The following is a 72,089-nucleotide window of genomic DNA, read 5'->3' as shown; positions in this document are numbered from 1 at the left end:
ACTAGGTATACTCAACAAACTTATACCTCTGTAGTTTGAACACTCACCATTATCTCCCTTGCCTTTGTAAAATGGCTCTATAAATGCATTCCGCCAATACAGAGACACCTTACTATGATCCATACATGCACTGAAAATCCTTACCAACCAATCAGCAACACAGTCATCCCTTTTCGTAATAAATTCAACTGCAATGCCATCCATTCCTGTTGCCTTGCCGGATTTCATCTTTCGCAAGGCTATCAACAGCTCTTCTCTCTTCACCAAACCACTCTCCATGATTCTCATTTCGCATATCGTGACAAAACACTCTACATCAAACATTTAACAATCCATCTAAATACTCACTCCATCTCCTCCTCACCCCATCACTACCTATTATCACTTATCCATTTGCCCCTTTCATCTATGTTCCTCTTTGTTCTTTTGTCTTTCTCGCATTATTTACCTCCTTCCAAAAAAATTTTATTCTCCATACAGCTTACCGATACTCGCTCGCCCAATTCTCATATGCCCTCTTTTTCAACCCCTGCACCTTCCTCTTGACCTCCTGCCTCATTTTCTTGTGCATCTCCTAATCATTTGCACTCCCTCTCTGCAAGTACCGCCCAAACGCATCTCTCTTCTCTTTTACTAGCTGCTTTACTTCATCCCACCACTCTACCCTCTCAAGTCTTCCCACCCCATACCTTTCCCATGCCACATGTATCGCATGCACATGCCATCACTGTTTCCCTAAATACCTTCCATTCCTCACCCACTTCCCTCTCTTCATTTGCTCTCACCTTTTGCCTTTCTACACTCAATCTCTTCACACAAGTCTCTATTCCAAGCTTACTTACTCTCACCAATCCTCTTTCCAAACAAACATTCTTCTTTTTTTGAAAACCTCCACGAGTCTTCACCTTAACCTCCACAAGATAATGATCAGACATCCCATCGGCTGCTCCTCTCAGCACATTTACATCCCAAAGCCTCTCTTTTATACGCCTATCAATTAATATGTAGTACCATAGTGCCCGTTGACAATCTCTCCTAGTCACATACGTAAACTTGTGTACACCCCTCTTTTTAAATCAGGGATTCCCAATCACCAGTCATTCTTTAGCATATAAACTCCACAAGCTCTTCACCATTTCCATTCATAACACTGAATACCCCATGCGCCCCAGTTATAACCTCAACTGCCTCATTATTTTCTTTCTCATTTAAATCAGCCATCACTAATCCCTGATCCCTTGCGTCAAAACTGCTGACACATTCACTCCTCTGCTCTCGACACACTTGCTTCTCATGATCTTTCTTCTAATGGTCAAGTGCACAAGCACTAATAATCATCCATCTTTCGTCAACGACTTTCAATTTTACACACATTTATCTAGATTTATTTCCTTACACTATCATACACTCCCACAACACCTGCTTCAGAAGTAGTGCTACTCCTTCCTTAGCTCTTGTCCTCTCACCATCCACCAACTTTACTCCGAAGATGTTTTCAAACCATTCTTCCCCTTATGCTTCATTTAACTCAGAAATTCAGGTTTCTTTCCTTCAGGGAATACAGAGGAGTACATTTCTTTCTCCCCTAGAAACTTGAATTATGCGTGCTGGTCACGAATTTGGGAGTAAATTTCAAACATTTCAGCATAAGAACAAAAATTTTTATGCTGATAGTTTCTGTTTGAAACAGGTTGGACAGAATTAGCCACATCACCTCAAAAAAATGTAGCTTGACCGTGAATATGATACAGAGACACAATATCTTTCCTGAAGAGCAGGTTCGGGAGAACAACACCCCGGGTTTTGCAGTGTTTGATGTGGCTGGGAGGAACAACACCCTGGATATTGAAGCGATGGTTGTGTTGCGAGGCGCCTCTAGCAGCACAACAGTAAACAAGTGTCGGATAACAAGTCTTCACTGGTTGGTAATGAAGGCATTCCTGACGCCCCTGGACACCTGAGCTGAGGCAGTAGCGGGAGAGGAGAAGGGAAAAAGGAAAGAATAAAAACGGAGAAGAAATGAGAAAGGTAAGAAGAAGAATGAGAAATAACAGAGGGAAGACGAAAGGAAAGAATGTGAAAGAAAGAAGAGGAAAGGAGATATGTAGAGGGTAGAAATAGAGATAAAGAAAAGGTTGAAGAAAGAAATAATTGACGAGACGGTGAGCTAGCTAGTGCAGGGAATGATAGCTGGCCGAGGGAGATTCGAGGCTGAAGGCAGGAGACTGTATGTATTACATGGGTCCTGGTATGAAGTTGTAATTCTCTCATGGAAGGATATAGGTGTTCGGCTCCTGCTGGGATACTCGGTTATCTCTCTAACAATGTCTGCCGTGTTGTTGAAAGGCTACAAAAGTGAAGTGAAAGACATGCTACTTGACCGAAGGTGGATTACTTAGCCCTCCTTGTTCAATGTAAACATCAACGCATTACTGAACTCAAAGAAATTCCCGAGAATGATATGCTGCTTATATTCCTGTACAGACCAAAGCATACCATGAAATGTAGACCGTTCTCAACTACATACACACAGCCTATAAAAACCTCAGCTTGACCATTTCTGCAGATAAAACCAAGGTCTTCTATAAAGGAACTGGTAATGGGAAAAGTCGACCTAAATATTTAAACTGAAAATTGATGAAAAACCCATTGACTGTCTCCTTCAAATATCTTGATGTCGCAGTCCCATGTACTGCAGCTGGTGTGCAAAAACCAAATTGAAAATATACAGATAGACTCAGAGTTGTTGTAGGGTACAATCCTAGTATGATGCAAATATAAGTATTTTTATAATCATGTATTGGGCTTTTATTACGTCTCTAACAGATTACCACGCATCCGATTAGTCCTACGTAACAGCAAATGTATCAATAGACTTGAAAAAAATGCAAAATGTATCCTTAAGAATCATACTTGGTTGACCACTAAAGTACGCAATATGCTGAAGGAACTTGGTATACTTAGCATCGAGGACAGAATACTTGAAATCGTTCTTATGACAAGACTGGAACTTCTGTGTGGCGATTCAGATTATGTTTCCAAAGACTTATTCAACCATATCTGCTATTGAACAAATGAATCCAAATAATAACCACTCACAAGATATGTTTGAAATACATAAGTTATTACCTGCCTTCCTGGTAGATAACTCTTCGGCATCACTACATCTACTCATCCACTTAAGAAACCAATTACTTATCATCTTCATCTTCAACAGTTAGCCAAAACCAGCACTCTTAAATATATACAGAAACTCTAGACTGAAAATGATACAGAAAATGATATAGCTCAGTGCATCTATACTGAAGGCTCTTTCAACTCTGTCACTGGGAGGGCAGGTAGTGGTGTTATTGTCCTCCAACACAAAGGCGTGAGATTAGAGAAAAATGTTAGAACACATAATTAGGTATCTACCCAACAAACTGAAATGTCGTCCATACTCATTGCTTTTGAACTGGGAGAAATAATTGTCAGCGATTCTTTATCTTCACTAGTTGCCCTTAAAACCACGAGATCAGAATGAAACGTATTGGTTTCTGAAGCCAGACACAGATATTCAAACACTGTCGGTCAAGGGAATCAAATCAAACTGTTAAGGATTCTCTTTCCTATAAGCCTCTATGAGCATGACAAAGTCGATGCATTTGCCAAACTTGCACTTAGTAAAAAAAAAAAAAAAGAGTTGAAAATAACACTCGGTGTTCAGTCAGAAGTCTCAAAACTGCAGTTAAAAAGAAAAAGAAAAGTTTAGACATGCACAAGTAGACGCTTTTCATCATAGTAAAATGTGCAAAGAAAAACATGTAGGCCTCAAAGCCCTCAGGAAGTCTCCAGTCATACATCGATGTATACAAAGAGTAGCTTAGCAGATTATCTTTTATAGAGCCAAACATACAATACTAATACACACACACACCCCTAGTCTGCCGGAGGGTTTATAGACAAGTCACGAAACACTTCCAGGTAATCACCTACACACATCAAAAGAACTATACACCATACAGCTGTACACACTTTAGTCTTCTCTTCGTTTTCCCAACCCCACCTCCTCTGCCTCTCCTCTAAACACCTAATTAATGGAGAAATGAGCGATATTCACCTGCCCTCCAGAGCCGTGGACCTTAACTGGGTACATGTTGGTTGGACCCTATGGCGCCCCACTTGTTCCCCGCCGTAGGTGGGAGGACACTACACCTCATCCCTCCTCCCCCCCCCACCCCCTTACCCTCTCCAGCTCTGGTTGGCTCTCCTCCATCTATACCCTAAGGATGCTCGGGTGCACCAGTCGCTAGTGAGGAAACAGACCGTGATGAAAACGTGACATAATAAAAAACAAGAACTTAAAAGAAAACCTTGCTGCTACAAGTGCGCCAGCAGGAGGTCTTCAGTCAGATGCTCTGGCCTCGAGAGTAAGTCCCACTGCAACTGAAGGAGGTCGTCCGAAGAGCACTCGACAAACTTCATAAACGGTTTTAAGGAACTTAAATTTCAGGAGCGCCATCACTGGGAGACACTGGTAGTCATTAAGTCTCAGCGTCCACGACGTGGGGTGGATACAGTGGGTCCTCATCAGCGACTTGCAGGGCGTAAGTGACTGCGAGGGAGAGCGTGTCAAACAGTCGTTCTCTCCTCCTTTGTACCATGACCACGACTGCCATCCAGTCCGCCCCACAGGTAAGAGTGTGTACAGCTATGCAAGCCCGTAACTGCACGGGCCAATACACAAGTTTGCTCTTCGTGGTAAAAACGTCGATGAGAAACAATACGTTCTTTACCAAAACAAAATTCTTAATTAATGTGCCGAACAACTGAAGAGTGTACCTGGACTGGTAGAAAGATAGCAGTGGCTCAATCAGTTGGTATCCCTTTTTGGAAATGTCAAATATAGATTAAACTATCCATGGTGTCCCCAGTCTACAGTATGCGACAAGTGTCAGAGTAGTCGAGACTTATATACAGTGCGTACATCCGCCTTTGCTTGCTTTAACGCCTAATTGAAAGTTTATAAGGCTAAGTAAATTCAAAATAAAGGTACGAGAAAAGAACTTGGTCTTACAAGTATCAGAGACTGAAGAACTGGAATCAATCTTCATACTAGAACCTGGATGCTCAAGCTGGTAGTGCTATTGATGTAACACCTACTGACGTAATGGGAGTGAGTGGCAATGATGGAGCGTCCTCACCACAAATTGAACTTTATGCTATCCTTATGGGCCTCCCATGTGTTGATAACCCTTTCGTTATTTAGTACGAGTTTAAATGACTCTCTATGCTCACTAACTGCATAAAACTCTTATCAGGATGAAGCACGACACTAAACTTGGAGTCCACTTTATCTGGAAGCCTTCAATACTGGGCTCAGGCTGCGTGATATGACGGCAGATGAACTACCAGAAGAGATTGCCTTGAAGGGTGAAACTGATTATCCCTTGGATATGCCTGCGAGTAGCATTAAAACAGTCTTCCAGAATGAACACGAGTAAGATATTTTAGACTTAAAGCGAGACCAGCACAAGCAGATCCTACTACCATCATGATATGCAGAACCATATATATATATATATATATATATATATATATATATATATAGTTCCATCAACAGGATCAATGAACATCTTCATGTTGTTATCGCACCACTCAGGCTGGGCTGTAGATATCATGAGAGTTTGCCCCGCCTGTTGATAGTCAACAGACCAAATGTAAGCTCTGCCAGCAAAGCTGTTCCTACACTGCAACATATGCTCGTAACAACTGTGGGATTAGCGAGTTCAGAGATGTATCCTTGCAAGGTATGAATCGGCATTTCACCCATGACAATGTTCTACCTCAAATATTTGAAGAACATCCTAACTTTGCCTTTTGTAAATGATTCACTTGTCATATCTTTATGTATAATCCAATCATTGTTGTTCAGCGTTTGTAAGCAGTACACTTCCCATGTAAATTGCTCGATGATTTATTTATTACTACCCAATTCTTAACATTTTTTCATATTGTAACTACTTCAATCACCGAGGCCCGCTCAAAGGCCTTTTGTGTACTCTGTATCCTCTTTCACGCCACCACCCACAGGATGAAAAGGAGTGCACAATGAACTCTGTGTCCTTATGGCAAAGATAAAGTAAAGATCTGTAACATCAAATTATTGTGCGTCGTGTAACCCAGTGATGTCCACTCTTCCCTCGCTCCTCCCGCTACCTGACCACAGAAGAGCTCCCTAATGATGACAAGAGCTCTCCCAGCTGTCATTCTGCTGACCTCACACTCAGGTTGCAGCAACACAGGAAAACATTTTACTCTGGTCTGCCTCAGACACGCTCAAATCTTGTTTCCAGCGCAACGATAGATTGCTGTGTGGGACGATAGATTCGTGCGTTTAGAATTTACATCAGTAGAAACTGGGGGCTGCACCTCAGCCATTGACCAATAATTAACAACCCTACACAAAACTAAGTTTGCGAGTGTTCTTTGAGGGATTCTGAAGAGCCAACTGTAGTTCTCCAAGAACTACTGTATTGGGGTGACCTAAACATCTTTATGGTTACTTCAGACGAGTCAGTAATAATTCCATGATGATTAACAAGCGACCTATCTATAAGCAACGCTAAGGCATACAAGACAAGAATCCGAACCGCAACTTACTTCTTGTCCTTGGAGTCCCCTCTCCCTTGATGAGGTTCCCACACCGCCCAGGAAGCTGCCTACGTCCACCAGTCCGGACCACAGGTCATGAAGTGTGGTCCGGACTGGGTTCAGAGTGTGCAGGGCAACTGAGTGGTAAGCGCTCTGTGTCTTTTTCATGGTAGTCTCATCGTGGACGTGAAGGGTCTTGGGATATGCTGAATTAGAAAATTTTTTTCTAAAATTTGCTCCCCGTTTGTCGTGTGTATATATATATATATATATATATATATATATATATTTCATACTATTCGCCATACCCCGCGTTTGCGAGGTAGCGTTAAGAACAGAGGACTGGGCCTTTGAGGGAATACCCTCACCTGGCCCCCTTCTCTGTTCCTTCTTTTGGAGAAAAAAAAAAAAGAAGAAAAAAAACCGAGAGGGGAGGATTTCCGGCCCCCCGCTCCCTTCCCTTTTAGTCGCCTTCTACGACACGCAGGGAATACGTGGGAAGTATTCTTTCTCCCCTATCCCCAGGGATATATATATATATATATATATATATATATATATATATATATATATATATATATATCGCTGCACACCTGAACTTAAAATAGTTATGGTCCACTTCAGGAGATGGGGAGGTTCCAGTGATGGTGGCGGCGGTGGACGAGCATTAATCATGCGAGCGACAGTTGGTCGCCAGTGTGTGTGGGGGAGGACGGAGGAGCGTCTCGCGTTACAATGTTGACCCAGCAGTGTCTGCTGCACCCACCCACCCCTCACCACGTGCCTGACACACGGTCCTCACTACGTATCTATACCCGGGTCCTTACCAAGTGTCTATGACACGGTCCTCATCATGTGCTTCGCACACTGTCCTTACTACGTGTCTATCACTTAGTCCATATAACGTGTTTATCATCCAATCCTTCCAGGCTCCAATCGTAATACGTGCCTAACATCTTATTTTCCACATTTCGCTCGACCATACTATCAACGGTCGTGAGGCATACACAGTACTGTTACGTTACACAAAGCATACACAGAGACCTGTTACACACGTGCATGTGTGCACATGTACATTGCAGTAATGACATGCTACATATATGAAAGGTTAAGAGACGGGACAACACGCGCGTAAAAGTCTCTAACTCATAAATAATGACCACACACACACACATACACACACACACACACACACACACAGTGACGAGGGTACTTACAGTAATGCTATATACTCACGTACTAACACATTCACATATTTAAAAAGCTGTCATGTCCACGCACCGCACACCCTCCGTCGCGCATACGAAAACAGCAAAAATAAAATGTCTGCTCAAGGCGTATGTTACGCTTCCGATCCTCAGACTAACCAGTAGTTGATTGCCATTAAAGTTAAGAACACACATACACGTGACTGTGCCTCGGCAGATTGCCTGATTTGAACGGTCGTGTGAGCAAGTCTTCCACTCGTGACCAGAGACGGAGGGTTTACACCTGGACAACGGCTTGGAGACTCTCTCTCTCTCTCTCTCTCTCTCTCTCTCTCTCTCTCTCTCTCTCTCTCTCTCTCTCAAGCCCAGATCAGTTTATCGAGGCGAAAAAAATATTGAGATAGTTAAGCCCTTGGCTGCAATCAGTAATCAACTTGGCTGGAGAGAGTTTGAGGATTGCAAGTCATCTCGTGTAACACCAGCAACTTAACAAGGCAACAAGTTCCTATGCAATAATTAACGCCCAGTTGCTGAATGTCTGTTGCCGGTAAACTTACGCAAATAAACATTCGAGACAAGACGACTGTGGATCATAGAGATGATTGCCATATCATAAACTATTCTCTACATGGTTATCGACGAAAATCGGTCATGTCTGACAAACTTGCTCGATTTCTTTTATGACGTTATCAATACGTATGATGGAAGTAAGGTGGTTGGTGCCATTTACTTAAGATTTCAGAAAGAAATCGATTCATTTCCTGCATCAAACAGTATCAGCAAATGTGATGTCACGTTGGCATTTATAACATTGTTTGACAGGCCGTAAATCAAGAATACAGACTCATAATGGTTCGATGTAACAAGTGAGGCGTGTCGTAACAATCGGGTTGGATTTTCCGACATTCGATTCAGGGGTTGGAAGACGTCGCGTGACTCGATGTAGATACAACGCGTCTATAGCTTTGAAGCTGGCGTAGGCGAATCTATGTCCTTCAAGCTCAAAAGGTGGCGAATGAATTACAATAACGAAAAACAAAAAGTTTAACTCCCTGGTGATAAGAACAGAGAAACAAGCTAAAGAATAAATTCTGTTGAACTGCAGATAATAAAAGAGGGAAACAGCGTCAAGTGGAACGATCTCTTATGAACAAAAGCCGTATCAAAGGCGGTAAAGGTTCACAGATCCATAGACGGGGTATTCGAATACATGTTTAATGATCCGTTTAATTCACTGATGCTTTTTCAACTTGAATATTATGTTCTATTTTGATTACTATACTTTGGGGAGGATGATGAATGAGAGTGAATACAGCGGTGAGCTGGCAAGACGATTCCTGGTCTGAGAAACATATCCTATGAGAACCGATCAGACATCTTAAAAGTTATTCAACGTAGAAAAGAAAGCGTAAAAGGTGACATAATACAGGTATTCAAAATCATCACAAACCTTGCATCTCTGTCATCCTCGTATTTGCATGATCTAAATTACGAGTGTCATTACAAAACAAAGCATGTCAAGTCTAATGGTATTGCTTGAATAACATACAAGTATCATAAAAGCTTAACCTGAAATGAATTACAAGGAAAAAAATAACTTCGGTAGACTGAACATGACTAACTAACCTACCTTCCATAGTCGTCAAAGCAAAGCTGAGAAAACACAATCGTCACAACATGTATAGACAGAAGCAATATATCCTAATCATGATTAAAATTCTACGTTTCACATCTTAATATCCAAACGCTAAAACGTACATTTAAAACAAGATAGTTCTGATCTAAGTCTAATGAAAAAAAATATCACCTAAAAGCACGATGAACTGTGTCAGTACCTCAGTGTGCCTTCCTTGTGTCAGTACCTCAGTGTGCCTTCCTTATGTTGGGTTTGTTTCTGTAGGACGGGATAGACTCCAGTATGAACGTGACACTCAGTAGAAAGCAACTGGCCAGCACAGAGAACCTTGCCTCCGACATTAGGTAGTCACTGTCGTGAGCGTTGAGTACGTACAGGTGAGGGAGGCGGTTCAGCGATCAGGCAATTATACCGATCACCTGAGGTGTGACGTAGACGAGTGTCCTAAGGCGTCGCTTCGTCTTCTCAATATCTAAATCATGATATTGGTACCATAATTGTATTCCTCACGAATAACATCAACGAACTTGTAAAATTATGGATTGTCTTATTCGCTTTAAAGAAACTAGTTCCTCACGGCGTTTATAACTACCTTTCCTAGTGAACATGTGGGAAAATATATTACATTTCTATGTGCAATCATAACCAAAATCTCGCTATAACGTTTTTCAGAGCAGTGCCGAGCTGAACTGACCACCGTTTTCAGCGAGATCAGTGAGGATTCCAACAAAAACTTTGATTATGAAGAACCAGATACGAAATTCTGCATTCCTTAATATTCCTGTATGTTGCAGTTCAGTCCTCCTTATTCACGTTGTTTGGCACCCTGCCCAATCTACGAGGCAAGACAAATCGTTACTGTTATTGCTTAACGACTCATCCTCATACGTGTTAGGTATTTAATTTCATCTTTAGCTTGAGCTTGGTAGGTCAAAGTAACATGGAATCATCGCTGTCTCTATGTGATATACAGTTAACAATAAAGTTTCTTTGCAGTAGCATTACACGCTGTGACGACATTCATCACTGTAGTTCATTATATTTCTTCAACATGACTGGCATAGGGAGACATGACAACTCCGCTGTCGTCATATTTCGTCAAGGACGTGTCATTAGAAGAACATGGGAATCAAGGAAATCAGTGGTTGAGATAACCTGTGCCATGAAGATCGTTCATTTCACTGTACGACCGTTTATCAGTGTGGTAAACGGGTGGGTAAGCAAAGGGCTCGTTGGACGACCAAGACTCAGCACTGGCCAGCGGGACGCTGCTGCCCTCATACAGGCAACTCGTACAGATGACTTACGACCTTCCTGGAGCAGCCCACACGCCCTCATGCAAATGATATTCACTGTTCTGTTCCATCCTCGGAGATTCGAGTGAGTGATTCGTATAAGTATGTTCGTCTAGGCTTTGGTCTAGAATATTCAGTGTTTGACCTCGAGTACTAATATTCGATAATATTCATTGATGCAAGACAATTACATCTGTTGGAGTGAGGGTCAGACGGTGTTGGAGGACAAGGAACATTAGATACCTTCATCAACCACGTTACCGAGAGGGGGTCTCGTGGGTGAGTGACCACAGTGTCCTAGGGATGGACGGGGAGGGCTGGTAGACCACTTAAAAATGATGATCGACTGGACCAGGAAGAATATATTCGGATTATGGACGATGTTTTCTTGCCTTCTGCATAAGCCATGGCTATCATTGCTCGTGCACGCGACTAGGATAGTTAAATAGTGGTTTCAGGCACACCCTGGAGCGAAGGTAATTAACTTGGCCCAGCAAAGGATGTGACCTACAGAAGGAAGTAGGAGTGATGGAGTCGCCAGACGTGGTGGCAGCACTGGCGAGTGTTATCCAGTTTGTCCACACGAGCCACATGCATAGTGAGGGTGTATGTGGTCTAAGAAATATCCACGACACCTGAAGAAGGTGTTAAGGATTAAATCGGTTGGTGGATATGAGTAGAGGTTGACGGCCTAAATGTCCATAGCAGCTGATGTGTACTAAGCCCAAACAACCAAACAACCAACTTTTTCCCTGGAATTTGTATGGTTACTTTTACATGTAATAATTAATCTGCCACTTTTTTAAGTCCAGGTTGTTCAAGCAAGTATATAAAACTCTACAGACGATTAGTTGGTGATTAAAACTTCCTTTAAGTGTTTCGTGCCATCAGAAAATGAGGACATCGGATGATGTTTCGTTTTTTATACAGTTAAGATTCATAAAGCTTGATAATTTGCATACAGAGCAGGAATACTGATGACTGCAATAAGAATCATCACAAGATGGGTATGATACTACAACAACAATAGTTGTGTGTACTTTACAGTGGAATACCCTTGAAGACGACGAGCCCAAACTGCAGCCCGCGGAGCCAGCCGTACGATAACTTTCTGTTCCTCTTCCGCCACCCTCGCATCCACCCTCACACCCTCCCTCCTCCCTCAGTGCTTTCCTCCGTCCTCCCCGCTCCCACGTGGGATCTTCGAAAGATATCGGGGTAGAAACAGAGGACAAACATGATATTAAGCATGAAAAATCTGTACTTTCGCTGTACGTCGATAGATGAAATAAACTGAGGACAGGGTAAATGAGAACAACATACAGACGTTTAAAATCATGTACGACTGTAGAGAAGGTTCAAGAGATGGGCCCCCACGAACGTTAAACTCCTTACCCACACAGAACAAATAGATAATCACACACACACACACACACACACACACACACACACACACACACACGTTTGTGGTGGCGGCGCTGGTCATTAGTATTCAACAACATGTATGACCAAAAGTGGAGAAAAACGTCATCCCTCGTATTTCTGACTCCATCCTGCCACCAGGATAATAAGCACTGCATTCTTCTCCACACAATAGACGTAGCTTTAAAGTGCACACTGTATGTCAGAATATATGCTAAAGGTGGAGCTCTCTCTCTCTCTCTCTCTCTCTCTCTCTCTCTCTCTCTCTCTCTCTCTCTCTCTCTCTCTCCCTCTCTCTCTCTCTCTCTCTGCTTATCCCGCTATTCTGGCAAAATCTTGTCGTAAGTAATCGTAGGAAGGTAAGTACTCTCTCTGTATTTCCTTTTCATGTACTCTCCCATCAAGGTCGCCATAGAGGTGTTGCTTTACTGCGCCGCTGTTAATGTAAAGTAACCAACAGAATCCTATGAATACTGTTTACATGGGTAGTACCTACCCACGAATAGGAAGAGATTTTGCCATAATGAATGAGAGAGAGAGAGAGAGAGAGAGAGAGAGAGAGAGAGAGAGAGAGAGAGAGAGAGAGAGAGAGACAGAGACAGAGAGAGAGAGAGAGACAGAGACAGAGAGACAGAGACAGAGAATAGACAAAAGAGGCACCAAAAACACGTTTCCATATAATCCCTCACGTGCATCAAAAAACCTACTCCCTACACCTGTACACACTTTAGTCATCTCTTCCATCTCAAGCTACCCCTTCCCCCGTCCGCTCCTCTAACTAACGTATTGGAATAGAAGTATTTACCACGAAATTTTAGCTAAAGCAAAGCAGGGTTAGCGCGTAGCGCTCACTGCAAGAGAACATAGGGTTGGGAAGAACGAGTTTTGTGAGTTTCATGGAATTAATTGTTAAGCGTAAGATGGGGAGATTGTATACTTGTATAATAATTGTCAGTACCCCATGTGTGAGTGCGGTAGAAGGAAGAGAGAACGTCCAGGGACAAAAGAGTGACACTTGACCGCCACTGAAGTGCTGGCTCACTGCGCAACGATCGCTAACCCTTCCGATGCCCAGGCAGGTAGTGCCAGTGATATACTTTTCTGCTTGGTGGCTGTCTAATGATTGCTCCTCCCTACCGACAGTGAGAGATAGACGGGGATGCGAGGGAGGAGTCACGCAGGCAAGAGGCAGACAAGCATACATACAGAGATGCATAGCAATGACTTGTTGATGGCTGCCCTTGTTGTAATGGTTGTAGGTGGTGATACTATGAATTCCACCGCTACTGGGAAGTGATGAAGATACTGGAGTCAAGCGGAGAGTAAAGCCATAGATGAAGTAGTGCCAGTTGTACCAGCAGATGGTCCTGTTGTTGGTGAAGTAGCAGCAGTAATATCAGCTGATTTCACATGTTTACACCCTAATCCAAGGCCACAGGCAGCTGCGTTAAAGCGAAATAAAAACAATTTTCCGTGCACGATCTGTCGATGGTTGCAGTGTCTATAGTTCAGTAAGTATAACATCATGTACCTTAAATGGAAATAAAAAAAGGTTTGACAAGCGGTTCACCGGAATGCAGAATAAACAGACTATGTAAAAACTCGGAGCATGAAGGTCAGGTATGGTAGCAGTGGGAGCTGTGCTTGCTGAGTGGCTTGAGGCTTGATGAGTGGCCATGACAGACATTTTCTGCCGTCCACATAGTTAAGATTGTGTTTGCCAGTGCAACGCTATGCAAGATTTTCGTCAGCTATTTAAGGTAAGTACCTGATGAAACTGCATTGAAAGCTATTCTGAGATAGAAAAAAAATGATCATGTACCTTCCTCAGGTGTTATGGATAATTATATGTCCACATACGCTGTCTATATATATATATTCACCATGTATAAACGTGTAAATGATAATATATATTTAAATTACTGATTATTAGCTATTCAACCTCCTTTAAAAATCATCACCTGAAAAACGGGACACATGTAGAATATGCGAATAATCACGTTAGTAAAATGTGACAAACTATTTTTGCCCAAATATTTGTAAGACAAATATCCCAATAGGTATTTGAGAAGGTTAATATGGTCATATCTGAGTGACTGATCCTCACTGTGACGTCAGCACAATGCACGGTAGCTGGACGAGGTCAAACCATAAGCCGATTCAAGTGTAAGGTCATCAGAGCAGTTAAGCCAAGGGTCAGGGTGTCTCATGGTAATAGTGATAGGTCATGGTGACCAAGCAAGTGATTATTCAGAGGATGTTCCTCACATTTGTACTTCATACAGTTCATGTGGATAGACGAATTGTAGTCTTAATTGTTACCCATGCCAGTGTATAACCCGTGCAGTGCGTTACCTGTGCAGCATGTTACCCGTGCAGCGCGTCACCATTCAGTGCGTTGCCCGTGCAGTGCGTTACCCGTGCAGCGCATTACCTGTGCATTGCGTTACCCGTGCAGTATGTTACCCGTCCAGTGTGTTACCCGTGCAGTGCGTTACCTGTGCAGTGCGTCACCCGTGCAGTGCGTCACCCGTGCAGTATGTTACCCATGCAGTAAGGGTAGATCTGGTTGAAACACAGGTGATCACTGCTACTGATAACGTCTCACAATCTTCCTTTTTTTTCCGGGCTGAAGGTTACAAAGATAGTTCTTAAGAGTGGATCTTAAAGTGAACTTTAATAGCCGAATCATAAATGTATTTTGTGTCCTTATTTCATAATCTGGAGTGTTAGTGGATATGATGAGTACTTCTGAGAATATCAAACACAAATGCAAGAGACCAGGATTATTTTGAGGAGGGAACACCAGCAGAATATAGTATGACCTACCGTCTAGGAGCAAATAAGAATGATCTCTCTCTCTCTCTCTCTCTCTCTCTCTCTCTCTCTCTCTCTCTCTCTCTCTTGGTTGATATTTCATTTCAGCTTTCGCTGGGGAGTGTGGTTGGGTAGCTAACCTTCAGTCAGCTGGTAACTCTTTGTAGGTTGAAGGACCACAGTAAGTTAAAGGACATGGTTGAGCTGGATGATTCAAGTCTCTCAGCTAGAAGGGAGCTTTGGGTGCATTTGGCCTTGGTGAGCTGATAGAAAATTTCAGGGGCGAGGGTAAGTGTTCCCCATAGGTTGAAAGGTTCTGGTAGGAAGGTAGTGCCATGTTTGTTAAGGGAATCTGACAGGTTAGGTTGGAGGTCTTGGGTAGAGAGAGATCACTAGATGGACCCAGGAGATCAACTGGGGATCCTGGTAGACCGATAGATGTTGGTTGATTTAGGAGTCTCTGGAGGAAGGGAGTAACGTTCAAAAGGTTGTGGAGTCTAAGTTATTTGTAAACACTGAGGTATGGTGGGAGTATTAAGAGGGTTATAGACTGTACAGTGTACGATTATATGGGGCATAAGTATGTTAGAAATATTAAAGAATAGGACACTTAGTGGTTCAGAGACGATAGGTGATTGAACGGACATAGAGAGTATAGAAGCACTGGATGATTAGAAAGAGCTGGGTACATTCGGAAGACCAGCTGGGAAGAGACACCTGGGTGGAATAAAAACATCAGGTAAGTAAAGGGACCTGGATGGATTGGAAGAACTAAGAACGTTGAGGAACTGAAGAATCTAGATGGACAAAACGTAAAGGGTAGTTAGAAGAAAGTGGATGAGTTTTGAACACTATATGGATAAAGGACCGGGTTGGTTCGTAAACATTTGGTTGGTTAAACGATCTGGTCAGCTTAGAAACCGCGTGGGTTGGCGGCGCTCGGTAAGCAGAGCAACATGATTGGGTTGGGAGCATTTGATTGATAGATGCAACTGGAGGGGTTGTGGAGGACTTAGTGAGTAGAGGTTGTAGTTTGGGTTTAGATCACGAACAAAAGTCCACATCAAGGTCGGTACTTGATTGAAATATATAGTGGTTCAAGAGAGGGGAAAAGAGACACAAGGAAAAGTATTTACGAATTTAAGGAAGAAGTGAAAAACCTGTCTTTTGAAATGTGCCAGGTCATAGTTATTGGAAAAGACATACGAGAGTATAGAGTTCCAAAGCATCGAGGTGTAATGAAAGAACCAGTTAACAAAACGGCCAAGCCTTGAGTCGTGTATAGCCATACAGTAATCATATGGTGTACAGCTTGCCGAGTTTTGCATTGTCTAGCTAATGGTATGGGGCACATAAGCAGCCAACTCTCCGGAGCAAAAGTCATAGTAATACGTGTGGAAGACGGAAAGAGAGCTAACATTGCCGCGTTATGCAAGCGGGTCAAGTTTTGACATTAGCCTGGGAGAGATGATAAGTACGACCGCTTTCGACTCAGTTCTGTCAAGTAAGGATGCAGCGTTAGAACTATCGAATCAGTCCTTTGTATAAACGATGCACCTGTTCGGAAGAAAAGAAATTAAGACATCTAAAGAGGCTTCCTAGTTTCTTAAGGACAGACCTAGCTATTTCAGCGATATTGGGTTTCCAAGACAGTGTGGATGTTACAGTAATACCAAGTATGTTCACTGAATCAAGGAGTAGAATTGCAGAACTGAGTTTAAGTTTACTGAGGAAGTTATGTTCAGGCGAGATGCAGATCGAGTTAGAGATGAAGGAGAAGAATTGAGGGACATGGAGGAATGTCGTGGTTTAGAGCACAAGTTGGATAAAGGGTCTTGAATACTTTGGAAACTCTTGTTAGCAGGAGGGAACTAAATGGGTGGACAGGAGGACCTACGAGAGCTGAGACACTAGGTGAGGTGAGGGAACCTGATGGGTTGGAACAGCTAGGTGGTTTAAGGGAGCTAGGTGAATCAGGTGTGTTGAGAGAACCAAGTTAAGTAGAAGCCTCGGCTTGTTAGAAGGACTTCTGCGGGTTCTGAAGTATAGCATGTTAGATCAGCATATGATATATAGTATACTATATAGTTTACTATATATAGTACGAGGTATAGTATGTTAAATTCGATCAGGACTCTCGAGGTGCAGGAACTGACATTGGCACGTGTGTCAAGAGACATTGGAGGGGGATGGGAAAGATTCGCGCGGAATATTGTTGTTATTATTATCATTATTATCATTATTATTATTATTATCATTATTATTATTATTATTATCATTATTATTATTATCATTATTATTATCATTATCATTATCATTATCATTATCATCATTATAATTATTATTATCATTATTATTTTTTTATCAAGTCATACAAAATCAAGTTATACAAAGAATATCTGACGGATTTCATCAATTTTTTGGGTAATACACGTTCGGCGTGTATAGTGCGGGTTTGGGGTAAATAACCATTGATGTTGTTAGCCAGCAATTTATCTGGACCTACATACGTAGGGTCGGTCATGATGGCAGGTGGAAGGAGAAAGGATGTCTTGCACGTCTTGGATGCGGCAAGGTTTTGTGTTGCTAGGGACGTCCCCCGCCTTCCGTTACTCACATTTCTGAGGTCGCTTACTCCAGCTTCCCTCACGAATAATTCATTAACGCAAGTTGTGGAAGAGAAGAGGGGAAGTCAAGTAGAACATTCAAAGGGATATACGTGGTTCTCATCTGCTCTTGACGCTCGTAAACACCTTGCACTTGAAAGAAAAATAATATCCTCGATCCATCACAATCAGGAAAAAGAATTCTTCAGCACATGATACGATCTTTCTTGAAGGGACTTCGATCCCTTACAGTATTAAGACATGAACTATATACAAAGGAATTCAAATAGCAACAGACTACAGGATCCTAAGAAGCTGTTTGTGATACGCTACCATTTGCCACCTTGCTTTCGAGATTAAACTAATAACATTGATTTCCTGTAATAGCATCTACATCCAATGGGTGGTTAAGTCTCTTCTTACCTCTGGTTATGAATGATGCTGTCTGTACCCCCAGCGGAACGAGATGTGGTGGTGGTCTGTGGCGTTGTTGCTGTGGCTATCCGGAGCCGCAGGGGAACTGCGACCGCTGGAGAAGAGCTACAGGATCATGATGCTCAGCACCTTACCCGCCAGAAGTCATATGAACGTCTTCGCAGCCTTAGCAGAGGCGCTGGCTGACCGTGGACACCAGGTGAGGGAGACAGTTACTTAGATGCACAGACCACACAGACCCAGGGTTCAAGCGGGGTGGTCTGAGAGAGAGAGAGAGAGAGAGAGAGAGAGAGAGAGAGAGAGAGAGAGAGAGAGAGAGAGAGAGAGAGAGAGAGAGAGAGCAAGCTGACGTAATCGCTTCTTACGTTTTCACTCTGCGCTCGAAGTTGATCCGACATGTAAAACTAAACACTCCGTTCACACCACTTCTGTGCAGAGGACTAACTTCATCCAATTACAAATCATTTCCCCTGGGATCATCATCGTCGTCTGAATTATCCTTCTTGATTAATTACTACAATTCATCCGCTTCACGCAAGTTTCTTGTACACTCTACACTTGAATTCTATTTTGCATTCATCAAAGTGTTCATTGCACTACAAGACTCTACCCTGAATTTTAGCTTTACCACTACCATCCTTAGTGAACTTTATTTCCTAGACACCTTAACTTATCCAGAGTTTCCAGTTGATCGTCATTCAAGCTGGCATTACATGGCAACATCCCAACTTTTCAAGAGCTTAAACGTAAGTTTTTGCTCGCGTTAACCTTCAGTATCATCCTCACATATACCAGAACATAGCGACTCAGCCTTCTAGTCAACTCGTCCTTTGATTAAGCTCACATCACAACATCATCTGTATAAAACAGCATGGGTAAATTCCACCGTGTTTCACAGTGATTGAGAAGTAAGTAGTCATCACCCACACCTCGCTCTCACATCAAGTGCTGACCCAGCCATAAGAACATTCGATAACCATAGCGACATAACACATTCTTGACGTACTCCCTCATTTATGTAAGTGTCAAACCGCTCACTTGCTCTCAGACAACACTGCTTCTTTACACAAGCTCATAACAACATCTGTCCTTTTCTGTCTTTCCTGGATCAGTAACCACACACTACCTCACTCCGACAACCAGCCTGGTCTTGAAGTATTCTCCACATCTCGTACCAATCTAATCCTTTATACCAACTTAATCCTTTCCAGGTTTGTCGTATATACTCTTGCTCCTTACGCATATCTCTAATCTGCAGATACTCACCTTTCTGTCAAATGGTTAGTTTTCTTAATTAGATTCTCATTATTTATTATTTTTTCTTCAAACTCCATATTTTCTTTCCTTTCGTTTATATGGTCCACCTTTTCAACTCTTGTATTCAGGTACTCTATACATTTTAACCTCCATCTATCACGACTGTCAGGCAGGTCCAGCTTCTATTAAACTCTTTTTCTAATTAGCCTTATTTCATATCCTCATTTCATAGTGATGTACCTCTCTGTCTACAGCCTATACCCAAAGTGCCTCACACCTCCGTGGCAGCTCCAATTAATGCTTACGTAAACGACCTGTACATCACGTTCTACACACAGTGAAGTGTTTCAGTTCCTCTCATCTTCTCATATAACCTTCTTAGAAGTTGAGGTTTAAACTTAATTGTCTTACCTAAAGAAACATCAGTAAACAAAGTATCAAAAAATGTAAATATATCTATTCCTTGCCTAGGTGGTGATGGTAACGTCTATCCCATCGAACATCGACCATCCCAACATCAAGGAGGTAGACACTGGTCTGGCCAGATTGACAGCGAATATAACCAATAGTTTCGAGACGCGGAACTGTATCCTGCATTATTTCAACACCTTACTGGCAATGATGACCCGCATGGCTCGCGCCTTCCACAGAGAACCATCAGTCAAGGAACTCTACCGCACTCGAAGAGAATACGATATCGCCATTGTAGATATCTTCTTTAACCAGGTAACTCTCAGTTGTTCGTCCCATGGTGTGGTCACGTAATCCAAGCTGGTCTGAGATTTTCGAACAACAGCAAAGGGAGTTAGAGGGAAGAAAAGTGAGTGTATGTCTTAGATGTTTGGTTATGATTGAGAGCACAGATAATGATGTCTGATTAGTAACATTAGATTATTGATTACAACCCACTAACAGTGTTGAAAGAGTTCAGTCACTCTCTGTGGCGTGCATCTCAGTTGTCTGCATATAGAACCTCAGCAAGTGGGTGAGGGTAAAGAGCAACGTCGAAGAGTGCTACAAAGTTAATAGATAACGTAAGGTAGTGGAATAAGAAAGGAATTCAATAAGTTTACGAAGAATCCCCGAGCAAAAGGGCGTCATAAGAAGGAGATTCACCATACATGAAACCTGCGACAGATGTGTTTATGTTAAAAACGGTACACACCTCACACTTGCAGTGACAGCAGTGATATAATATGAAACATGAACGAGACAGAGAAAGATCCAGTACAAGCGTTACTGGACAACAGGGTTTGTAAAAGAGTAAGTTATTAGGAAAAGTGGCATCAAAGTGGTGTTTCACAAGGGAAAAAAATGTAGTTCCTAGACTTCAGGATATTGATCAAGTGCATAGAGCAGACAAGCTTCACGAAACAATTTGGCAAATTATTGGGACCCTTACTGTTGCTGCTTCCAGAGGTCATCCCCTGATTACCGCCCGAGTTAGGACGAGGCTCTGTCATCCCTAGCGTCCAAGGGCGCTGAGTGCTGGAAGCCCGTACCTCTGAATACTTAATGCAATTTAGGGATCAGCTGATCAGAGGAGGATGCGAGAGAAAGACCATAAGGGACTGTTCATGGCGTATGGCCAGGAGTAAGGGATCCCATCCTGTACACACACACTGGTTGTGTAGAAGTGGTATACGAGACACTCTTTTATACCGTAATTATGATCTGTATGTTGTTTATAGTCACGATCTGCTAGCTTTTTGTTCGCTTTTGCATCACTGATCATGGCTGCGAGCTGTCTCTCGTTTGTTTTATTGTGCGTCCATGACCTTCATCACACTTTATGTGTAGATGTAAGCACTTGAACACACTGCTGTTCGAACACGTAAGATAATTCTGAGCAACACAAGAAGCCATTCTAACATGTGGATCTTAGTAATTGCTCTGTGGTTGTCTAACTATTATGTTGCCATCTGTCTGATTTTAGTTGACTGATGTGTTGATCTTATGGTTGACTGATGTGTTGATCTTTTGGTTGGCTGCTGTGTTAATCTTTTGGTTGACTGATGTGTGTGTGTGTGTGTGTGTGTGTGTGTGTGTGTGTGTGTGTGTGATCTTTTGGTTGACTAATGTGTTGATTTTTTGGTTGACATGTGTTGATCTTTTGGTTGACTGATGTGTTGATCTTTTAGTCGTTGTTCTAGCCTGCGTTGGTGATGTGTTAACTGGTTGTTTTATCCTTTCAGAATCATTCTTAACCTCTTTGTTGGTTGTCTGCATTTTTGCAAATAGTTTCTTTTTAGCTATTTGTTATCTAGTGATGTATTGCTGAAATGGTAACTTTACAGTTTCACAATCTGCCAAGAACAAGAAAACCTGTTTTTGTGTTATTTCAATCCATGACAGCAACAGTCCCTTGGTACAACCTCTCATTGCTCTCGTCTGTGACACGAACTTTCGCCAAGCCATTGTAGTTCAAGAGTTACTACTAACTCCTGTCGGTATGAGTCCGTATGGACAACCTGCAGTTCGTCTGTGGCCTATGATGGCTCTGAGTACGGCCCGCGACACATAGCGTTGACCATTGGCCACGGGTATGACAGACACATGCAAGAAATACGATGATTTGACCATATGCTGAATTCTGATGATCAGTAAATATTTTCTGTGTCGTAGGTATTTATATCAATAATTCCATAATCTGTTCTTAACTTACATAGTAACGTACGCCTGAATGATCATTTCTTTTGTTTTTGAAATATGAAATAGACAGTTCTGATGATATACGAATGATCAAGACTTTTATATCACTCGTCATGGAATAGTCGGTCTGTATTGAATGTAATTCAGCTTCTTCAAGGGGTCACTGCTAGTGTACATGGCTGACTGTGAGTCTTGCGGCCGCTGAGGTAATGGAGGGCTACTCATGCCGCCCACTCACCATCCTAGGTTGTCCATCACTGATACCCTAACTTGCTGTTGATGCCATACGCTTAAACCACCGTGAGACTTATCTTCTTTCCTGTCTACAGTTGGTTTGTTTACATAGGTTCTCCTTCCTTGCCACACAGTGAGGATGCACGTATAAAAAAAGACCCCAGTTTTCTCCTCCTCAACTGATCTACACACACACACACACAAGTGTCCCATCCACGTTTTCTCCCTCACAGATGACGTACCCGCTCGTCTACGAACTTCCCTTTGTGTTCGTGTCCACTGGGGGTGTTGACTCCCAACAGAGCGCCCAGATGGGGAATGTACTCAGCCCCTCATACGTAAACACGCTCTCCAGGGACTTCCCACGACCCATGACCCTCTTCCACCGCGTCCTCAACGCAGGATGGCACTTCCTCCGCGCCTACGGCAGACAGTACTATTTCTTGCCCAGGATACAGGAGATTGTGAGTACCTGGCTAACCGTAAGATATCCATAAAACCAAAAATACAGCTTACGCCACCACTCCCGTCCCGTCCGGCAGATCTCGGAGTTCCACCCGAACCTGCCACCGCTGGAGGAGATCGAGCGGAACCACAGCCTCTTCCTGACCAACTCTCACTTCAGCCTGGATCTGGCGCTGCCTCTCTTACCCTCCCAGGTGGAGATCGCAGGTATCCACTGTCGCCCGCCGCAGCCCTTGCCCAAGGTGAGCCACTGTTGTAGTCACCGCCTTCCTCGGCCTTTCCCTGTATGCTGTCAGATGTTAACCTTTTAACTCATCAAGTTTAATAGTTAACATCGGAATCGTCGTTAACTAACATCGAAGTCGTCTGTGAACCACAACAACCCCCACTCCCCCCCCCCCTAAAACTGAATTAGTCACTAAGGTGTTTATTGATGACTATTTCATAACCTCGGTAAAGTGTTGGGTATTTGTTTCTCTGTAATCTAATAGTATCCACAGTCAGCCACACTGTTACCCTGGTATGTAGTACTAATGAGACTGTATCCCTAGGTTAGTGTGTACTGTCATCATTGAGGAAGTTTTCACAGTGTGCATAGCTAATGTGTGTCCTCTGTTACCTCGGTCGAACCTGGATGATAGAGAGGTCATTCGCGACAAGTCATTGGTAAAGTCTCAGTGACGTTTTTGTATAGTTATATGAACATAGATGCACAGACCACACAGACCCAAGGTCCAAGCGAGGTGGTCTGGCCTTAGCAGCACCTATAAAGAAAGAAGAAAAAAGCAGTCCACTTAAAAGCAGTGGAGGAAAAGGATAGCAAAGCAAAGGCTGTCTCCCTACCCTCCACTCGTGATAGCTGTCATCCATCTATTCCGAACTTAAATGGCTATTTTTAACCACGTCTTAACTCGATCCAAATACTTTGTTCTGTTTACTCCAGAGGGCTGATCATGGTCTGGGGCAGGCAGGCAGGCCGGACATCCTGGCCTTAAACAACATAGTTATGGTCTGAAGGACTACGAGGAGAATAGTACTTCATCAGCAAGAGTATCATACTTCTTTCGTACGTTTGCTGAAATGAGTAAGCGTTAAGTCGTGTTTGCTTCGTTCTCTCTCTCTCTCTCTCTCTCTCTCTCTCTCTCTCTCTCTCTCTCTCTCTCTCTCTCTCTCTCTCTCTCTCTCTCTCTCTCTCTCTCTCTCTCTCTCTCTCTCTCTCTCTCTCTCTCTCGTGTTACGATCCGCCAGACAGCCCATACCTCCTTCTTCAGGCTTCAAGAATCTTTGTGGTTCCCTCAAAACCTTTGCACCCGTCACTCAAACCGTCACTCCAGCAAGACACAGCCTCTTCCACAAACGTAAAGACAATCAGGATGGCGAAGGAGGCTTAGAATGACTGCAGGTATAGATCTGTAAATCTATCGTCTCTCTGATCATAGATTATCGTACACTTACTGACTACCATAACTGAGGGAGTTATCGTCTGGTAGGAATTGTCGTCGTGGGTGTCAGCGGCTGGTGAGGCCGGAGTCGTCTACTTCAGTCTAGGGTCTCTTGCCCGCTGGGACAACTTGCCCTACCGGTACAGAGATATCTTCGTCCAGGCTTTTGCGCTTCTGGAACAACGGATCATCTGGAAGTGTGAGGGGGATATTCCAGGCGTCTCCGACAATGTGTTGCTCCAGAAATGGACACCTCAGCAAGACCTGCTCGGTAGGTACCACTGAGGAGTATTTACATATATATATATATATATATATATATATATATATATATATATATATATATATATATATATATATATATATATATATATATATAACGGGTGACAGAGGCCCATGTTTTAACAGTTATACAGTTATATGAAAGCTGTCAAAACCTGACAACATTAAACCCTAACAAAAGGGTGAAAAATGATTTCCAGATATAGTTAAGGTAATTAAGATGCTGATGCTAAAATCGGTTCATGGAATCAGAATTTGTATATGGAATCGAGAGTTGGTCTGAGGAGGAATAAGCTAAAATGATTAAGTTCTAAATTACTGCATCACAGATGGCGTTAGGCTCGTCCCTAGCTTTCAGCTAATGTTTCTGTTCGATAGTGTTACTGAAAAATAAAAAGCCAGTGCTTTTGACTGATTGATTAAAACTGAACCTTAGGAAAGTAGATTTCAGATTTTATAAGATAAATGATCAAAGTTATTATGATCACATGTACTTCCAGTCTCATGCGTAACTTCAGAAATTTCATATGACGTCGAGAGCCAATGATTTAGGCTGCTGACATCGGCACTGTTACTGGCACACCTGAGCTCGACCAGATATTACGTAAATAATCAACATAAATGTTTGTTAAAAATGTAGTGAAACCAGCGGACATAGAAATACAGATCAGAACCTATCAAAGGCTGTTAAACACAGACATCTATCCAAAGAGATTAGAATGTTTATGGACATATATTGGTAGAAAAACATCCAATCTTCCATAAAAATCTTTCAGAGCATCTTCAGCGGACATCAAGACATCAGTATCACCAACAACCTAGCAACATTTAGGAAAGATCATCATTACTTATCACAACAAGCCAGAGTGTGGCAATCTTTACCGTAACGCAGAAAACAACATCAGAATCCACTCCGAAACCTTGTCTCATACTCACACAGGTAACCCCAAAGTGAAGGTGTTCATCTCTCACTGTGGACGACTGAGCATGCAAGAGTCTGTGTACCACACTACGCCCATACTGTGCCTGCCCATCGCTGCAGACCAGCTCAATAATGCTCAGATTATAGAGACCAAAGGCGTAGGTCTCTCACTGGTCTGGGAGGAACTCACTGTAGACGTGGTCGTCAGGACCATCATGGAGCTTGCTGGTAATACCAAGTGAGTTAATTTGCATATTTCTGCGTTTATGCACACCGTAAAGACTCCTCATTTATCTAGTTCAGATGATGATGAGCAACGTGTGCAGTTTATGTGTGAATCTAACTCTTGTTGTACATATACACACGTACGTATATACATGCAGACGCGGCTGGATTGTGTATGATGTCACCATGGCTGTTTGATTTGTTTATGGATGGGGTGATGAGGGAGGTAAATGCAAGGATTTTGGAGAGAGAAGCGAGTATGCAGACTGTAGGAGATGGATGGGCATGGGAAGTGAGTTAGTTATTGTTTGCTGAGGGCACCGTACTGGTGGGAGATTCGAGTAACAAATTGCAGGTTGGTAACTGAGTTTGGACGAGTGTGTGAAAGGAGGAAGTTGGGAGTAAACATGAATAGAAGCGAGGTTATCAGCTTTAGCAGGACAAAAGGACGTCTGATGGAATATGAGTTTGAATGGAGAAAATTTGGAGAAAGCTAAATGTTTCAGATACCTGGAAGCGGACATGGAGGTGAAAGGAACCATGGAAGCTGAAGTGAGTCATAGGGTGGGTAAGGGAGCAAAGGCTCCGGGAGCATTGAAGAACGTGTAGAAAATAAAGTCGTTATCCGGGATGGCAAAAATGGATATGTTTGAGGGTATAGTATTCCCAACATTGCTTTATGGTTTACACATTATACGTTTGATGGTAATTTGTTGAACATTACATGATTTAAGGTACATGTTGGTGTGTGTGTGTGTGTGTGTGTGTGTGTGTGTGTGTGTGTGTGTGTGTGTGTGTGTGTTTTCGAACACTTGGATTTGTAAAGCTATAACTCACATGTAACAGCCTTTAAACATTTGTAACCTTATGAACATGTTAGAATAAACATAATTATTCATCTCATATCAAGGAAATTTGGTTCCCTCCTCATCCATGGAACGCCGTTCACCTGGCGTGTGGTGACCAGGTGCCAGGACGCGGCCAGGAAGGTGAAGTTTGTGTGGCAGGACCAGCTTCAGGGGCCTGCTGAACGGTCAGTCTACTGGGTGGAGTACATCGCGCGTCATGGCGGGGCGCCCACCCTCAGATCCCAGGCCTTTCACTTGTCCTGGGTGGAATTCCTTTTGCTAGATGTGTTGGCTCTCCTCCTGGTGACCCTCGCCGTTATCCTGTTTCTCTTGCGTCGCCTCCTGCGGGCTCTCAAGCACAGGTGGTGGTGGGTGTCAGCCGCTCAAAAGGTAAAAGGAGAATGAGATATTAAGGAAAACGGGCGGCAGGCTCTTTGTGACTGATCTGTCAGTGGTGAAGAAGAAATGTGAGGACTCGCAAGTGTCGGTGTTACTTTCAGGACAATCCAGAAAGGACGAAGGCAGAGTGATCTAGTTTATGAAAATAGATGTCGTGAATGAAACAAAGCTTCATGTTATGTCTTCTGAGCAGTTCAATGAGCCTTAAATCATTTATGATTGTTTGCAACTATGTTCTTCACACAAGAGAACGCTACAGGTGTTAAGAGGCATCTGTCCAACAACTGAGGCCTATGTGTACGTAATTTTTTATCTACCCTCAAACTTTGACCTCTGTCTTGCATTATAAATCTCACCATACTTTCTCTGAGTGGTTCTTTATTAGCCTAAGTTATTCTATGAAGCCCCAGCGATTAATTTCTGATATCTTTTCAACACAGACAGACGGATAGACAGACGGATGGACAGACAAGAACGAACAGACAAGGCCAAAACCAATATAGCTGTGAGAGACTGGGGGAGATATAATGGAAAGGTTACCTGAAGGAGAATCATCTATAGTCACAATTCTAAAGCGTGCATATGGCTGGTCCGCTGACGAACGTATGACTACCAAACACTTATCTATGCTGGTATCCCTGTAAACCCAGGCAAGCCATCTTCCATATAATAATTACATAGATTTCCTCGAAAATATTCTTTCATGAAAAAGGAATATTTTACTAGTTTTCTCTTGTATGTTATGCAGAATGATACGAATCTTGTTCATAGATACGTGGTTCGTCTTCTCCCACCTTCCCCCTGAGTGCTTTGTCAGCCAAAGAGGAAACATTTCAAGTCCAGACCGTGTGAGGCATTACCTTTGCTCAGTACACATTACATTATCATCAAGACCTTTGGTGACTGGGGAAATGCTGTATTGCAAATTTTGGTACCAACATTCCTAACAAACTGTCCTTAAAAGTCTCCTTTCCAGCATAAACAACAGATGAAAAAGAGGAGCGAGAAGCGTCACAGCACAATTCATATGGAAAATACAGAATCTAGAAGTGTATGAATTTGTATGTTGCCGGCGAATCCCCTACTCAGACTCATTTTACTTTTATAACACATCGTCATCGAATGCTACATCAAGGTGTTGAATATATATGACGTTCTAAAGAAGTTCGGTGTTGCAGCTAAATTTCTGACCTTTCTTATAACCACAAAATATTGGTTCGGATCTATTGAGAAGCACTGGGACATCAGGAGATAGATTACCCCTGAACTTTTAATGATCTTGGCTCTTGGTTGGTCGAATCAAGAATGGATTAAAGACAAACCAGTTGGCTCAGCAATCACTGAGGGAAGTATGTTGTTATGACCGGTCTATGTCACACACACTCAGAGGATCATCACAACCTGTGTTTTTTAATTTGATATTTCAAATACGGTTTGATTTACTGATATTGTCCTTAGAGTAAATCTGAGAACAAAAAGTAACGGGGTGGTAAAAGAAGCAAATACTTGAAAGGTTCGTCAAAAGAATCCATTTCTTGACAATACTTTTAGTCTTTTCTTTAAGTGTGTGAATCTTGCAGGATTAGCGTTTATGATTTCTGTTTACATATCATTTACCTGCATATAATGCTAATCACTCAAAAAACAGCAAATGAAAGTTCGAGAATATCATTGACAAGCAGGTTCATGATGATTGCGAAACACTTCAAAGGCAACACCATTCCAGGCAACATCATTCCAGGAAAAATCGTTCCAGGTAACATCATTCCAGGATATATCCTTCCAGGTAACATCATTCCAGGAAATATCGTTCAAGACAACATCATTCCAGGAAGTATCATTCCAGGCAACATCATTCGTGGAAATATGATTCCAGGCAACGTCATTCCAGTAAATATCGTTCCAGGCAACATCATTCCATCACATATAACCAAATGTACTTCTTGAACGTAATCTTTAAAAGGATTGACACATGAATATCAGACACATTCATATTTGTTTTATTTGATTTCACATCAAGAACAATTCAAATCTTAGTCAAAAAAAGGCAGGACGAGTAATATCGATAACTTGATAAAAACTAAATAAAGGACGTCACAATAGATCTGATGAACATTTGAGTAATATAATTTACACTGTTACATAATTCATCAGAAATTGGCATGCTATGTTCCCCTAATGTAGATAAATAATCAGTGTTCACTGTCTTATATTCTCCTATCTAATGGAATGGATATGGAAACTTATAGCACTACGTCTAGACTTGCTACAAAAATAACTTAGCTTCGTTAGTTTAATAATGAAATGTCGACAGAAAAGTATGTCAAAGCAATATATTTTACAACATACATTATAAAAGTACAAATCTGCGCTGGCAAGAGCAAAACATTTCGGAACAGAATGATACTACAAGACTGTTCTTATTCAATGTGGTACCAATGTGGAAATTTCTGACCATGGATCAGTACAAAAGTCATAAACACAACTTAGAAATTAAATAAAAATTACAACATTGTAATGAAGCTGCCAAACAAATACATAAGATATTAAGATTTATCAACAGAAACTCTTCATATAAAAGCAAGGATGTGATATTGTCGATAAACTTGAGTCTAGTTAGAACCACATAGAATATGCAGTGCAGTTCCGAGCCTCCCACTGAAGCAAGGATATTCTTAATTTGAAAGCAGTGGAATCCGTGCCGGTGAAAAGTAACTAAATTGATTTCTTCCATATGTGGACAAACTATATGAAGACAGTTTGCGAGAAATAAACTTGTTCTCTCTAAGCAAGAGGTGACTCGGAGGCAAAGTAACAGAATGCTTTAGAATATTTAGAGGATTCAGCAACGTCGATATTGAAAATTTCTTCACAGTGGGAAATGGACTTCGAGGTTACAGAGTTAATCTAGACCGTTTGAAATATTCCTTCACGAAAACCATTACTGACGCGTGGAATAAGCTCCCAGAAAATGCTGCTCAGAGAAACACCCTTGATATCCTCAAATCAGGCTTGACCAACACTTGTCACTTTCCGGCATGGAATAATTCATTCAATCAGTCATCATAACGCAATGTTATATCACGTTACCTTCTCAACCAATGATCTCTCCTAGGCCATGTTGTGGTGTCATGCTGGCATTGATTAACACATATCGTCAGCTTTGAGAGAGTAAGAATTAATGTATCATTATTCAATATCAGGATTAATAGAGATATGGTAACTCGATAGTCTCGCGCTCTAGATTATCCTTCCTATTGTCTTGATGGGATGCATGGCATATTCATGTTCATTATACTTGATGACTTCATTATAAAAAGTTTCCTTCAGGCATATCACTTCTGCAAGGTATTTTTTTTTTTTTCCTATCCATTTTCTGTCCAGCTTGTTGCTAAAGGGAGCGAAGGGTTGGTGGAAAGTCTTTACTTTGCTGCTCTTTCCTTCAGCTTTTAAGGGTACGTGCTGCATTTTTATTTTTTTTCTTAAAGTAGTATTAAGGTTAAATCATCTCGCTTGGACCTTAGGTCTGTGTGGTCTGTGTATCTTTGTAATTCTATGGAACTCAAAATGTGCAATTACATGTTTTTATCAACATCTCTAATGATTGCAAATGATTTCGCTCTTCTATGCCTATCTTTAACCTGGGCAGCTTCATCTTACCTAACAAACTTTTCGTCTCTTCCTTGGACCATGGGTAAGGACACTCCCTCCAAACCTCCACATATGATACGCTACTTAATGCTCACTAGCGCAGTCGGTCTGAGAATTATTCACAGGTGCAATCCTCAGCATATCCGGCAATGAAGCTGCCTCGCAGTCCGGGATGATAAGGATGAATTGAACTTGATGACCGAAGACATTGGTCACGCCGTCGTACCTCCTGGCATCATTGAGGAACCAATTTCTCCCACTGGGGTCCTTGTACCATGGCCCTCCTTTAACAGTGGGGTCGTACTGAGGTAAGTCAAGTCTCTGGGTAGTGATCAGAAGTCTGGAGGTGCTTGTGGTTGGGAACTCAACCACTTCTACCAGATAGGTATTGTATATTTTCAAAGACTCGAGGAAACTTTCTAAGTCTACTTTATAACTTACGTCTCCATGCCAGTTAAGGTCATCCTCGAAGTTCAAGTCACTGATACCAAACCAGAGACCCTTCATGTCTGGGAATGTGTGTAATAGATATGTGCCTGTGGTCTCTGTCGAAGGACTGGCTTTCAGCTGCTGGCTCCTATGTATTTCCCCACACTCGTCGAGATGGACGGTTCTAACTATCTCATTGAATTCTTCGTAAGCATTATACCCAAAAGCATTCTCAGCCTGAAGGGAGCTGGCTGAATTTGGCCTCCAACATCTGAAGGATGGTCTTTCCTTGGTCTTATCAACGAGAAGATGGTCTTTGTTTCCAGCCATTGTCCTCCAATCCTGAAAGACCGAGAAGAGAGTCAAGTATCGTGAAAGTTACTTTATATGATTACATTTTTACATCATATGATTATATTTTCACATTAAGATGATTACTGTGATTATCATTTGTTACTGCTGTATAATGTAGAAAAGCGAAAAGTGGAAAGGAAATACAAATTTCCTCTTAGCATGCATACCTTCACATGTTCCTCTAACCCAAAGATTAATTTTTCAAGAGCGTTACTCTGAATGAGTTGAGTCTCTCACTATACATGTAAAGTTATACTGGTATATTCTCCAAGAGGAAGGGTCTACAATATTCTAATCCTTCACTCCTGTCCTAATGTTGGAAACCTTTTCTACGAACTGTTCAAACCACCTTCCAACTCAAGTCTCACAGACGCAAAATCAGCAAACCTCTGTGGGTTCGACGTCCAGGAAGTAGATTGCACATGAGGATACTGACATAGCAGGAATTTAGAATGAGATATCTTTATACTAATTGATGAAGCTTGTGGGACAGATGAAATATCAGTATGACCTTAATTAACACACTAAATACCAGTGCACCGTCACCCTCTGGCCACCAAAGACCGTGCGATCTCAGCCACATACCCCTAATTCCTTACAGATACGAGGAACAGTAAGAAGGAACAGATTTCCATTCGAGCGTACCTTCACACAATGACAGTTTCATCATTCTCTTAGATTCGTTTTCTCCGAGTGTGTCAACTACCACCACCCGAGGTTCATGTGCTGGTCACACCGTTCCTGGTGTTACACACTGGTCGCGGTAACGCTAACCTTTCACATGATGAATGTCACGTCAACAAATTGTGGTACTGCCGGGCGGAGGCTACCAGCTGTGAAATGTCAGCGTCACCCCCGCCACGTCAACACGATCATGTAGTGGACACTGTTTTTCTTTCTTGGTAGTTAACATAACAGCAGCAACTGAATGCCCAATTAAAGTCTATCTTATTAACGTTATATATATATATATATATATATATATATATATATATATATATATATATATATATATATATATATATATATATATATATATATATATATATATATATATATATATATATATATATATATATATATATATATATATATATATATATATATATATATATATATATATATATATATATATATATATATTCCTATGAGTCCTCGGGGATAATGAAACACGATAAGTTCCCAAGTGCACTTATCGTGTTTCTCTTTTCCCCGTGGACTCATAGGAATATCTTGATCACGCGCAAAATTGTGATCCTTTCCAATATGTACATATGTGTGTGTGTGTGTGTGTGTGTGTGTTTATGAATGGGTGGGTCTTTCTTAGTCTGTTCCTTGGCGCTACCTTGCAAACGCAGGAAACGGCGATCAAAAATAATAATAATAATAATAATAATAATAATAATAATAATAATAATAATAATAATAATAATGATAATGATAATGATAATAATAATAATAATAATATAATAACAACAACAATAATAATACTAATGATATACCATACCGTAAGCCAGGTACCAATCGGAAAGACCAACCCTAATGAGATTCTCCAATTGATGAAATCACACTGATGTGGTGTATTCCAGCTTAGGACAACCGTAAGTCATCATTGTCTAACTAAAGATTTCGCAGTCTATCCTTGAACCTGAACGGTTCTTCTCACGTGTTTACTCCAACGAGAAGTTCAGTTCAACGTCAAATCCCATATCTCTTCAAGAACGATTCTTGTATATTACTTTCCCTGCGATGGTTCCCACAGGATGGTCTGTATAAACTCTTGATCTTCATGAGTGAATTACGGATTTGAATTTCGTGAGCCATTCGTTTCGACCACCACCGATGCATCTTCTCTAAGTATCTTGCATATTCACTTGCGTACATGCATTTGTTTTGTGTTTGCGTGTGTGCTGTGGCTAGATACGTCTACCTTAAATGTCTACAAACATAATCATCCACTTATTAAAGGATGGCGTTTGATGGTTAGTTACTTGGGGTTTAGACCTATTGATTGCCAGGTTCTGTAGTGACGTAAACATCATTTTATAACCAAAAGTCGAAGTCTAATCTAAAATCTTATTCTGGTGTTTAAAGATTATTCCAAGACCATACAAGCTCCCACCCTATGTGTTGTGAACGGGCCGTCTTCATTCAAGGGCCCCATGTCGTCGTGCGGTACGACAACCACCAACATGTGTTGCCATTGCTGCGTCTAAAGATCGTTCATGTGAATATAATCGAGTCTTCTCCCTGCCACACTTGCTTGAAGATGTTTGCGTCCACGGAGTTTCCAAGCATTTGAATATGTAAATGAAAATCTATCAACTAATTGATGTAATCTTGATAACACAGGCCTTACCCAGCTATGGTCACTGAGAACTATAAGAACCATCTTTGGATGTTCAATAGTTACTTTTTTTAATCACAACTTAAATTCAGTCATCCTGCAACACGTTTTCACTAGTCCTCAATGAAACCCAACAGGTCGATGGTCAAACTGCTGATTGCGAGGTTTGCAGCGCCAACCGACCCTCAGGACTGCGTCAGCAAACACACATGTTTCCAGACCTCACCTCATCTGAGGTAAGAGGTAGCACAGGACAGCACAGTACAGTTGGTGTGTGATGAGGTAAACGCGTGATCATACGCTGAAGTGAACGTGAACTGAAGGCGACGTTGATCTTGACGTGGTAATCTTATTCCCTCTAATATCTGTAAAGTGCTTTAGTGAAGTGTCCTCCCAGGAGTGCAAACAAGCTGAAAAAAGTGTATATATATATATATATATATATATATATATATATATATATATATATATATATATATATATATATATATATATATATATATATATTATCCCTGGGGATAGGGGATTAAGAATGCTTCCCACGTATTCCCTGCGTATCGTAGAAGGCGACTAAAAGTGGAGGGAGCGGGAGGCTGGAAATCCTTCCCTCTCGTTTTTTTTTTAATTTTCCAAAAGAAGGGACAGAGAAGGGGGCCAGGGGAGGATATTCCACAAAGGCCCAGTCCTCTGTTCTTCAACGCTACCTCGCTAACGCGGGAAATGGCGAATAGTTTAAGAGAAAAAAGAAATATATATATATATATATATATATATATATATATATATATATATATATATATATATATATATATATATATATATATATATTTTTTTTTTTTTTTTCATACTATTCGCCATCTCCCGCATTAGCGAGGTTGCGTTAAGAACAGAGGACTGGACCTTTGAGGGAATATCCTCACCTGGCCCCCTTCTCTGTCCCTTCTTTTGGAAAATTAAAAAAAAAAAAAGAGAGGGGAGGATTTCCAGTCCCCCGCTCCCTTCCCTTTTAGTCGCCTTCTACGACACGCAGGGAATACGTGGGAAGTATTCTTTCTCCCCTATCCCCAGGGATATATATATATATATATATATATATATATATATATATATATATATATATATATATATATATATATATATATATATATATATATATATATATACTTATGTGAAAATTATCGTGCAGGTAATCTACATTTAACGAAAACATCAAATAAAGTGTGTAACACATATCTGAAAAATTCAGTCGCGCTTCAGGTGATACAAAAATATAACATTTTTCTGGAAAAATCCGGTGAATAATTTGTGTCTGTGACATGACAGGGATAGGATATAGTAAATATGGAGCGTAACATCAACTCCTGTGTGGGTCAGGTCAGACTGACCTCACGAGGAATATGAGGAAAATATTGCCTCATATAGCAAACAGTGAAGAGAAGGCTGAACATTTGTATTTATACCACCATGTACAGTGGCTGAGGATCAAAACGTGGAAATGTGACAGAAATCGTGAGTAAGGATTAGCGAGCATAGTGGAGAAACCGAGGCATCTTGTATCTGGCGAACCATATGGTGGAAATATTACCATGTAAGGTTTAGCCTACACTACAAGTAGCTCCGCTCCACTCGTTATCATGTGTAATGCACACTTAGAAACGACTGGTGATATGTGGAAATATAATAATATAAACGAGTTATGGGGATCGTATGTTATGGAAACAATTCATATAAGGAGAGAGAAGTATGAACGGAAATATCTGAGTTGAAGAATCAATTTGGTGTGTAAAGTGAACACGCAGGAAGTATATTAACCATATTGAAGGTCCATGTTCCACTCTAACACACTAAGCAAGAGTTTAGGATAAGTGTTAGGCGACTTTAGAGGCTGTATGTACAGTACCTGACCCGCCTCATGAAACTGAAACGGAGTAATGATGATAGATAAATAAGATATAGATAAATTGCTTGAAGTAATCGGTAAACAAAGTAATGAGAATATTGCAACACTAGTAACGAGCACTGCCAATGGAAGATATATGCTATAAATGCATATAGTGTGAATAACTGGAAAATTCATTAATTTCCCGAAAATCATGTGACTCTTTGACTGATGGCTTTCCCAGCCCGGCGACGGGAGGTAAGTGACATCACCTCTTTATTTCCACTTCTTTGGCGATCATGTTTCAGCTGATTACACACTATATTTCGGTCGCTGTATGTGGATGATGTGCCACAACTGACAATATGTTGTTTATTGACGCCGTTTAGTCTATCATGATTCAAGTGATAAGTTATATGGTGAAGGTTACTTGGCGTTCATGTTTCAGATGATTAATGCTTGAATAAAAACATAGACATACTGATAACTGCAGAAGGCCTACTAACCTGTGTGGCAGATATATAAGCGAGGGGAGGAGGCGATCTGGGGCGTTTTACCACGGTTTTCTTGAGTTAAGTTTTACCTCTAAGCCTGGAGGCAGGTTTAGGGTAGCAGATAAAAACAATATGAACACTTATTTTTAAATCTTTCATAGCTAAATCATTTCTTGAACTACATAACAGTGAAAGAAAAGAAAAAAAGTCTACAGCTTCCCTAACCTAATCTTGGTTGGTTAGAATAGTGCTTGTCAATCAGGTGAACGAGAAAGTCGGGATGAACGAACAGATGATTGGCTAAGGGAATGGGAGAGCCTCTTAAAAAAAGAATTATCTAACCGTTGGTCAATCCTTAAGGCCAGAACGCGATGTCATCCAACCTCACCGGGTACGTGTCAAATGACGGGTTCCGCTTTGTCACTGGTCCGATTTGATAAGAATAAAAAATCATTTTTGTTGGCTTTACACCCAAGTCAATGTGGGTGGAAGAGTGGTATCTTTTTGTTTGTGAACTGCAGCATATTGAGGATGGATAACCTCGAGGGTGGGAGGTGGATGGTTTAGAAAATAACCGCTGTATTTGACAACAGTGATGTAAAACCATTGCGTAAACAACAGCTGTGATTTGGAAAAGAATCTTTGTAACTATTACCTTCAAATAATGTTGTCACCTGGATAGAATACCGATGCAATTTTTGTTGTAATTAAAATGTAATAAGGGTTGTTGGCTCCGCATTTCATTTTTAATAAGCTGAATATAAAATGCGATTTCTTTTTAAATCAAACTGAATTTAAAGCTGTCACTACCTTAAAAAATAACTATACTGTATTCAGTAAGTGTAGCAACTTCGCACTTACTAATGGGTTAAAGACGTGGTATGGAAAAACTAAAGAAGTACTGTTTTAAATAAGTCTTAAACAATGGCCAAGCTACACAAACCAAGAAAATATCAGAAAAAAATATCACCTTGTTTCACAGACTGAGGTAGAATAAAAAGTAATCTAGCCAACAGTTTCCCTTAAAATTACTCTCATAAAGGTTTCTTTTGAGGTTCCCCTTCCTTTAACTACAGAAAACATACTTCAATATATATTGAGATAGAAAATGTTATATTTTATGGTAAACAATATCAAATGGAGCTGGCTCATTATATATAAACGTACCCTACACCTTTTGCGGAATATGTATTTGCTTTATTCAGTCCATGGCTTTCAAATGATGGTAGAACGTTATATAAACACCCCTTAATATGCTTGAAATATACTTTAAACTCACTTTGCGTCACCGCTCCAGTGTGATGTGTTGTTTCTGCGGAAACGTGGTGCAACTCGGCGGTTGTCGGAGATAGGATGTTTCCTGTTCACCCACACATGGTGATAATGATAAATTGAGGTTAAAATTCGTACATAGATAATAGTCTGTACATACGGCGACTTATCTTCATCTGCGCAATCATTGCATATTACGGCACACTCATCACAATCATTTTTAAAACGTTTACATGGGTTTCGCAAATATACTTCATTGGCTTTCCCAAAAAGTCTTCAGTTATGTAAACTGCATAATCAGACAGGATAAAGTTTTACATTTTTTTTACAGAGAAGCTGAAAATACGACAGTTGGCCATGCTACTCATTAATCTGTGTTAGGACAATATTCAATGAACCGGTAGCAAAATGTTTACAAGTCAAGTTCACGTATGGTAACTGGCGCAATGCACATATTCACTGGATGGGTAAATCATCAGCAACAAAGTAACGGATAGGTAGAATAAGAAGCCTAGAAACAATGAACTCAGAGATATAGTAAAGAATGACGACCAGATATATTTCTATGTCTATAAAACTGAGCCTGATTAATGTAAGAGATTAATTATCACATGTTAAGTACAGCACATTATTATCTTCATTAATGTCATAATCATTATCGCATTTATTAGTAGTAGTAGTACTAGTAGTGGTTGTAGTAGTCTTCAACCCCTGGACACTGTTGGGGGGGGGGGTACCGTAACTACTACTCTGCACCTCACTCTAGAGTATGGAAATGATGGACTCCTTTGCTGATTGACAACGGTACAGCCTAGCGATGTGACACTCATCTCTCGGAGCACCGGTAACCAGTAGCAGGGAGTTCGGTAACACAAGTTAATAACCAGAAAAAGCACAGCTATATGCTGCAAGCAGACTATTTCGTAAACTCACACTTTCGCTGGCTAGACAGTTTGATGAAGAGAGAGGAGTGTAACGATCGTTGATACAGGACTAACCAGAATGGATCTTTCTCCAACGTCGGTGTCGCATCTTAGTGTACGTACGTTTTTGAAGCAACATTTGTTGCCAGAGTGTAGGGTGTCGTACGTGCGATGTTTCCTTCACATGGTCAACGCAACCAAGTGGTAGTGAGGTCCAGTTTACTACCGAGACAGTCATACCATATCATTCATCATTTTTGTTATCAAGGAATTACTCTTATCACCGATATTCATGGCCACGTTATTGAATAATCAGCTAATGTTTACATGAACCCAAGCTGACACTAATGAGTATTAAGCATTACTACTAGATACAGCACATCTCATTCCTTATATTCTAAAGAATGGCTAATGTAGCATATGAAGATATTTCATATCAAGAGGGAAGAGTATATTAGAAATTAGAAATACAGTAAGTGACAACTCCAACTGCGGCTGGAGCGTATAGAACATGTCCACCACAAGTCCGGATACCCTAACTGAGTTTGCCATGCCGAACGCGTACTGGATGTGTTTATATCACGATATCTTTCATCGTGAGTGTAGTTCATACATACATATATATATAACTAAGGCGGGAGCACGTTTTCACTAATGCACATTACTAAATACGACAGCATATTTAGAGTTCTTAATCTTCTTTTATTTATGTTCTCTAATTTTCTCAGTCTCATTCTACGATTAGGTGGGTGCTCAAACACCAGTTGTCCATAATTAACGATCTTCTTTCAATCAAGCTTTCGCCTTCACAGAGGCATCATCGAGAATCTACAAAAGAGAAAAAACTGCGGAACAAAACTTGAACATGAAATGTAAAATGTAAGCGACATGTATAAAGAAAAAAAATCGGAAAATCCCATGGTACACAGCGCATAAAAAGTAATGGAAAGCACTAAAAGCGATACAAATTAACAATACCATGTCGGATAGTATGAGCTAAAACCTAAATTCAAAATATGGATACAGAGACAAAAAAAACTTACGTTGAGGAAACACATATGAACTGTATTAAATGAGGAAGGAATATAGACAGTTCATCACTGAATACACTAATTTGGGTCAAGCGAAACCATTATTGTCAGGGTGTGTAGAGATCAGGTCGAGCTCGTCTTATTCTTTCTGTCAGTTAACATTTGCCGGCCACAGGATGTTCAGATATTGAATTTGATATCATTGTGAACAACATGCTAAAGCAACATCTCGTGGCTCTAACATGTTGCTCACAATGGTATCAAATTCAATATTTGTGGGTCTATTGTTTACTAACATTTGCCGGACACGTCGAAGTTCTTGGTGTAGAAGTTGCTAGGTTGAGCATTCCTTAATCGCTCTCCTCACATATGTACGAATGTCACTTCTCTTGTAATTTAGAGTGCATTCACTTATTCCATTCATGCATTTACCTTGGTTGGTGTGCTTTCTGTAAACGTCGGTGGGGAAAGATCCTGCTGTGGCACTAACCATTACATCCAAGAGAGGAATCTTACCATTGTTATTGAACTCTAACTGTAAGCCTTCAACGTGAAGTTTCTCAAGAGTCGGTTACGGAGGTTTTCCAGTGAGTTTAAGCTATCTACGTGGGTTAAAATGTCGTCTCTATATCTCCAGTAAACCTGAGATGTCATGCTCTCAGGTCGCAGTGCTGCAGCTTCGACATAGTCCATAAATGCCTGCGCAAAGGGGACCCCATGGCTATTCCATCCACCTGCCGTTAGAGCTTGCCTTGCGGACATCTGAAAGGTGCTTCCATGGTGCAGGCACGTAACATTTTTTTTATATATTTCTGGGCATCTTCAGGGGAAGTAAGACATGGTGTTGGAAACATAATCCAGGATTATGTCTTTTGTCTTCTCCACTGGTACATTTGTGATGCGATGTGGTTCTTTATTTCTAAGGATGTCAATATACTCTCCAGTATGGTGAGATCAGTTGGTTTAGCCTGGCTAACCTGTAGGTAGGTGAAGGGATCTGGGAGATGATCGGCCTCACAGGATTTCCGGGCTTTTGCGTTTTGACGTTTCTGTAGAAATGTTCTGGTTCGAAGCCACCCTTTAGCAGACTGATTTTGATGTCATCCTTCACAGCATTCGTAGCCGTAATTAAGTCAAACAATTCCCTATGGTGAACGTTGAAATCCCCGAGGTAGAGGATCTCGGCTTGCGGGTGAGAGGATGTCATGGTCTCATGGCAGGAGTTTAGGTAGTCGATGAAGGATATAGAATTTGTAGAATTACGAGAGCAATAGACGAAACAAAAGAAAAGCGTGGTAGTAGGTAGACAAACCTCGAGCCACATAACATCAAAGTTTGGGGATCCCGAGATCCTTGAGGCGTGCAACAAGTGTGTTGATATTGGAATAAACACAAATACCACCTTTAAACCGGAATCGTTAATGGAGGTTATAGTTATATATGAAAAAGAGACGAGCGAGAACATCAGTAGATAACTGTGTCTCAGAGAGAAGTAAGATATCAGGAGAGGTGCTAGACCAATGATGTTCAACTGAGGTTAGGTTACGAGAAAGACCACGAATTTTGTTGATAGTGAATAGAAAAAGAGAAGTTCTGACAGAGAGGGAAAGGTCGTGGGAGGAGCCGGTAGCCCTCCCTCTCATTGGCAGTAGAGTCAGGTTTTTCCGTGTCTTATTTACACACACACACACACACATAAACACTCAAGGTTACATCAACCCCAAAAGGGAGGACGAACAGTTAATTATGAGCCAAGAGTCGCCATGATAAGGTAATTGGAGGTAATACTCTCCACATATTTTTTTTTTCTCTTATTTTAGGTCTATTCATTGAGTTATTAGAACAGTTTATTGATCTATCACTCTGATAGAATAACTAAACATTCATACTGTATGCAGGATGATTATAAGTTACGTTACTATCAAAAAGAGAAAGTACTGGAAAAAAAAAAATTACTAATGGTAACCGCGCCAACTGCTGTTGGCTCCACCGCTGCGTCATCGCTCATGGCTCAGACATCCTTATCGTTCGTCAACCACCCTCCACTCATGGCTCAGACATCCTTATCGTTCGTCAACCACCCTCCACTCATGGCTTATAAAGACTGTAATGACTAAGCATCATCATAATCCATCATTATCTTTAGCTCCAAAATCATTACAGGCTACAGGTATGTGACATTACAGGCTACAGGTATGTGACATTTTACAATTACATTAAATTCGTGGTCATGTCAAATATATATTTAGTATGGTATCTAATATGTATCATACGTCAGTATATATTACTATGAGTCCACGGGGGAAATGAAACACGAAAAGTTCCCAAGTGCACTTTCGTGTAATAATCACATCATCAGGGGAGACACAAGAGAGAAATATATCAACTAACTGTTATGTTTCTCTCTTGTGTCTCCCCTGATGATGTGATTATTACACGAAAGTGCACTTGGGAACTTTTCGTGTTTCATTTTCCCCGTGGACTGAAAGGAATATCTTGATCACGCGCAAAATTGTGATCCTTTCTAACATCAGTATATATATATATATATATATATATATATATATATATATATATATATATATATATATATATATATATATATATATATATATATATATATATATATATTATCCCTGGGGATAGGGGATTAAGAATACTTCCCACGTATTCCCTGCGTGTCGTAGAAGGCGACTAAAAGGGGAGGGAGCGGGGGGGCTGGAAATCCTCCCCTCTCGGTTTTTTTTTTTTTTCTTTCAATTTTCCAAAAGGAGGAACAGAGAATTGGGCCAGGTGAGGGTATTCCCTCAAAGGCCCAGTCCTCTGTTCTTAACGCTACCTCGCTAATGCGGGAAATGGCGAATAGTTTGAAAGAAAAGATATATATATATATATATATATATATATATATATATATATATATATATATATATATATATATATATATATATATAATGACATGAAACGGATACAAGCTTATCAAGAGCAGTTGCGTATCAAGGATTTGGAGCTCTTAAAACATGTGATGCAATTCAGGTATTGTATACGGAGTATGTACTCGTAAATAGAATTATATATGTTGTATGTATTTCTAAAGAGAATTTTGCTTGTTTTACAGTCAACATTTCTGGTGATATCAGCGTCACCGTACGATTCACAAACGCAAGAATGATTCAAGGAAAGTCGGATTTTCTCTCTCTCTCTCTCCCCCCCCCCCCCTCCTCTCTCTCCCCAGATTACCAGGCCCAGGACATGTTCATATCCCCCCCGTATCCACCATCTAATATGCCACTGACTATGAGCGTTTCAACTCATTACCACTTTCGTAGGAAAAAAAAATATTCTGAACGCAAGTGTTCCGGCTCGACTGAATAATCACCCCATAATCGACCCCATAATCACTAGACGGTGGACCTGTCCAGTGGCACTAGTTCGTTCACACTTTCACATTCTCAGCCACTCACTATAGACTGTCTCGTCCAATTATATATAAAGTTTAAGTCAGTAAATTGTTCACTACCCTAATCCTTCTGTCCATCACAAACAAGCCCTATGGTGTTCAATGTTCTATTACACGACCTCCATCCTCCACCTTAGTGACGTGCGTATATAAAAGTTCGCTGACGAGAAGATTCTCAAACGTGAATTTTTGTCAAAAAAAAAAAAACATAAGTCGGAACATAGTTTCTCCTTTACAAAATAACCGACCACAATGAGGCGTCCGACTCTACCTAGCTTCATTTGGTAAAAGTAGCTTTCTCACACTCAGCCCACATGACGCCAAATTGATGGGAGCTCACACACATTTTCCAAAGCATATGGTGCGACCTGATAGCTCCCTGACCGTCTGGTGTCTGATAATCTCAAGGAGACTGTGACCCCTAGACAGCCGACGCTTCTCTATCCGCTGACGATAGCAACCAGTGGCTGATGAGGCAACTAACGTACGTCGCCACCACGAGAAATTTTATCGTCTTGCAGTTCTAACTCTGCCCGAAATAGAGACATATGACTATTGTTTGTGTGTGTGTGTGTGTGTGTGTGTGTGTGGTGGTTTTGATCGAGAACGTAATGAAAGGGTAAGAGTGATGTGTGGTAATAAAGAGTGTGGTTGAGAGAGCAGAAACGGGTGTATTGAAATGGTTTGGTCATATGGAGAGAATGAGTGAGGAAAGATTGACAAAGAGGATATGTGTCAGAGGTGAAGGGAACGAGGAGAAGTGGAAGACCAAATTGGAAGTGGAAGGATGGAGTGAAAAAGATTTTGAGCCATCAGATCCTGAACATACAGGAGGGTGAAAGGCGTGCAATGAATAGAGTGAATTGGAATTATGTGGTATACCGAGGTCGACGTGCTGTCAATGCATTAAACTAGGGCATGTGAAGCGTCTGGGGTAAACCATGGAAAGTTTTGTGGGGAATGGATGTGGAAGGGGAGCTGTGGTTTCAGTGCATTGCACATGACAGATAGAGACTGTGATCGAATGTGGCCTTTGTTGTCTTTTTCTAGCGCTACTTCGCACGCTTGCGGGGGGGAGGGGGTTGCCATTTCATATGTGGCTGAGGGGCGACGGGAATATATATATATATATATATATATATATATATATATATATATATATATATATATATATATATATATATATATATATATATAGTAGGGTTGAGGGTCAAGTCAATTGGGAGGTGAGTTTGAATGGAGAAAAACTGGAGGAACTAAAGTGTTTTAGATATCTGGGAGTGGATCTGGCAGCGGATGGAACCATGGAAGCGGAAGTGGAACATAGGGTGGGAGAGGGGGCGAAAATTCTGGGAGCCTTGAAGAATGTGTGGAAGTCGAGAACATTATCTCGGAAAGCAAAAATGGGTATGTTTGAAGGAATAGTGGTTCCAACAATGTTGTATGGTTGCGAGGCGTGGGCTATGGATAGAGTTGTGCGCAGGAGGATGGATGTGCTGGAAATGAGATGTTTGGGGACAATGTGTGGTGTGAGATGGTTTGATCGAGTAAGTAACGTAAGGGCAAGAGAGATGTGTGGAAATAAAAAGAGCGTGGTTGAGAGAGCAGAGAAGGGTGTTTTGAAATGGTTTGGGCACATGGAGAGAATGAGTAAGGAAAGATTGACCAAGAGGATATGTGTCGGAGGTGGAGGGAACGAGGAGAAGTGGGAGACCAAATTGGAGGTGGAAAGATGGAGTGAAAAAGATTTTGTGTGATCGGGGCCTGAACATGCAGGAGGGTGAAAGGAGGGCAAGGAATAGAGTGAATTGGATCGATGTGGTATACCGGGGTTGACGTGCTGGCAGTGGATTGAATCAAGGCATGTGAAGCGTCTGGGGTAAACCATGGAAAGCTGTGTAGGTATGTATATTTGCGTGTGTGGGCGTATGTATATACATGTGTATGGGGGTGGGTTGGGCCATTTCTTTCGTCTATTTCCTTGCGCTACCTCGCAAACGCGGGAGACAGCGACAAAGCCAAAATATATATATATATATATATATATATATATATATATATATATATATATATATATATATATGAAGCACGTTCTTATTCTTACTGGAGAGAAGCCGTATTAGTGTACATAGTTCACAAAGGCCCTCAATAAAAAAGATTATTTACGGTAGCACGTGACTGTTCACATAGGACAAAAGCTATATGGTATACCATTTTCTTCTATAACACAATTTCACTCGCATTCCCACCCACTAGTGTATTCTTGTAAGAGGTGTATGAGATCCTACTACTTCATGTTTCATCTTATAACGTTTGCGTTGAAGATTTGACTCAAAACACAGGTAATCTTCTCTGACCGCTTGGTCAGTATGAGCAGGGAGCTTTGATATAAACATCAGGCCGATATCCTAGAAATGTCATATAGTTTTATCAGTAGAGTGACGTCGACATTATGGATGACACTTAACCGGCGGTGGAATAGGTGGCCGGCGTTGCCAGACGTACCACACGTGCCTCGTCCACGGACTGACACGTCAGACTTGCGGAAAACATTTCCTCACACACACACCGGTCACCATTGCCACCTGTGGTGCTGCCCGCTCACCTTTGCTACTCCTTTACTGCCAGGTTAGTTGCCCCTTTTTAAGTTCAATCATCTCATTATTATGAGTTTAGCTGAAGATAGAAGGCAGAGAATGTGTTAAAACGGTGTCACTGACGCTTTGTTTACCTTTCACAAACGTTTTAGTCAGCTGTACCTAAGCAGGTGTTGTACTGCTCCTCACCCACCTTAAGGCTGTAGGGATGTTAGGTAAATTGATGTTTGGGGTCTACAAATTAACAAGCTGACATTTCAATGAATATGTGACTAGGTTTTTCCCAACACTGTTATTGCGTATTTGTTTAGTAAGGGGAAGAAGTGGGTCAAGTTTCGGTTTAGGGACATCAAGGACCAAACTTTGGAATAATATGGAAATGAGTTTGTTTCAGTTGATAGTGCAGTTTGCGGAATAAATTAAGATTGGAGCCAATTGATTGGGGTCGACTTATCTGTAATTACGGTGGGAAATAAGTCTAGTGTAGGGGCATTTAAGATTTAGGAAAATGGTTTATAAATCCAAATTATAGCATATTTTGGTTTTTGTAACCCAATTTGGAAATCAGAAATGATGACCTCCAGTGTCACCGTAATTACAAACAAAAGAAGGTCATGTAATTAAAACATTGCCATCAACAGCAGTCACTTTAAAGAATGCATTTATGAGATTTTAAAATTGCACCTCTTAAAGTTTTGAAATTGTTATTGTTTTTTTTTCAAATGCTGCACTCTACTGAAATTATATTCATTGGTTTTGAAATTATGCAGATTGCAAGGTTCTAATGGTAATAGTCTATCTGGTGGAACCAATCTGTCAGTATTATTATGATGTCACATATAACCCACTTTACATGAGGATTGCAATAAAAAGAGGAATTTAATTTATCAGTTTGCATTGGAGGTTCTGTTCATGGACAGAAGTCCACATTAGGGCCAGGCCGTAATTGAAATATAGAGAGGTTAATGAAAGGGAAAAAGAAAGACACGAGTAAGTATATGTGAATTTTGGAGGATGTGAAAAACCCTGTATTTAAAGATTTCCTGGTCATAGTTATTAGGAAGATGTGAGGGTAAAGAATTCCAGTGCTTCAAGGTGTAAGGAAATAAACAGTTATCAAAGTGGCTCGCACTTGAATTGTTTATGGCCTCACTAATTATTTGATGCAGCATCTTGCTAAGTATTGTATGATCTAGCTTGTGGTGTGGGGACACAAGCAGCCAGCTCTTGGGGGCATAAACCAAAGTAATACCCATAGAAGAGGGAAAGCAAAGGGCAAGTATGTGAAATAAATTAGTTTTCTTTTTTTAATGATTATCTTTTTAACAGGAAAAAATGGCTTCTGTGGGCTTCCCGTTTGTTATGGTGCTAATTTTGGCAGTGAGTGGGATCCTCTCTTCTAAACCGCCCAAATCTCGGGTAAGAACTTAGTATAGAATGGTATACCAAAATAATAGGAAAACCTTGTAGACAGTTTATTTGATTGTAAATGGTGTGGGGTTCAAGACTATCTTAGGTCTAGGAGAATAATGACTTCAGTGTTATTTCTTGTATGCACAGAACAAGTAGTTTTTGCTATTTTGAGTCACCTAATTTTCTTCAAACTTTTTTCAGTGAATGTTCTTTTTAGTGGTTTTTTCGGTAATTATATTTGACTTATAGTCTCTTTCTAAAGTAAAGAGCAACCATAGCTTAGTAATGCAACCGAAAAAAAAAAGATAATAATTGATTGTACAGATCTGGTGCTTAATTATGTTGATTTAGTCTTGCCAAAACTGTTTAGGTATCTAGTTTGCTCTTAAGAGATTTATGATATTAAGAAATTGGGGATGGATGAGCATTGATAGATTTTGTTAACTTGAACACAAGCACAGATTGAATGCAAGGGACTGAAAAATGACCTCACATTAAAGCAATTACATATAGATTTAAGTGGCAGGCTGCAAGTGAAATGCTGCAGTGTTGAGTAAATGTAGTTACTAAAGCATTCTATCTCCTCATATAACATTTATTTAATGATAAAGTAAGAATCATGTATGGAATTTGGATTAAAAGCTTGGAATAATATTTGTGAGGTCTTGTTGATAGAAACTTTTTAGTGTGACTTTCCCTTATTATAGAATGCTAGGTAATTTTTTCAGAGCTCATTCAATATATAAACTTTTCAAGCTGGTTTTTTTCCTTATAATCAATTATAATGGCTTTCTTCACTGTTTCACAAAAGGAAAACCATAGAAGATCTAAACCGGACAATGTGTAGAGTGGCATACTATGTATCCACTGCCTTTAGAAAACTTTGTTCTGAATATGCAAAAAGGTGTGTGGGGCTTGGGTGCTGAATACATGATGGGAAGAAAGTGGATGTAAGCTAGTGAAGCTGTTCTCTGTTCCTTGGTCTTCCATGTTGACATAAAGTGCAAACAGGTTTAAAAAGAAAAATCATCATTTTAGGGAAGAATGAAAACATTTTTGTGAAGAACCTGATGTTAACCCTATAAAGGTGGCTAGTATCATGTGATGTGTATTGTAGGATAGCAGCCAACATTGTAGGGCATTTCAAATCTTGCAATTTCAGTTTCGTGTACATATGAAGGGAGTGTGGTTTTGATGCATTACACATGACAGCTTGAGACTGTGTGTGAACAAATTTGGCTTTTTTTTTTTTTTTTTTTTTTGTCTTGTTTTCCTAGGACTACCTCGGTGATGCAGGGGGTGGCGATGCTGTTTTCCTGTAGGGCTGGGTGTTGCTGGGAATGGATGAAGACAAGCAAGTATGAGTATGTACATGTGTATATGTCTGTGTATGTGTGTGTATATGTATGTATATTTGTTTGTGTTGATTTGTATATGTGTGTATATGTACGTGTATGGAAATATGTATCTATACGAGTGGATGGGCTTTTCCCCGTCTATATCCTAGCTCTACCTCGCTGACATGGGGAAATGGCAACCAAGTAAAAAAAAAAATGATATATGAAGGGAGTCTAGGGAATGAATCCTGCTGGGGTTAACCAAGGCTATTTCTTGAGACTGTTAACAAAATATTGTACATACCAAGAAAGATTGAGTGTAGAATGGCAAAAGGTGAGAGCAAGTGACGTAAGAGGAGTCGGGGAGGAGTGGGATGTATTTAGGAAAGCAGTGATGGCTAGCACAAAGGTGGGAGGGTAGTGAGCTGTGGGATGGAGGGGTAAGATTGTTAGTAAAATAGAAGAGAGAGGCATTTGGATGATTTTTGCAGGGAAGTAGTGCAAATGACTGGGAGATGTATAAGGAGGTCAAGAGAAAGGTGCAAAAGGTAAAAGAAAGGGCAAATGAGAGTTGGAGTGAGAGAGAGTATCATTAAATTTTAGAGAGGATAAAAAGATATTTTGGAAGGAGGTAAATAACATGCACAAGACAGAACAAATGAGGACATTGGTGAAGTGGGCAAATGGGGAGATAATAACAAGTAGTGATGAAGTGAGGAGATGGAGTGAGAATTTTGAAGGTTTGTTGAGCAGGTTTGATAATAGAGTGGCAGATATAGGGGGTTTTGGTCGGGGTGATGTGTGAAGAGAGGGACAGGGAGAATGGTTTGATAAACAGAGAGGAGGTAGTGAAAGCTTTGCAGAAGATGAAAGCCAGCAAGGTGGCAGGTTTGGATGGTATTGCAGTAGAATTTATTAAAAGAGAGGGTGGATTATTTAGTATGTATGCATCTTGGTGATGTACCTGAGGATTGGTGGAATGCATGCATTTTGCCATTGTACGAAGGCAAATGGGATGAAGGTGAGTGTTCAAACTACAGAGGCATAAGTATGTTGAGGATTCCTGTGAAACTATGTGGGTGTTGATTGAGAGGGTAAAGGCATGTACAGAGCATCAGACTGGGAAGAGCAGTATGGTTTCAGAAGTTGTAGAGGATGTGTGGATCAGGTGTTTGCTTTGAAAACTGCATGTGAGAAATACTTAGAAAAAGAGATGGCTTTGTATGTGCCATTTATGGATCTGGAGAAGGCATATGATAGGGTTGGTAGAGATGCTTTGTGGAAGGTTTTAAGAGTTTTTTGTGTGGGAAATAAGTTGCTAGAAGCAGTGAAAAGTTTTTACCAAGGATGTAAGGCATGTGTACGAGTAGGAAGAGAGGAAAGTGATTGGTTCCCAGTGAATGTTGCCACAGGGATATGTGATGTCTCTGTGGCTGTTTAATTTGTTCATGGATGGGGTGGTTAGAGAGATGATTGCAAGAGTTTTAGAGAGAGGGGCAAGTGTGCAGTCCATTGTGGATGAGAGGGCATGGAAAGCGAGTCAGTTGTTGTTTGCTGATGATACAGCACTGGTGGCTGATTCAGGTGAGAAACTGCAGAGGTTGGTGACGAGTATGGTAAAGTGTGTGAAAGAAGAATGTTGAGAGTAAATGTGAATAAGAGCAAGGTTATTAGGTTCAGTAGGGTTGAGGGACAAGCTAATTGGGAGGTAAGTTTGAATGGAGAAGAACTGGAGGAAGGAAGTGTTTTTGATATCTGGGAGTGGACTTAGCAGCGGATGGAATCATGGAAGCGGAAGTGAGTCACAGGGTGGGGGAGGGAGTGAAGGTTCTAGGAGCATTGAAGAATGTGTGGAAGGTGAGAACATTATCTCGGAGAGCAAAAATGGGTATGTTTGAAGGGGTAGAGGTTCCAACAATGTTATGTAGTTGAGGCATGGGCTATAGATAGGGTGGTGTGGAGGAGGGTGGATGTGTTGGAAATGAAATGTTTGAGGACAGTATGTGGTGTGAGGTGGTTTGATCGAGTAAGAAATGAAAGACTAAGAGCGATGTGTGTTAATAAAAAGAGTGTGGTTGAGAGAACAGAAGAGCATGTGTTGAAATGGTTTGGATACATGGAGAGAATGTGTATGGAAAGATTGACAAAGAGGATACATGTGTCAGAGGTGGAGAGATAAGAAGTGGGAGACCAAATTGGAGGTGGAAGGATGGAGTGAAAATGAATTTGAGCGATTGGGGCCTGAACATACAGGAGAGTGTAAGGCATGCAAGAAATAGAGTGAATTGGAACGATGTGGTATACCAGGGTCAATGTGTTGTCAGTGGATTGAATCAGAGCATGTGAAGCGTTTGGGGTAGACTATAGAAAGGTCTGTGGAGCCTGGATGTGGAAAGGGAGCTGTGGTTTCAATGCATTGCACATGACAGCTAGAGACTGATTGTGAATGAATGTGGCCTTTTTTGTCTTTTCCTGTTGCTACCTTGCTAGAGTTGGGGGGAGGGGGGGTGCTGTTTCATGTGTGGCGAGGTGGCAACAGGAATGGATGAAGGCAGCAAGTATGAATGTGTACATATCTGTGTATGTATATGTATGTACTCGTTGAAATGTATATATGGGCATTTATGTATTTATGTGTATGTGGGTGATTGGGCCTTTCTTATGTTTTTCCTTGCATTCTTCGCTGATGCGGGAAATGGCAATTATGTTAAATGAATAGAAGAAATAGATAATGATTTCTGTATGTGCTTATCCTTGAAAACATAGTAAAGTTATTTTGAATTGTTTATCTGGCTTTTTCTGCCTAATTCTCCTGGAAAGATGCTTTGCATAGAGAATATTTGAAGTAAATAGAGGTGATACTTGTGGTTTGAAACGGAGAGTTCTTTGTTCATTTACATTATAGGTACATAAATAATTTTTTTCAGGTAAGGAGTTTTTCTATAAATTGAGTTGTAAGTCACACTACTGATATATTGATTCTGAAATTGGTAAATTACCAACAGGTTGTGAAATGTGCAGTGTGTCGCAGTCTTGTCAGTGAGGTACATGCAGCCATTGATGAGGTAAGACAGTGAACAATAGATATGTATTTGTTTGTAATTACTTGTTTTTATTGGGAATTGTACACTCACAGTGCCCCATAGTGTAACCTTAGGGTTGGTTGGTACATGATAGTGATGGGAAATGCTGTAAGACAGGAGTGTATGCATGAAATATGACATGTGAATGCATTTTTCATTTTTTTTTTCAGTGAAGAGTTGCCAAGTTACTTCGAAAAAGATGTAATGTTTATATTCTGAGTACTCAGAGCTCATTCATTCTTGTGTACTAATATAGGGTCTACATAACAGAATGGTAAATAACAATATGGATATTTGGTATAGTAATATTACCTGTCGGTGAATTTTTCTCATAAATGAATGAATGCCAGATTCGTAGATATCTTGTCTGTCATTTTTTTTCTAGGGTTATCATCTATCTATCTACTTATATCTTTGACACCTGTTCCCACCTGGAGCTCCCTCAAGGGGGTGGCCACGGAAAAGAGTGTCCATAACTTGTGAACCCCAGTACTGCTGCTTGTCCTTTTAATGACTCACCCTTAACAAGCCACTGGCAGAGGGCAATTCTAGTACAGTGTTTGCGGAGGCTCTTACCTAATTTTCCCACTGACTACTCACTAATGTTTCTACTTACTACTTCTACTTTATGTTTCTACTTGATGCTCCTGCCTAATTCTTCTTACCTACCAATACTATCTATAGCTCCTACCATTTTGCCAAGAGACAGGGCAAGCACATAGTGTTCATTGGAAGAGAATCTAGATTTAAGAAATGAGCTGTGTGAATTAAGTGTTGTCAAGTGTTATATATGACAAGGAGAGCTTGTATGTCAAAATGGCTATCACCTTGTCCCCCTCCCCTTTTTATATCCTCAACTGCTACATCACCCATTCTTGCATTTACATCACGCACCACTTTTATGTGATCCCTCGCATCAAATTTACTAATGCGTTTCCTTGGCTCCTTGTAAAACACTCGTTTCTCCTCTTCATTCATCTTGCTCCTATTTGCATAAGCACTATTAATCACCCATATCTCATGATTCATTTTTGATATACACCCACAGCTATCTGGGGTTCATTTCTGGACAGTGCTTCACACTTTCCCACAACTTCTCCTTCAGCAGAAGTGCCACCTTTTCCTTTACTCTTCCCCTCACACTGACCCTGTACTACCTATAGGACATTCCTATACCATTTGTCCCCCTTCTTCTTAAACTTTAATGTCTCAGAGCCAGAGTATCCAAGTTCCTTTCCTCAAACATCCTACCTCTATCTTCTCATCCTGGTCAAATCCACACACGTTCAGATAATCTGTACTGATCCTTCAATGGGAGTGAGCACTCCTCCCTTGGCTCCTTCAACTGTTACATCTTTAAGAAATTAAAAGATTCATACAGTGGCATTACCAGTCTCCAACTGCTTGAATATGTATTGTAAGTGGAAAGTCACCTTTGGTGTCAAAACAAATTGCTGTGTTGTCAAAGAGTTTCTTACTTCAGAGGAGTCCATCTTGAAAGAATGGTACTGAGATAGCACCAATGCCCTTCCAGAAAGAGTTCCTGGCTTAATTGAATAAATGATGAATATTCATGCAGTTTTGCTCACATGCTTAATCTTTTAGTATTGTAAAGGCTTTCATATCTTACCAACTACTGTGTTACTATATGATTATGCTTGTGTGTGTGTACTGTACTATATGACAAGGTAATTTTGACAAAATTATTTGATTAGAAATTTTTAGATCTGTAAATTAACGCTCCTTATATTCATGAAGATGTTTAGTTATAAATTGACTAGCAGGATTGTGTTTGCCTCCCAGTTATTAGTGACAAAGACAAAAGCTAGGCTGAATAGAATTATTAGAGTATTCATTATTCAGTGACATTTATTTCTTTCCCAGGTAGACCCAAGGAAGAAGATTGATGTTGGCTCATACCGTATTGGTGCAGATGGGAAACAAAAGTTGTCATCAGTGAAATATGCTGGATCAGAGGTAATGCAAATAAGAAAATTGGTGTGGATTCCTAACCAAGTGGGTGGCTCATTTTTTCACAAGTGTTTAGTATTTCTTGCAATGGTGAGGTAGTGCCAGGAACAGTCAAAGAAATGGTCTCATTCCATCATATCAACTCTCTCCCTGTCTTGTATAATGTTCTGAAACCAGAGCACCCTTGCAACCAGGCCTTACAGACCTTTCTGTGGTTTTCCCCAACTGCTTCTAATGCCCATTGACCTCTGAAAACTGCATCACTCCAGTTTGCTCTGTCCTATGTTTGCCTCACACCCTCCTGCATGTTCAGGCTCCAAGCCTTCAAGTATCTTTCACTCCATCCTTCCACTTCCTTGGTGTCCTCATTTACCTTATTCCTTCCACTTGTAACATGACCCTCTTACGAATCTTTCCTCACTCATCATATTTTCAGACTGTTTTATCTCGCCCTATTCAGCTCATGCATATTACTCTTATTACCACACCTCTCACTTACCCTATCGTCACTTGTTCAGTCAACTGTCCTTACACCATGTATTGTATTAGAACATTTCATTACCAACACATTCATGCTATCCTTTCCTTAGATCAACACATTCGTGCTATCCTTTCCTTAGATTGAGAAGGCCATGCTAGATCCCAGAGTTGCGAGAGGTTTCTTTCGAAAATGACCATTTCATAGTTTTTGTGGAGATGAGGATCGGGAGAAGTAGTGGTATGGTGTGAGGAAGAGTGGAGAGGTAAAAGTGTTGGTAAGCGAGATGAATAAAAAATGCTGGAAGAAGTATGAAAGGAAGTTAATTGAAAGTTTAGGTGAAAGTGTAGTGAATGTAGGGATGCAGTTGTGTGTGAATGGGGTGTTTGAGATGTTTAGAGAATTACTATTACAGTTCGTAGAATTAGTAGTTGGATATAAGGTTGTGAGCTGTAGAAATTTAAAGGGCAATGCATGGTGGGTGGAAGAGATTAGAAATGCTGTGGAAGAGAAGGAAAGTGCTTATGGTAGATCCCTCAAAAGGAATTTGCTAGTGGAGGTAGTGCAAAGGAGTAGGGAAGAATATAAGACATGTAAGTGGACTGTTAAGAAGCTGGTAGAGGAAAGCAAAGAAAGATTAGATTAAGATTTTGGAAGATAGTTAAGTGAATAGTTTCAGGAAAATCAGAAATTGTACTGGAAAGACGTGAAAAAGGAAAGAGGTGGATGTAAGAGTGAAAATGTAAATTGATAAGGCTGAAGGTAGGAGAGGCACCTGGAGTGGATGGAATTACAGCTGAAATAGTGTGATAGATGGGATGCATCTGATAATGTGATTTAGCATGGAAACAGAAGCTTGTGCCTGAAGATTAAGTTTGTTATTATTGTTCCTTTATTCAAAGGAAAAAGTGCTATCAATGTATGTAGCAGTTATAGGGGAATAAGTTTAAGTATACCAGGAAAAGTGGATGCAAGAATGTTAATTGAAGGAAGTGACTGAATGCAGAATAAGGAAAGATAAGGGATGTGTGGATGAGAAGTAGTATGCAGCTTTTATGGATTTGGAGAAAGTGTATGAGAGAATCAAGTGGAATGCTTTATGGGATGTGTTAAGGATATATGCGGTAGGGGGACAACTTATGGTTGGTGTGAAAGCTTTCTGTAGGGCAGCAAATGCATGTATAAGAGTGGATGGAGAGTAGAGAATAAGTTTCAGTACACACTTTGGTGTGAGGCAGAGCTGTGTGATGTCACCATGAATTTTTGATATGCATATGGATGGAGTGATGAGAGAGAGGAGAGCAAAACCAGGGAAAGAGGGTGCAGAGATGGAGAGTGGTAATGTGATTTGATGGCAAGTTGGAAACCTGTTTGTGGATGATACTATGTTGTTTGCAGAAGGTTGTAAGTGTGTTTCGTGATGTGTGTAAGCATAAGCAATTGAAGAAAATGCAAGGAAAGTGTTGGTGTTTGCAAAAATGTAAGTAAAGTGATGGTGTTTGCAAGGAAGAGTGAAAATATAGATTTTGTAAACCATATAGTAAAAGACGAAAGTGCATTGAACTTAGCTTTGGATATTGTGAGAAAAATTGGAAGAGATGAGAATTTAAGTATTTAGGGCTGACTTGGGTAAGTTTGGTTATATGGAAGGAGAGATAAGGGAGAGAGCAGTGCAGGGTAGAAGAGTCATTGGATCCATTAATAGAATTATGATGGATAGAGGTGTAAGTATGGAAGTAAAGAGAAGATTGAGGGACAGCATAGTTCTCCCAACACTGACCTATACAGCTGAAACTTGGACATGGGGTCAGTCACTAAGATCAAGAATCCATGCTGTGGAAATGAGCTATTTGAGAGGAGCATGTGGTATGATTAAATGGAATGAAGAAAGAATTGAAGAGATGTATGAAAGATTTGGTGGTATAGCAGGAATGCAAAGGGAATGAATTTTAGAGTGGTTGAAATGTAATTCTTTGAGGTGGTTTAGGCATGTGAAAAGAATGCATGACTGGGAGTTTACAAGGACTGTGTATGATACTACAATTAAAAGGGTAGGTGTGAGAGGAAGACCACCTGTGACATGGTCAAATAGAATGTAAGGATACTGGAGAGAGAGAAATGGTGGAAGAATGCATGGGATAGATGTTTTATGTGAGGGAGGCACATAACAATGGGAAAGTGGATACTTTTGCTGTGGCTACCCCCTTGATGGGAGTTCCTGGAGGGAACAGCATCAAAGATATAGACAGATTGATAGATAGTTTGTTGAGTTTGTTTTGCTTGTGTATCTAAGATTCATGTATGCTCATGACTATAGTTCTGCAATATCAAGATCTTTTCTTCATGCTTGTGGGCATTGCTGTTTGTCTATAGGCTCGGTAGTGAACTGAGGACAATCCCTCTAAAACTCAGCAGTCCCTGTTTGCTGTGTTATTTTCACTTGAATCATTAGCAGTTAATTGAACAAAGATTTGTGATACTACACTGGCAGTTTCCTAGTTTCCACTTTGTATATTACTTTAAACTAAACAAATAGGGAGTAGTATCATGTATTGAATACAGTTGTTTGATCTCATCTGTGATTGGATTGATACTATAGGGCACTTACTTCTTCAGATCAACCTGCTTATATAAGCAAGATTCACAACCAAATCTGGTGAATCTTAGTTATGTTGTTTATGATACACATTTAAAGTCAACTGAAAAAAGTATTGCAACCTTGGTTTCAGTGGATTTCAAAATGAGCAATGTTACCGCAGTAGTTTTGTTATAGTTGTTACTTTCAGTGATTGTTTTGCACTTTTGTACTGGTTATGAAGGATGAGAAGATGTAAAGATTGACTGATATTAAAATATCTGATAGTTTTACTGATGGAAACGCTTGACCTGGTAAATACATAGGATCAGGTGCACCACACTATTTTAGTTGCATTATTGTCTGTTATGTGATTATCTCCAGCAACCAAAATTTCCTATGGACTACTTTGTAAAGAGCACTCCGTGGGCTGTTAGTAATTTGAATTGTCAAGCAGTATGATACTCATTCTAAGAAGTGCAGACTCTATAAACTCTATTATGGATAAGTTGCTTTTTACAAATACCATTAGATGATGGGAAAATGTAAGGGTTGACTGATATCGTGAGAATATATAATAGTTTTCCTGATGGAAACACTTGACATAGTAGATAAGAATATGCATATTATCAGGTGGAGCTCATTATTACAGTTGCAAAATTGCCTGCTGTGTGATTATCCCCAACAACCAAGATCTTTCCATGGACTTCTTAGTAAGGAGTGCTTCAGTAATTCAGATTGTTGTCAAGCAGTGTGATACTCATTCTAATAAGTGCAGACTTTATAAACACTATTATGGATAAGTTGCCATTTACAAATACCATTAGGGTGATGGGAAAGTATAAGGATTGACTGATATCATGAGAATATATGATGGTTTTCTTGATGGAAACACTTGACGAGGTAGATAAGAATATACATATTATCAGGTGGAGCACATTATTACAGTTACAAATTTGCCTGCTGTGTGATCATCCCCAACAACCAAGATCTTTCCATGGGCTACTTAGTAGGGAGCACTTCAGTAATTCAAATTGATGTCAAACAATATTTATTGTGATTACTGTATGTGTGTGAAGTATGAGTGCTACTCTTATTCTGTTGATAAACTAATGCTGTCCAATGATTTTAAGTTTAAACCCATCTCATTAATACAATGATAATCATTTAAATATCTTTAATACTAGTGCCAACCTGCTTCTTGCAGATTAATTTTTGATACATCATAGGACAGAAGTATATAGCAGTATCATAGTGCTTGGACTAGTCTGAGAGGACACACCATTGCCCAAGAATTCAGAAAGCTGCCAAGAGGTTGTAGTCAGTTGATTTTGAACAGAGCTAAAAGTGAGACATGTAGTACGTCTTGACTCCCTATAGGATGGAGATGGCTACTTCCCCAAACAAGGGCGCAAGACCCATCTACTTATTCATGAAGGGATTGAAGCTAGATCTGGAGAAGCATAGAGGACACATTGTGAAGAATGCCATCCTCATCCGAGATTAGATGCAGTGAGCAAATGACAGCTGCCACGTTAGAGACAATAAGGTAACCCCATCTCTTGCTTGCAGAAATTCCTGGTGCTCTGGGGACAGCAACATCATAACAATTTGTATACTAACTGCATCAAGCTAACAGAGTGCTCCAGAGAATAGGATTGAGTTTGAACTATGTTCAAGATAATCGTCTCAGAGTTCATGATGCTGCCACCATCTGGGATCAATGACCAGCTGTTGATGCTGTTGGTTTTTGTGCTACAACCCAAGTGAACCCTTTAACTCATACAGATGAGCTACTGTATAGTCTCCATCCACTGATCGACTTAGGTCATTTCACTGAGGTTGGACTTCAACTAAACCCAAAACACCTCAAGCACTGATGTTCTGAATGCTCATACACCATCCATGTTCCTTTGTTATGAGGGGTCAGACAATCAGCAGCCTGGATCAGGGCTAGAAGGCAACACCACTGGGATGCTATGTGACATGACAGTGTTGCCCAGCCAACCATCTGCACAGGGTACATGGCAGTTCTGTGAAGATGTGGCCACAGTATTCGTAAACATTAAAGTAATTTGTACCTTGAACTTCAACCTTCAAGCCTCACTCAGCTGCCAGGTGTGGATAGTTACAAGCTATCCTGTATGTGAATCACCAAGTGAATTGCTATTAATCAGTTACTGATAATACTGTGATATTGATTACAAATGGAGAGAATGAGTGAGGAAAAGTCGACAGAGGATACATTTTTCAGAAGTGAAGGGAACAGGGAGACCAAATTGGAGATGAAAGGATGGAGTGAAAAGATTATGAGCTCTAAGGGCCTGAACATGCAGCAGGGTGACTGGGGCGCATGGGATAGATTGAATTGGAATGATGTGTGATACTGGTGTCAATGGGCTGTCTGTGGAGTTAACTAGGGTGAAGTGTTCAGGGTTGATCATGGAAAGTTGTGTAGGGCCTGGTTATGGACAGAGAACTGTGGTTTCCGTGCATTGTGCATGACAGCTAGAGAGTGGATGTGAGCAGTTATGGCGTTCCTTCACATTTTTCTGGTACTACCTCACCAGTGCCGGAAATAGCGATAAAATATGAAAGAAAAATAATTATTGTTAATCAATTATGGTGACACAATTGTACTCAAAGCGACAGAAATATAGCTTGTATTGTTCTTGTTAGAGCAAACATAGAGTATATTGTGCTCGTTAGAGCATCATAGTCATCCCAGAACCTAAGTGTTCGATAATTTAGCATAACATCTTGCAGTGGGAATATGTGAGTGAGTGCTGCTATCCTTAGTTGATATGTAAAAGAGTATCAGAATACATTATGAGTGTTTCATGCCTTTGATGATATCTGCTCAAACATATGTACTATTCACATCCCATGCTGAGAAGAACCCATTGCAAGTAAGTTAACATTATTTTGAGTTGATAAATTCTCTTTCTCTCTCTGTTTGTATGTAATTTTACAAATATGTATGTGTATATATATGTTATTATTCACAATAATTGTTTTATTCATGTTATGATCGGTCATATCCGACAGAAGTATTTGTGGCAAGAATAAAACTTAATGTATAATGTATCACTTGTGAAAGCATGATGTCTGGACATCCTTGTTTTGCTCTTGAGGGATTTATCATCAGATCAGTGCATCCTAATTCATGAGGTTTGAGTGTGATGGTTTACTATAGACAACTGCCAAAAAGTTTTGTTCTCTTGCACCAGCAATCTTCAATGTTATCAGAATTGTACAGTGAAACCCAGAACCTGGTAAGTGTTGCCATTACCAGATGCCTGCAGCAAGCAAAATCATGAAAAATTGTAAGCTGTAACCCATTTGGTTTTTTCTCCTAATAACTGTTTAAGTTATGGACATTCTAACACCATTATATGTTTTAATAGTTTTTGAGTATATCCCTGCACTTTGAGAGAAAATATAGTGGTAACTTCAGTGTTTTGATAGGAGGTAAGAGTTGGCATCCCTATAACCCAACAGGCATCACTTTAACTGTTTTCATTTAAAATTTTTCTCGTTCATTTCATGATGCAAGGTGTGGGAAGAGGAAGACAGTGGTGGCAACAGAGGAAATTGTGCTGGAATTGATGTTGATTGTCTCACTCAGAGGTGTTCTTTGCTATAATTGCTTAGGAACACCTCTTTCACAATCAATTATAGGTTTTACATTTTTATTTGGATTGAAATGTCTTGCTAAAGCTTATGATGTTTTATTCAAGTAGGTTGTAGCTGTTAGGCACCCAACGACCAGAGAGGTATATTACCAGTACTTCCCATCTGGGTACCAGGAGGGTTAGTGATGACTGTGTAGTAAGCCAGCACTTCAGTGGTTGCAAGCTGCATTCCTCTCACCCAAGTAGCTGTCTTTTCTTTATGCCTCACCGACACATGGATTACTGTTATTCTGTCCACAAACATACAATCTCTCCATGTAATACATAACACTTGACAACACTTAACTCTCACAGCTTATTTTTTCTGACAATTTTCCTCCGATGAGCACAAAAGGCTAGGCTTGTTTTTTGCAAAATGGTAGGAGGACTAGATAATAGTTGCAGATATGAACATTAAGGCAGGAGCATTAGGTTGAAACATGAATTAACAGTGGTGGTTAGGAATGGTAGGCTGGAGTATTAGGTAGAAATAATCTTTATTAACATTAGGTAGGAGCCTCTGCAAACACTGTTCTAGAATTGCCTTCTGCTAGTGGCCAGTTAAGTGTTAGGCACTAATGGCTAAGAAGTGGCATAGTATTGGAGATTCTATTGCCATGTCCACCCCCTTGAGGATGCCTGTAGGACCAGGCTTCAGAGATATAGATAGATTAATCATTATTTATTTATTTATTTATTTTGCTTTGTCGCTGTCTCCCGTGTTTGCGAGGTAGCACAAGGAAACAGACGAAAGAAATGGCCCAATCCACCCCCATACACATGTATATACATACACGTCCACACACGCAAATATACATACCTATACATCTCAATGTACGCATATATATACACACACAGACATATACATATATACACATGTACATAATTCATACTGTCTGCCTTTATTTATTCCTATCGCCACCTCACCACCCATGGAATAACATCCCCCCCCCCTCATGTATGCGAGGTAGTGCTAGGAAAAGACAACAAAGGCCCCATTCGTTCACACTCAGTCTCTAGCTGTCATGTAATAATGCCCGAAACCACAGCTCCCTTTCCACATCTAGGCCCCACAGAACTTTCCATGGTTTACCCCAGATGCTTCACATGCCCTGATTCAATCCATTGACAGCACGTTGACCCCGGTATACCACATCGATCCAATTCACTCTATTCCTTGCCCACCTTTCACCCTCCTGCATGTTCAGGGCCTGGTCACTCAAAATCTTTTTCACTCCATCTTTCCACCTCCAATTTGGTCTCCCCCTTCTCCTCGTTCCCTCCACCTCCGACACATATATCCTCTTGGTCAATCTTTCCTCACTCATTCTCTCCATGTGCCCAAACCATTTCAAAACACCCTCTTCTGCTCTCTCAACCACGCTCTTTTTATTTCCACACATCTCTCTTACCCTTACATTACTTACTCGATCAAACCACCTCACACCACATATTGTCCTCAAACATTTCATTTCAAGCACATCCACCCTCCTACACACAACTCTATCTATAGCCCACGCCTCGCAACCATACAACATTGTTGGAACCACTATTCCTTCAAACATACCCATTTTTGCTTTCCGAGATAATGTTCTCGACTTCCAAACATTCTTCAAGGCTCCCAGAATTTTCGCCCCCTCCCCCACCCTATGATTCACTTCCGCTTCCATGGTTCTATCCGCTGCCAGATCCACTCCCAGATATCTAAAACACTTTACTTCCTGCAGTTTTCTCCATTCAAACTTACCTCCCGATTGACTTGACCCTCAACCCTACTGTACCTAATAACCTTGCTCTTATTCACATTTACTCTTAACTTTCTTCTTTCACACACTTTACCAAACTCAGTCACCAGCCTCTGCAGTTTCTCACATGAATCAGCCACCAGAGCTGTATCATCAGCGAACAACAACTGACTCACTTCCCAAGCTCTCTCATCCCCAACAGACTGCATACTTGCCCCTCTTTCCAAAACTCTTGCATTCACCTCCCTAACAACCCCATCCATAAACAAATTAAACAACCATGGAGACATCACACACCCCTGCCGCAAACCTACATTCACTGAGAACCAATCACTTTCCTCTCTTCCTACACGCACACATGCCTTACATCCTCGATAAAAACTTTTCACTGCTTCTAACAACTTGCCTCCCACACCATATATTCTTAGTACATTCCACAGAGCATCTCTGTCAACTCTATCATATGCCTTCTCCAGATCCATAAATGCTACATACAAATCCATTTGCTTTTCTAAGTATTTCTCACATACATTCTTCAAAGCAAACACTTGATCCACACATCCTCTACCACTTCTGAAACCACACTGCTCTTCCCCAGTCTGATGCTCCGTACATGCCTTCACCCTCTCAATCAATACCCTCCCATATAATTTACCAGGAATACTCAACAAACTTATACATCTGTAATTTGAGCACTCACTCTTATCCCCTTTGCCTTTGTACAGTGGCACTATGCAAGCATTCCGCCAATCCTCAGGCACCTCACCATGAATCATTCATACATTAAATAACCTTACCAACCAGTCAACAATACAGTCACCCCCTTTTTTAATAAATTCCACTGCAATACCATCCAAACCTGCTGCCTTGCCGGCTTTCATCTTCCGCAAAGCTTTTACTACGTCTTCTCTGTTTACCAAATCATTTTCCCTAACCCTCTAACTTTGCACACCACCTCAACCAAAACACCCTATATCTGCCACTCTAACATCAAACACATTTAACAAACCTTCAAAATACTCACTCCATCTCCTTCTCACATCACCACTACTTGTTATCACCTCCCCATTAGCCCCTTCACTGAAGTTCCCATTTGCTCCCTTGTCTTACGCACTTTACTTACCTCCTTCCAGAACATCTTTTTATTCTCCCTAAAATTTAATGATACTCTCTCACTCTCCCACTTTTGGATGTTAATGTGCTGAGAGGTGCAACTGGAGGGATGTCTGATCATTATCTTGTGGAGGCGAAGGTGAAGATTTGTATGTGTTTTCAGAAAAGAAGAGAGAATGTTGGGGTGAAGAGGGTGGTGAGAGTAAGTGAGCTTGGGAAGGAGACTTGTGTGAGTAAGTACCAGGAGAGACTGAGTACAGAATGGAAAAAGGTGAGAACAAAGGAGGTAAGGGGAGGGGGGGAGGAATGGGCTGTATTTAGGGAAGCAGTGATGGCTTGCGCAAAAGATGCTTGTGGCATGAGAAGCGTGGGAGGTGGGTTGATTAGAAAGGGTAGTGAGTGGTGGGATGAAGAAGTAAGATTATTAGTGAAAGAGAAGAGAGAGGCATTTGGACGATTTTTGCAGGGAAAAAATGCAAATGAGTGGGAGATGTATAAAAGAAAGAGGCAGGAGGTCAAGAGAAAGGTGCAAGAGGTGAAAAAGAGGGCAAATGAGAGTTGCAGTGAGAGTATCATTAAATATTAGGGAGAATAAAAAGATTAATCATATCTATAAAATTAAAAAAATCAGATTTGAAGTGGATGCAGCAGATGAACTTTGAACTTTAAAGTCCATCAATTTTATTTTGAAAGAAAATAGTTTTCAGTGTAACATGCTTTCTAAGGAAATTAAGTGCCAAATAAAGCAACTTTTTTTTTCTAAGTAACACTATTCATTTTATAGTAGCAAAGTAGCACCTATAGGGAATCCCCATGAAATCATAATGCATGTCCAGAGGGTTAAGTACAAGTCTTTGGAGCATGAATATTCAAAAGATATGGGGACATATTCGCAGCATGAATTTCCGTATATTTGTCATCCATCATTCTCGAGAATAATGCTTCTTTACAGTGTGGTAAGTCATGTGAATGGAGATACGATAATTCTTTATGATAAATGTTAGTATTGTATGATTAATAAACGAATTTCTTCTAACTTTACACCATTCATTTTTCAGTTGCACATGATGGAAGTGATGGAGAATGTGTGCGAGAACATGAAGGACTATGCTCAAGCTCGCCACAAGGAGACGGGCAAGCTAGAGGCAATGAAATTGGTTGTAAATGGGGCTATGAATCCACGTTTTAATGAATATGAGATGGTACAGGATCCAGATCTAAACAAAGGACTGCAGTTCCACTGTGAATCAATTGTTGAAGAATTTGAAGATGAAGTTGTTGCATATTTTAAGAAGCATTCTGAGGTAGAGTTAAGGGACTCCCAAGAACAGTTTTGTGGTGAATTGACAGGAATATGTGGTGGAGTTAGAGATGAATTGTAATTAAAGGTTGTGATTGATGTGATTATATTAGAAGTGACTGAATTTGAAATTTTTAAAGGTCTTATTGTCTTAGAAGATGAGTACTGTAAGAAAATTAGTTTTTGCATGAATTTAGATTTTTTATGGTCAAAAGTCATATCGTCACATTCATTATGTGGGTTGAGAGCAAATATAATGTGGAATAAGATACACTAATCATCTTTTGTACTCTAGTCTAATTGGCTTTGTATTTTCGTAAGATGTAGGTATAATGTTGCTGAAATGTAACTATTAATTTTATATACTAAGTATAAGAACTGCATTTTCATGACATTCATGCATTGCCTTGTAAAATGTGGGTCATGCTGGGCTTTATAGCAACATTTCATGCATCAGACAGGTTGAGAATATAACACCTAGAGATTATAGTTTCCTAACGGTCCATTTTTAAAGAGGTTAACTCTTAGTTCTCTGAAAGCCCTTCTTGTATTATGAAATGTATTAGTTGTTTTTAGTCCCATAGTTGTGAATTTTGGTCTTGTTCAGGTAGGCCAAATCACAAAATGGGTGCAAAGAATTTAAAAAGTATTCAAGAATTAATACGAATACGCTTATACTTGAGAATAAGTATCTGTGTCGTGTGAATCTATGCATGTGTTAAACACCTTTCTGTTACATATATTCTCTTCTACATAGAGTGGATCAAGTGCATGCAATTTCTTCATTCATTTGCATGACCTCAGATCCTTAGCAAACATCCTAAGCTGAATTGAACTGAAGTTTCAACTTTGTTGTTAGAAATATTTTCCTTTTTTTTTCTTGAATTTTCAAGCCAAGTTTATCATGGAATGCTAATACCTCAGCTCACACTTCCACCTTTACTCAGAATGCCTCCATTGTTGATGATGAAAAATCTTTCCTTTACATAGTAAATACTTTTAGCCTACTATTTTTCACTCAGTGCATTTGTCCATGTCATTCAGATTCCACCTTGTGTTCTTGTACTTCAAATTACTGAAGAAGTTCATCGATGTATCATCTACCATGTTACGTATTCATACCTTGGTTTTGTCCATGTATCTTTAGCATTTTCTTCACATAGTCTGAATATTTTTTTAATCATCATTGCTTTGTTTTATGTTTGTCTTTCATAATTTCAATATACATCAGAAGTTAATCTACCTACATTTTACTTATCTGGACCTAGAGGAAAGTTGGTTCCATATCCATACGTTGCCTTAACTAAAGTAGATACTGGAAGTAAGTTTTGTCTGTTGTGTTTTCTTTGACCGACTCCATTTGTTTTATGCACCTACATTTTACTTATCTGGACCTGGAGGAAAGTCGGTTCTACATCCATACATTGCCTTAACTAAAGTAGATACTGGAAGTAATTTTTGTCTGTTTTCATTGACCAACTCCATTTGTTTTATGCTGATTCAACAAAGTCATGGTATGTACTTTCAGGGCTCTCCATTGTATTTTCTTTAGGGGTCTGCATCACATACATACCAGGGACAAGTACACTGTTACAGTCTGTTGCCATCTTCCACCACATTTAGCATGCTGTTCAGTATCTCCCTTAGGAGTGTCTGAAGGGGTCTATCTTAATGAAGGTATGTATGTGTATCTCTTTCTCCCTATCTTTAGTTACTTATTTGTGCTGCATGGGAAGGGAGTTTTACATTCCTGAGGCCCTATCTCTTGAACATTTTCTGCTCTCTTTTAAAATGTTTGATTTCTGTTTGCTAGCCCCACTGACAATGTTTTCATTCATATTTTTCATTAATTTACTGCTCATATTTTAAAAGTACTTCTTTACATATTTTCTAATGAGATTGTGTATGTGTGTGTGTTTATAATTACCTATTTTTGATTACTTATATCTCCTGTATTGGGAGGGAGTTTTACACTCATGGGGACACCATCTTTTTGGACTTATTGTCATACAAGTTTTTAAACATCTTTTTATAGTCTGCATTCATAGTTTTGTCAGTTTATTTCTTTCATCCATTCTTATACTATATAAGTTCTTCTTTACATACTTTTTAATAAATTTCATGTTAATTTTCTGTTATGGCTTCTAGTTTTTCTGTCATTACATGTCAGTTAATTATTCACTTTTAACATCAAACTGGTTAACCTAGCTCTAGTTATGATACTATCTTTGTTGCACTTTTCAGGACCATTTCTGTTAACAACTTGTGGTTCTTTAAATGCAGTGACTAGAGAAGTATGATTTAATTTTGGCATGTCATAGGACGTGAACAGTTTGCTGAATGTATCCCTTACCCATATACTTGAATGCTGTTCTGATGTTTCCCAGGTTGACAGTTTGTCTTCTTTTCTATTCTCCAAATGTGGTACTCTGGTTACAGGTCTACGATGATGTCTACTCCCAAGTCTCTGTCTCAGACAGATTCCTGAAGCTTATTTTGCATTAGAGAATGTTCATAACATTTAAGGCTTCCTTTGCTGTGTAGAGAATGTTCATAACATTGAAGGCCTTCATTTGCTGTATCCCATCCTCATTATCTTTACTTTGAATTTACTTGGTTGTGCTTTATCAACCATCAAACAGATCAAATTTGGATTTTATGAAGATTAATGCACTCCTCTTTGCTTTTCACTTCCTTCATAACCTAGGCATCATCCACTCACTTATTCAAGCAGAAGTCCAGTCTTTCTGGTAAGTTATTTACATAGAAAAGCAATGGTCCCAGAACTGTCACATGTGGTACATCACTGGTAACCTCAAACCAATTAGAGGAGGCTCCCCTGAAGTGCATTATTTTTTCCCCATCCACTAAGATAATCTTGGGCATATCAAATTAGTTTGCCCATTTTGCCCCATATTCCTGTCTGAAGATGCAGCTTCTTTACCAACTTCCAGTGTGTTACAGCTTTAAATGCAGTCCAGGTGCAGATAATCCACATTTTCTCCTTTCCCTGAAACCATGCAGTTTCTGACTTAATGTTTCCTTTGTAAGAAGTCAATTTTTTGTTGTTGTTCAGTATATTACTGACCACTTTGTGTGTGTGTTCAGTATGGAGAGTGAGTTCTGCACTAATGGGGTTCTATTTCCTTTACCTTCAAGTAGCTTTACAAACATTTTTATACTTAGCACTTACCTTCTCATCACTATTCCAACCATCTACCACCCTCACATTAATGAAGTAACGTATTGATATAGCCTTTGGTTATTCTGTCATTACTTCTCCTGAGCTATTCATTGTAGATGTCTCCAAGTGATTTAGAAACTTGAAGGCTGTAATGAGATGAAACCTATTTCTTCTTTCCTCCCTGGTGGGCAAAGTTGTGTCCTTGAGCCTTTCATTGTATATCTGCTCTTATTGAAGGTTTGTGTGTCGAGAGCTGAGGGTTGGCAGAAGGCCATACTTTGCAGATGTTGTCTAGATTGCGTAGAAATGTTTTAAGGTGGATTAATACTTCATATTTTTTTTTTTTTTTTTTTTTTTTTTTGTCACTGTCTCCCGCGTTTGTGAGGTAGCGCAAGGAAACAGATGAAAGAAATGGCCCAACCCACCCCCATACACATGTATATACATACGTCCACACACGCAAATATACATACCTACACAGCTTTCCATGGTTTACCCCAGACGCTTCACATGCCTTGATTCAATCCACTGACAGCACGTCAACCCCGGTATACCACATCGCTCCAATTCACTCTATTCCTTGCCCTCCTTTCACCCTCCTGCATGTTCAGGCCCCGATCACACAAAATCTTTTTCACTCCATCTTTCCACCTCCAATTTGGTCTCCCTCTTCTCCTCGTTCCCTCCACCTCCGACACATATATCCTCTTGGTCAATCTTTCCTCACTCATTCTCTCCATGTGCCCAAACCATTTCATGAATATAATCTAAGTAACAATTATAAGTTATGTGTTCATGTGTAGGGAAGACCCCAGTGGCTTGGAAGCTATATTTCTTATTGTTAAAAACGATACAATTCAACATTATTGCTGTAAGAGCAGCTTGTAGCTAGTAAAAGAACTCGCTTAAGTATAGTAATATGTTTCCCGGAACAGGGAAGGAATATCACTGCAATACAAGGTCATATGTTTGTAAAGATATTTAAGTGTAGTGAATGTATCATATATTATTTTGTTGGATGTGTGTGAATTTTGTTTTTTGAGAGGAATTTCATTACCTCAGATCAGACTGTCAGCAGCTTTAAACAATCTGTAGTATAACAAAACTGTCAGAGAGAAAAGAAAGTAAAAGGAAGTTATGCAAATTTGTGGAGCTGCATCCTCATTAGCTGGATATCATAAATGATTTTATGTCCCATTGATTGCAAAGAATCTTGAAAAAATTGTTTGAACCTAACTTGAACTTAAGGGATACAAAGTTCTATACATTTTTCACTCATGATGTGGATATATGAAATGGAAAAAGGAGGCCACATGCAGAAATCATAATTTTTTCTTTAGAAATGGAACTTTGTTGTTTTCAGTTGTCTGCACTGGTTAAGAATAGTTGTGTGTAATCCAACTTGGATATTATGTTAATGCCTGAACAAATCTGAAATGATGCTTTTACGTCCTGAACATGCAAATTCATGACTTGAAGATAGATCATCAAACAATTCAGGATCATCATCTGCTTGTTCCTTTAAATCTAGTTAAAAGCTGCTCAGTCTCTTTCCTTAAAAACTCATGAAAATATGCTGTAATTGGCATGGCTGCTGACTCGGGGGAGAAATTATTGTGCACTGTCACCTCAGCATGTGGCCTTAAAATGTAGGCACAAAACTTTTTATAAATAACCATCTAGAGGATTTGCCTGGCTTGTGTAAATACCCATCTGGAGTAGGTGATGTGTCTTCAAATACTTGTAGATTTTTTATTTATTTCTTTTTCTTTCATTTGAGATGCTCTTTGATTAGATCATATTTTACCCGTGCTATGTTCATTCCTGTGAAGTAAACAGTGCTGTAATTTTCATAAATATTTCTCATATATTTGACCTTGGAAAAATTCAGCAGCATTTCCTCCAAGACCATTTTGAAGAGATTGTGGTTGGCTTTAAGCATAGCCAGCCATGAGAATCAGCACACTTATTCACTTATTGCACTGCACTTGACACCTAGAAAATTGATGCAGTTGAATGTGGCCTTTCTTCATCCGTTCTTGTAGTTAACGGAAAACAAGAGCAGAAAAAAATATGAGCGAGTCTGACACTGAGTATAACCGTAAAGTGCCATAGAATGTAATGGAGAAAAGGCTTGTTTTCCATTGCTGGTCTCATTTCTCTCATTCCAACTTTTTATGTATTTTCAAGAATGCTTATAAAGATTTGGGGTAAAAGTTTTCATGTAGACATTTTCTTCAAGTGGTGTAGAAGAAGCACAGTTACCAAGATTACTTCACCTTGTTTTCTGTAATGATGTATTAACGCGAATATGATTTAAGTGCTCAATAAGTTTGCTAGGATTGCACAAGTAGTACCCATTGTTGCAGGATTTGGCCTTATAAGACCATCATCAGTAATTTGATCTTTTGAATAACAAATCTGTATCCTCACTGTAGTGGACATATTCCTTATTGAAGTAAGATTGTTTATCACTATTAGATACCTTTGTAGGAAAAAAATTCCCACGTAAGTTTTATAATTATTTTTTGACAGTTTTGATCTGTATTGGAAATTATTTTCACAAGACAGCTTTCATAACCCAGTCTTGTGTAGTACAGTATTTATTGCAGTTATGTGAATCATTCTAAAATTGCATAATTTCTTTTTGCCTAACTGATTTATATGTATGCAGGACTAGGTATAAGGTTCCCCTTTGACTGATCCTGAGTAAATCATGACATCTAATGAATGTGTTCATAATTGTATGATACAGAGTAGCCTTTTAAGGTAATGGAACGCTCAAGATATTAAGTAAATACTGTTAAGATTTTAGCCCACTATTTTTCAAAGAAAGCGATAAATGCTTTCCAAAATGTCTTTTGTTTTAGTATTTGTTCCAAAATTTTTTATTGTTATTTTTAGAAATTTCTTTAACATTCACAAATAAAGATTCTCTGTCATGTGATCATAGTCCATGAACTGAGATCTTCAGAATGAGAATTACTGCCACAAATTGGGCTGGATGTTTCCACAGGACAGTCACCCTTAGGTATTTTGCAGATACGGTGGGAGAGATAAGTATGTCGTTTGTTTTAATTTGTCTTTTCCTGGCGCTACCTCGCTGTAGGAGGGGGTTCTATTTCCTGTGTGGCGGGGTAGTAATGGAAATGGATGAAGGCAGCAAGTATGAGTATAACATGTATATATATGTATGTCTCTGGGTATGTATATGTATGTATACGTTAATATGTATATGTATATGTATATGGTGAGGTAGTGCTAGAAAAAGACAAAAAGGCCACATTTGCTCATAGTCTGTAGCTGTCATGTGTAATGCACCAAAACTGCAGCTTCCTTTCCACGTCCAGGCCCCACAGACCTTTCCATGGTTTACCCCAGATGCTTCACACGCCCTGGTTCAATCCATTAACAACACGTCAACCCTGGTATACTACATCGTTCCAATTCACTGTATTCCTTGCATGCCTTTCACCCTGGTATACTACATCGTTCCAATTCACTGTATTCCTTGCATGTCTTTCACCCTCCTGTATGTTCAGGCCCTGATCACTCAAAATCTTTTTCACTCTATCCATCTACCTCCAATTTGGTCTCTCGCTTCTCCTTCTTCCCTCCACCTCTGACACATATATCCTCTTAGTCAATCTTTCCTCACTCATTCCCTCCATCTGTCCAAACCATTTCAACACACCCTCTTCTGCTCTCTCAACCACACTCTTTTTATTACCACACATCTCTCTTACCCTTTCATTACTTACTTAATCATACCACCTCACACATATTGTCCTCAAACATTTCATTTCCAACACATCCACCCTCCTTCACACAACCCTATCTATAGCCCATGCCTCGCAACCATATAACATTGTTGGAACCACTATTCCTTCAAACAAAAAAAAACGCTATTCCTTCAAACACACCCATTTTTGCTCCCTGAAATAATGTTCACACATTCTTCAACACTCCCAGAACCTTTGCCCCCACCTCCACCCTGTAACTCACTTCCGCTTCCATGGTTCCATCCACTGCTAAGTCCATTCCCAGATATCTAGAACATTTCACTTCCTTCAGTTTTTCTCCATTTAAACTTACCTCACCTGCCAATTAACTTGCCCCTCAACCCTTCTGAATCTAATAACCTTGCTGTTATTCACAGTTACTCTCGACTTTCTCCTTTTACACACTTTACCAAATTCATTTGATTTGCATATGTGAATGGTTGTTACTAATAACACACACTTATAAGTCTTTCATAAGAGAATAGAAGCAATATGACAATCATTCCATTGATATGTAAAATAGGAAAAAATAAATATCAAGACATACATAAAAGAAAATTTATCAACTGTATGTTAGCACAAGAGCAGTAGCTCCTCTCTCGTCCTTTAAGGATGTATACGTCGGTAGGGTACAAAAATCTTGAACGTCTATAGTAGGAAAAAAGAACTGTATGAAACTTTCGAGTTTAAAGGATTTCCTTGACATTCCATATTTTGCTTCTGTTATTGCTCTTAGGTTGACAATGTCTGTGCACATTTAGCAGATGTATAACATATATACTGATAGTGTGTAATGAGAAAAGTGCTTCCCATAACATTGATATTAAAAAGATATTGATAGCACAGATATTGTATTTCTATTGTGCTGTGATTTAATGAGCACAAAGTTACATTTATGTATATACTATTAAACATTGTATACTTTACTTTTCTACCTTAGAATCCTCTTCTCAGTGGCTCTCAAAGCTCTCCGGATATTGGGTGTGTCCACCCAATGAGTGGGACCACTGCTCAAGAGGTGTAGTGATGATGTGTGCATATTTGTGTGAAATAAGAGCAGGACAATTGGGGAGTAACCATTCAGTTTCATTGATCATAATGTGGGAAATGGCATACAGGTATGAAAGTAGAAAGAAATTTTTATTGCTTACTGAATATGCAGCATTGATAGCACATTTAAGTGGGAGATTGAAAAATCTGGTGTCTGAGTTGTGTGTGT

General features: G+C 40.1%; 3 protein-coding genes across 8 annotated transcripts; 2 read left to right on the top strand and 1 right to left on the bottom strand.

The window, feature by feature from the left end:
* Positions 1-13,356: 13,356 nt before the first annotated feature.
* Positions 13,357-27,143, top strand: LOC139767277 (UDP-glucosyltransferase 2-like). 2 transcript variants are annotated; one of them, XM_071696467.1, is made up of 8 exons: positions 13,358-13,954; positions 18,075-18,251; positions 19,781-20,035; positions 22,429-22,659; positions 22,738-22,902; positions 24,151-24,373; positions 25,325-25,544; positions 26,499-27,143. In XM_071696467.1, the coding sequence occupies exons 1-8, from the start codon at positions 13,928-13,930 to the stop codon at positions 26,782-26,784; spliced, it is 1,584 nt and encodes a 527-aa protein (XP_071552568.1). In that variant the 5' UTR covers positions 13,358-13,927; the 3' UTR covers positions 26,785-27,143. The 2 variants fall into 2 exon arrangements, with proteins under 2 accessions (XP_071552575.1, XP_071552568.1); XM_071696474.1 differs by lacking the exon at positions 22,429-22,659 and having other exon boundaries at positions 13,357-13,954.
* Positions 27,144-28,762: 1,619 nt separating this feature from the next.
* LOC139767287 (uncharacterized) lies at positions 28,763-38,355 on the bottom strand. Of its 4 annotated transcripts, XM_071696513.1 has the most exons (3): positions 38,138-38,287; positions 37,212-37,292; positions 28,763-31,200 (listed from the first exon to the last, which is right to left on the bottom strand). In XM_071696513.1, the coding sequence occupies exon 3, from the start codon at positions 31,186-31,188 to the stop codon at positions 30,514-30,516; it is 675 nt and encodes a 224-aa protein (XP_071552614.1). In that variant the 5' UTR covers positions 31,189-31,200; positions 37,212-37,292; positions 38,138-38,287; the 3' UTR covers positions 28,763-30,513. The 4 variants fall into 4 exon arrangements, with proteins under 4 accessions (XP_071552614.1, XP_071552596.1, XP_071552589.1 ...); XM_071696495.1 differs by lacking the exon at positions 37,212-37,292 and having other exon boundaries at positions 38,251-38,355; XM_071696488.1 differs by lacking the exon at positions 37,212-37,292 and having other exon boundaries at positions 38,203-38,339.
* Positions 38,356-45,091: 6,736 nt separating this feature from the next.
* Positions 45,092-71,794, top strand: sel (canopy family protein seele). 2 transcript variants are annotated; one of them, XM_071696454.1, is made up of 5 exons: positions 45,092-45,246; positions 46,545-46,634; positions 50,971-51,030; positions 52,933-53,025; positions 63,663-71,794. In XM_071696454.1, the coding sequence occupies exons 2-5, from the start codon at positions 46,551-46,553 to the stop codon at positions 63,984-63,986; spliced, it is 561 nt and encodes a 186-aa protein (XP_071552555.1). In that variant the 5' UTR covers positions 45,092-45,246; positions 46,545-46,550; the 3' UTR covers positions 63,987-71,794. The 2 variants fall into 2 exon arrangements, with proteins under 2 accessions (XP_071552555.1, XP_071552545.1); XM_071696444.1 differs by lacking the exon at positions 45,092-45,246 and adding an exon at positions 45,404-45,430 and having other exon boundaries at positions 63,663-64,137.
* The last annotated feature ends 295 nt before the right edge of the window (positions 71,795-72,089 follow it).

This window comes from Panulirus ornatus, chromosome 4 (genome assembly GCF_036320965.1).
Source record: "Panulirus ornatus isolate Po-2019 chromosome 4, ASM3632096v1, whole genome shotgun sequence".
NCBI classification, from domain to species: domain Eukaryota; kingdom Metazoa; phylum Arthropoda; class Malacostraca; order Decapoda; family Palinuridae; genus Panulirus; species Panulirus ornatus.
The sequence above is the reverse complement of the archived record's forward strand: the minus strand, read 5'-3'. Positions and strand labels throughout refer to the sequence as shown.

Excerpts from the sequence above, each read along its gene's own strand:
- LOC139767277 (XM_071696467.1), top strand. The coding sequence starts at position 13,928 with ATGCAAGATTTTCGTCAGCTATTTAAG. Across the intron at positions 22,903-24,150 it reads CGCCGCAGCCCTTGCCCAAG|GAATTGTCGTCGTGGGTGTC; the intron begins GTGAGCCACTGT and ends ATCGTCTGGTAG. Across the intron at positions 24,374-25,324 it reads ACCTCAGCAAGACCTGCTCG|GTAACCCCAAAGTGAAGGTG; the intron begins GTAGGTACCACT and ends ATACTCACACAG.
- LOC139767287 (XM_071696495.1), bottom strand. The coding sequence starts at position 31,188 with ATGGCTGGAAACAAAGACCATCTTCTCGTTGATAAGACCAAGGAAAGA.
- sel (XM_071696454.1), top strand. The coding sequence starts at position 46,551 with ATGGCTTCTGTGGGCTTCCCGTTTGTTATGGTGCTAATTTTGGCAGTG. Across the intron at positions 46,635-50,970 it reads CTAAACCGCCCAAATCTCGG|GTTGTGAAATGTGCAGTGTG; the intron begins GTAAGAACTTAG and ends AATTACCAACAG. Across the intron at positions 51,031-52,932 it reads TACATGCAGCCATTGATGAG|GTAGACCCAAGGAAGAAGAT; the intron begins GTAAGACAGTGA and ends TTTCTTTCCCAG.